Genomic DNA, 72,089 nt, shown 5'->3' on the forward strand with positions numbered 1-72,089 from the left:
GAATATTCCATATATTCTTCACCTTATGATGGATGGATTCTTTAACTCATGTCCAATGTATGGAAAAAGAAGCTTTATTTATTTATTTTTATTTTTCCTTTTCCTCTTCTTTCATTCCTCAACCATCTATGCCCAAAGTGTTACTCTCTGTCAACATTAATTTAGAACTAGTTGTAATCTTGCAGTTCATTGATTTTATTGACCTATTAACTCTCCACTACTTAGAATCTCAGTAATAGACCATGTCTGAAATATGAACATCTGTCTCTGGTTCTCTTTGTCCATCCTCATCTCACATATTCCTAGAAGGTAACATAATACTATTATAGGCTTTGTCATTTCCCTTTCCATTCCTCAGAAAGCTGGAAGAGCACATACCAGGACTGGTCCTGAGCTGTTCTGTCTGGCTAAAGCATTATGGGACCTCCAGGGAACTAGTACCTGAGCCAGATTAACCCACAGGTGGAAGGAACACACACAGGGGCGCCAGAAACCATTACCATGGACAGGGGCTTGGATGCATTTAACCAAAATTGGTTTGGAAATCTCATGAGACAGTAATATAACTTCTTAGAGCTTTCAAAGACATATTAATTCTTGCTTAACATTTAAATTTATATGTTGCTTTTGGTAAATTAATTTTCTTTAGGCAAAGAGTGCTAGGACTTAAGAATGTACATCAATTTTTGAATGAATTTAAAATACTTTTTGATCATTTATTTAGTCTGTGCTCTTATTAAAATGCTGTTGGATAGAAATTCAGATTTCCTAGCCTGCTTCCCTGATGGATGAATGTGTACTCTTCCTTCGTTACTGAAAATTTTAGCAAATATTTGAGGTCCCTTCCTCTTGGAAACCTTTAAACATTTTAAGATCTGTAACTTTTGGGGGGAGTGACAAACTTGGTAAGTTGAATTACTATATAATTTTCTTAAATGTATTATGTATTTTGATGCTGAGATGCATTGCTCAAGTGAGTATCTTGGGGCTGAACATTTCCTGATCTTCACATAAATCCAAACTGTCAATGAGACCTGATGGTCAGTGTATCACTATGTTGCTCTGGTTGTGGAGAGTACCATCACCCGCTGTGCTGGAGTGAGAATGTGCTTTTGTCATTGATTCTATAAATTTCATTCTGAATATTTGAACACCTTAGTAGCATATGATAATTTTTTACTATAAAAAGTTTTATCATACTTAAAACTTACTGAGTATTATATGTAAGCAGAATTTCAATTAAGAATAAAAGTAAACATTAAGAAAATATAAAGTGGGTTGTGAATTTCATTGTTTCTAAGTCTTGTACTTTCTCCATATTCCCACTAAGAAATTACCCAGTTTAGACTGGCTCAGTGGTGTATAACATCCCAGCTACTCATGGGGCTGAGGCAGGGTGATGGCAAGTTTGAGGTCAGCCTGGGGAACCTAGCAAAACCCTGCTTCAAAATTAAAAGTGAAAGTAAATAAATGAATAAATTTTTAATGTGCAACGAGTGTGGTTTTCCTCTCATCCTATCAGTATGTCGGCATTAATGATATACTTTTTCCACCCTGGTATATGCATGGGGCACATCATGGAATACTTTTATCTTTTCAGTTGTATCATCCACACTATAGCCATGAGTCACATAAATTTTCTTGGCAAGAAAAGCTAGGTCTTGGTCCTGATCTTGATTGTCACCAATTTTACTGAACTATCTATATTAAACCTAGATATTATTGTTGATAATAACCCATTTTTTTTTTGAAAAATGCCTGTCTCTGCTTCTCTTTTCTCCTCCTCATTCCCATGTCATATATTCCTGGAAAATAACCTACTACTATACCAAAGGCTTCGTTTTCCTCCCTCTTTCAGAATGCAGATGAACATAAAGCAGGCAGAATTTCCTGAAGTGCCCTGTGTAACCAGTGTCTTGTCTTCTCTAGAGAAACAAAGCTGATCCAGGCAAAAGTAGGTAAAAAGTAAAGTTACAGCCAGTAAATGCTCAGAGTCACCAGGGCATTGCCTCTGATAACCAGAGGCACTTGATGAATATCTGTTTATGCCTCTGGGAATGCATGTTCTTAGAGTTTGCAAAGGTCTATTAATTGTTACATTGTCACAAAGTTTAAATTCTGTTCTTCTGAACCAGAATTTCATCAGGAATAGGTATAAAATTAATCACTCCTAAGACTTAAAATGGCATTTGCTTTTGTGAGAAATTAAAAATACATTTCTTTGTTCTGTGAGGCTTGCATTTCTAAAGACTAATGGATATTTATGGATGAAAACCTACAAAAGATTCTAAGACTGTTAATATTCAGAAGTGCTTTGAGAGAATTAACCTAAACGTGCTTTCAAATCTCTGTATGCTATTAGATTTAGAGACATTGAGAAGAAGTGGCAGGAAAGGAACCTTCCTCATCCAGTCTAACGTTATCCTGACAGAGAATCAGCCCTGATGGTCTGCGAATTACCCATGACACTGCTATGGAGGCTGTACATGTTGTTTAAATGTACTCTATTTAATTTTATTCTTAAGAATATAATTTCTTGAATAATTTCATTGGTGCATTATAATTATACATAAAGACAACATAATTTGTTGACTCTCTTTCCCCAGTAGCTTCCCTTTCCTTCACCTCCTTTCACCTCCTGCACGATCCATTTGCACTACTGATCTCCCATCAGTTACCGTTTTCATTATTTTAATTAGTACATTATCATTGTATATAGAAGCGGGATTCATTGTGTGAATGGACATAGCATAATGTGATAGACTGTGTTTCCAGTACTTTCTCATGCCCTCCACCCACCCTCTCTATCTCCTTTCTCTACTTTATTGAACACCATGATTTCCTTCACAATATAAGGCAATTTGATTACTATAAAAACATATCTAGTTTAAGTTTTTAGTGCATATTATTCACAAGCAGAAAAACAGATGAGAAGGAGAATAGGTGAGACAAAAATCTCATTAAAGTCTTCAAGTTGCAGTGAACTTCATTGAGTCCCAACTTAGTGCTTTACCTGCCTACCCATATTCTGAACAGCCTTGTTTAACTTTGACATCTTCAAACAGGAACAAATAATTCCCAACTTTCAAAAATGTGCTACCTTAAAGTGCACTATAATCATCAGATTCATCTAAGGTAAGTTTACTGCATTTTGTGTTTTGATACCAGTTGTAGCAAATTTGAAGTTATAAGAGCAATTATTTTTATTATCTTGATAGTAAAATCAAGAAGAATGTAGACTTTGTATTCAATTTTACCAAAGAAATCAAGTATAATTTTAAAATGCATGAAAAAAGTTTATGTTAGTGACTAGCAATACACAAACCAAAAAAAAAAAAAAAACCTCACTGTAATTTTAGTTTCAGCAATGGGTTGTTGAAATGGAAATGTCTCCTGATTACCCTCAGTATATCTGTTTTGTTATATGTTATGTGTGCATGGCAATGTCAGAAACTGTTCATACACAACCCAAGATAAAATCAACATGTGATTATTAATCATGTATGAGACTAAGGTGTTTTCATCATGTTTCTGTATTCCTTATTAAAGTTCTGCATTATGTGATACCATCTCAATTTATAGATGCAGAAAATGAAACAAGAAGCTAACAATTATGTCAAGATTCACAAGTGGTATAGAAGGGAAAAAAGTTAATTCTGTTTACTGGGTTCCTTGTCAAATTTTTCTGATGTATAAAAATATCTGATATATTAGGCTGATGCTTAATAAAACTAATGAAAATAATGTTTACACAGTATCTATGCTTATATTGGGTGATTAACTTCTCATAAAATAAGATTACTCTGATTCTAATTTTTACACTAATCCTAGATAACTATTGTAATAATGAAAATAATCTAATTATAAGGATAAAGTCCACTTACTGTATAATCTCTGAATATTAGAAACATATAGGTACCTGGTTATTTTTATATATTCAGATGTTAATAGCTGTAGAATAACTATTTAAATCAAAACACTTCACTATCCTGTTTGTTTTTTATTTCTCCATGCTTGGTTGACAGAATTCTAGCCACATATGAAACAAATGCATAATATTATATTGTCACAATTTATGATGCCAATTAGTTTAAAAATTAAAAAGCTATGATCAAGATATTATTATGGCTTAGGACAGCAGTTCTGGATGATTGTATTCAACATGCCTTTTCCCTCTGCTAACAGCAGTGATAATCAGAGCATGTTCCCTAAATATATAGGATGACATTTTAAGAGGCTTTGTAAGTAAAATATCCATTATAACCACAAAACAAGTCAGAATCTGAATTTAAGAAATGCATATTTTGCTAAGTTGAAGAACAAAAACGTTACACAGAATTGATTAGAATACTAAATAAATAACAAACATAGGAGACTGGGAAGGCATTGGTATGGTGTTAGGGAGGAGGGAAGGAAAGAAAAGGCATTGAGGAATAAAATTGCTCATGCTGTGCTATGTACATGTATGGATGTGCCACAATTAACCCCCATCTTATTTATACATATGGTGTACCAATAAAAGGCAAAAGAATGTTGGGTCACATGCTTATATTAACTTCTAGATACATTCGCATAAATACTCAGAAACACAACTTGGTTGGTGTGGCAACCTGTCATCTTGCATCTTCTTGCAGGCTAAGATGAAGATTCTGAAACATTTCCTCTCACTGCCTCCCTAAATTTCACCCTATTCTGCTTTGGTATCAAGCATGCAAATAGCTTAAGTCAGAATAGCTTGAGAACTAGGATATTGGTCCCATAATATCTACAGGGCAGTATTTTATGATCCAAAGTAATAGTTGAATTCTCTTGATCTGTGCTTCCTTTACTGAAAATCAGGAGTTTGGATACTCTAATTGATGGGAGAATTTGTTTACCAGCCTATTTCTGTAACTATAATCTTTATTCTGTTTCAGGTAAACTACCTATCTATTACTAATATGCCATCTCATTATAATCCCCTTAGTTGTAAGAAAATAAGGAAAATTCTAGTAAATAAATAAAAAAATTAAAGTCCTATTATTATTAACTTTTTAAAATATGTTTTAGTTGTAGTTGGATATTTATTTATTCATTTTTATGTGGTGCTAAGGATCAAACCCAGTGCCTCACATGTGCCAGACAAGTGCTCTACCACTGAGCCACAACCTTACCCAACCCCTGTCATTATTAATTCTTGAGCACAATAAACCTGATAATTATTTTCATTTTGTTATATAATATTGTTATATTATATAAATTATTATTTATATTACATATGAATACATGTACATGCATTGACACATGTGTTATTAAGGCTTATGTAAATATGTTTTATCTGTATAAATATATGTCATAGATTATATAATATAATTTATACAAATATCATATATACATACATATATATGTTTATACATAATGTCATATATATTTATGTATATATATATATATGCACATTTGTATTTAGAAGACTTACAATAATACTAAAGTCATAATGGGAGGAAAATTTAAAAATGGGAAAAGTAAAAGAAAATGGGTGAAATATTTTTTCTTTAGAATAGACTTGTATAGTTGCAAATATTTCTTTTTGCACTGTATGATTCATTTTTAATGCCATACCTATTATCTTTTCATCACTGAAAGTGATTTTAAAGGAACGGATTTTGAATTTGTGAATGACTGCATTTGCTTACATGTATGTAAGTTTGCCATAGCAAATTCACATGTTCTTTCTTTTCAGATACTAACTCACATTTTAGAAGACAAACTGAGATACATGGAAAACCAGAGGAATGTCTCAGAATTTATTCTTTTAGGACTTTCTGATGAACGGAGCATACAAACCTTATGTTTTGTGCTCTTCTTATTCTGTTACATTGCCCTTTTGGCAGGAAACCTTCTGATCCTTATCTCTATTTGGTGCAGCCCTCTATTTCACCAGCCAATGTACTATTTCCTCTGCCATTTGTCTTCTATGGACATCTGCTATACTTCCTGTGTGACACCCAAATTGATTGGTGACCTGCTTGTGAGAAGGAAAACCATTTCCTATGGTAACTGCATGTTGCAAGTCTTTGCCATACATTTTTTTGGAAGCATCGAAGTCTTCATCCTCACAATCATGGCCTTTGATCGCTATGTTGCCATCTGCAGACCTCTTCACTACCTGATTATCATGAGCAAAGCAAGATGTAATCTCCTGGTTCTAGCTGCTTGGGCTGGTGGGGCTGTCCATTCCTTTCCTCAGTTGTTTATAGCAATCCAGCTGCCCTTATGTGGCCCTAATGAAATAGATCACTATTTCTGTGATATTTTTCCTTTGCTAAAAGTTGCCTGCAGTGATACCAGTACTGCTGGTGTCCTTGTGGTTGCTAATTCAGGAATGGTTACCTTAGTGACATTCGTGGTTTTGTTTGTTTCTTATGTCATCATACTGTGCACTTTGAGACATCATTCAGCTGAAGGAAGGCGCAAAGCCCTCTCTACTTGTGGGTCTCATGTCACCGTGATAGTTTTATTTTTTGGACCTTCAATCTTTATCTATCTTAGACCTCCTACCACTTTTCCAGAAGATAAAGTATTTGCACTATTTTACACCATCATTGCTCCTATGTTCAATCCCTTAGTCTATACCTTGAGAAACACAGAGATGAAGAATGCCATGAAAAAAGTCTGGTGTCAAACATCCTAGATAAATTTTCAAGAAATGTATGTAGAATCATGGAGCTAGAACTTGATCTTGGTGATTAATTTATACTGTTGATGTCATTTTATGAATAACACAAGTAGGTTTAGAAGTAAAATATAATGCCTAATCTAATACTAATTCTGTTGTGCAAAAATGAGTCAGAAATGTAGTTATTTTGTGGTTTAATTAGATGGTGTGAGCAGGGTTACATGTGTAAAAGTAATTTAGGATGCAGTAACTGAGCAATGAATTATGACATAAAGAAGAAACCATTAATAATAATTTAACTATAAATTTTAGGATTGTCATATGAGAAATTATACACTATAAGTTAAATAATGAGCTTTAACTTGTGATAGGATTTTTACCTAAAAAGACCTTCAGTGGCATTAGAAATCCATTATACAAGAAATCAATATAATAATAGTATAATAATAAAATTTGGTTTAAAGTGGTTGCTGAGCATCAACTCTGCTGATTAGCATCAGTTAACATTACTAGCAAAGGTAGAAGAAAATTAATGACTCAGAATGTTGGTAACTTACTCATTGCTGTCCTATATTTGAGAGTTTAAAAAAAATCATAAATGAAATGAAGCATAAAACTTCAGAAATTAATAGGACAATAATTAGTCAATAATTAGAAAATAATAAGTGGGTCACTACTTTGAGGTCAGCCTGGGTAATTTAGTGAGAGCTTATCTCAAACTAAAATGTAAAAAGGGATGTTATATATTTCAGTAGTTAAGCACTGAATCAATCTGCAGTGCTGGAAAAAAAGAGAGAGAAAGGGGAGAGAGAAGAAGAAAAAAAGAAGGCAACCATGCAGGAAAGAAGGAAGGGCAAATAAAGAGAGAAAAGATTGAATAACAAGATTATGAGTAGGATTATAACTAAAATGAAGAGTTTTAGAACATGCAAATACAGGAATCACACTCACTTCAGTGATTATATATAGAAAAATAAAGATGTCAGAATGGTTTTAATTTAAGAACTTGGTAATTTACTATTTTGTCAAGTTAGTTGTTTTTTTTTTTAAAGTAAATTTGGCTAAGTCTAAATGTTTGAGGGGAACATTTTAAAAATGACATTTTTGTATGTGTGAAATTGGCATTTTATGGTAAAGGAAAACAACAACACTTCCTTTAAATTGGATTTATAGGTTAAACAATTTATGTGTCTTTCTTGAAGAATAAATATTGATGGGGCTGGGGTTGTGGCTCAGTGGTAGAGCGCTTGCATAGCACATGCAAGTTCCTGGGTTCAATCCTCAGCACCACATAAAAATAAACAAACAAAATAGTAAAACTTAGGAGACATTAAACAGATCAGTGGTTCTCAGAGGTTCAGTGGAGAGAGGGCTGCAAGGGTGGGGCACAGAGGACTTTTAAGGTAGTGAAGCTACTTTGTGTGAGACTTTCATGATGAGGACATGTCCTTTAGTAGGTAAATGAGAAAACAAATATAGTACACTCAAACAATGAAATGTTTTGGGCATTAAAAAAGCAATAAGCAATCATACAGTTGTCAAAACCCAGAGAATAGGGCTGGGCTTGCAGCTCAGTGGTAGAACGCTTGCCTAGCATGTGTGAGGCACTGGGTTCGATTCTCAGCACTGCATATAAATAAGCAAAATAAAGGTCCATTGACAACTAAAAAAAAATATTTTTTAAAAACCCCAGAGAATATACACAATGTGTGAACCCTAAATAAAGTACACTATAGATTTTGTTAGTAACAATGTTAATTTTGGCTTATTTACTTTAATAATTTAATGATGGAAAATGTGAATAATAAAGGACATACATGGGAACTTCCTGGACTTTCTGCTCAATTTTTCCTTAAAGCTGAAACTACTGTTAAAAAATTTTAAAATGTCACGGGAAAAAACATTTTCCACATTTTATGCCACTATATTCTCAAGACATCTGGAGACCCATATTTTCCCTTGCTTCCTAACACCTTGTTTTGTTTTGTTTCTTGAATTGCTTTTTTACTGTATAATTATCTATTGGCAGAATATGCCTTATTTTCCTTTCCCTAAGTCAAGGAGATAATACTTAATGTGGATTTCCTGAAAACTTATGAGGAAGTTGATTGTATGAAATTAAAATATTTCTGAATTTATTACAAATGCAGAGGGGACTGGGTTGAACAATTTACACTTCATAATATCATTCATACAGCCAGGATACGATGGCATGTAACCTTTTCAGATCTCCTTTCAAGTAGCAGCACTGATTTAAGATTCCATATGTCTTTTTATGGCTTAATCGCTTATTGCTGTTTTAAAAATGCCAAAAATGTTTCATTGTTTGAATGCACTATATATATATAATCACATCTTGATTTCTTCTGATTATTAGCAATTATAAATAAAGCTTCCACAAAGATTTCTGTGCAGGTTTTTAATGTGGACATAAATTTTCAACTCATTTTGTTAATACCTGGGAGTGTGATTGTTGGATTATATGGTAAGTCCATGTTTATCTCTGGAACAAACTGTAAACTGTTTGCCAAAGTGATTGGATGAGGAACACATTTTAAAATACTTTGGGAAGCAGCAAAGAGGCATGTTATGAATTCATCCCATCATTCACATGTTGCATGATAGTAAAGATAAATTAGGTAATAGAAAAGATAAACAAATAAATAAATAAACAAACAAAATAAAGATATTATGTACAACTAAAGAATAAATATTAAAAAATAAATATTGAAAATTTCCCCAGTAAAATAGTAGATGAATCAAGGTAAAATACTCAAGATGAATCTAGTTGAAATTAAAAGCAATTGATACTTTCTGTTCCCATTATCAAAGGGCACTCAGATTAATTCCAGACAAACTCTGGGGAGAGTAAAGTGTTTTATAGTACAAAACTGTGTTTCAACATTTACCCCTTCTTTACTATTTCAATTTGACTAAATTAACTTTGTAATTTTTTAAATATTAAATCTTTAAGTAAAAAATTCAAAATAATAAGATTGATAACATGTGAAACTGGAGAAATAGAAATGCTTAGGAAATAAAGCAGCTCCATGCTTTAGACACAGGAAAAATTACTCATACACAGAATTAAATTTTATTCCAAAACAACACAATTTGTCCTATGGTCATTTCTGGGATTGCTCTGTACACACAGTAGCTTTGAATCCTTCTTGATCCCTGAATGAGGAATTTAGTGTTGGACACTACTTTCACTTGCTTCAAGTCCTGAACTTCTAAATTCTTTATTCAGTTAGAATATACAAGCATCTCAACTGAGCAAAGGAACTTACAGGTAGATTTTAAACAGTTCCTAGTCCTTAGCCCTGTCCAGCCACTCAAAAGCAGATCCTACATGAACTAGCAGTTTAATTTCTTCTGAACTCAAACTATGGGCACCTCACTTTTGCATCTTTGATCCTAATGCCCCCTCCTCTCCCATCTAGCCTCCTCCTGTTTTCTTAATCAGATTCTGCCTAACTTACTATGTACAATTCAAATTTCCTGACACTTAGGAATCCTTTCCTAATGTAACCATTTTTCATCTTTCTTTCCCTTTGTTAGTGCATTACAGTTTTAGACAATATTGGGGTCCATTTCAGTGTACAAACATGAAAAATAATTTGTTCCACTTTAGTGCATTAAACTTTCTCTTTCCTTCAACTCCTTCCTACTGCTGTTCTCTTTCCTCTACTCTAGTGGTATTCTACTTACTTTTAGATTTTTTTAATTAGTGCTTTATAGATGGACATCAAGGTGAAATACACTGAGGTCTATTCATATTTGAACATAGCATAATTTGGTCCATTTCATTCTGCAGGTTTCCTCTTTTCCCATCCTCCTTCCTCCCCATCTATCTCCCTTCTCTACTCCCCTAGTCTTTCTTTCATGGGATTCTCCCCCATCTCTCTTTGCTCCCTTAGTTTGGTTAATTCCCACATACAAGAGAAAAATATTGACTCTTCTCTTTTTGAGTCTGGCTTATTTTACTGAACATGATATTCTAAAAGCCCATCTATTTACCAGCAAATGGCATAATTTCATTCTTCCTTATGGCTGAGTAAAACTCCAATGTGTAATTATACAATATTTTTTTCCATTCATTTATTATTGGGCATCTAGGCTGGTTCCATAACTTGGCTACTGTGAGTTGTGTTGTTACAAACCTCAATGTGCCTTTATCACTATAGTATGTTGATTTTAACTTTGGGGGGGTGAACATCTATTGTTTGAACATAGAAGCATGGTGTTATTTATTGTACAATCTTCTTTCATGTAAGTTAGAATATATTATTTGTAAAAATACCTTTACTCTGTGTTTCTCTCATCTCACAATAATTTGGGATTTCCTTGGACAAAATAATAAACAAGAAGAATTTTAATAAGAAAGGGTACACACACAACACTGAATATATATGCAAAATTTAAAGTTACAAAAATCAAAAATATGAAAATAAAAAGACTAAAAATAAGAAATTATCAAAAGTTTGAATCAAAATATCATTGCCTCTGATTTTAAAGATATTGTTGTGAATTTATTTGTGTTATTTTATTTTGGAAATATTGAGGTTTATTGAAAAAATACATAGACAACATTTATTTTCTTTGTGAGACTGATTGTATATTATATATTTAAGATATTTTATCATAGATTAAATGAGGTCAATTTTAATTGAAGAGTTTATGAAGAATTTTAAAAGTCTTGGAATCATTTTGGATTTATAGAAAATTTGCAAGAATATATAGTTTCTTTGTAAAATACAGTTTTACTCATTATTTTTCTTTCTTCTTTACTTTTTAAAAATTTCTTTTATTTTTAGTTATAAATGACTATACAATGTATTTCGGCAGAATATAGATATATACAGTATAACTGATTTTATTTACATTCCTTCTCTTGGAGTCATATGTAACATGGAAGTTACCCTGATCGTGTATACAAACACCAAATTTAGGAAAGTTATGTTCAATTAATTTTGTGTTTACTATTCCTCTCCCCTCTTCTTTCCCTTTATTTCCCTTTGTCTAGTACAGTGGATTCTATTATTCTCTTTCCCAACCTTTCTTGTCTTGGTTTAGCATTCACAAATCATATGTAATATTTGGCCTTTGTTTTGGGGAATTGGCTTATTTCACTTAGCATGATATTTTCCAGTTCCATCCATTAACCAGAAAATGCTATAATTTCATTCTTCCTTGTGGCTGAGTAATAGTCTATTGTGTATATACACTACATTTTTTTTTTATCCCTTCATCTATTGAAGGACACCTAGGTTGTTTACATAGCTTGGCTATTGTGAATTGACCTTCTATAAACATGGATGTGGCCACGTCACTGTAGTGTGCTGTTTTTAAATCCTTTATGTGTACACCAAGGAGTGGGATAACTGGGTCAAATTGTTGTTTTATTCCAAGTTTTCTGAGGAATCTCCATAATGTTTTCCATAGAGGTTGCACCAATCTGCAGTCCCACCATCAATGTATGAAAGTACCTTTCTCCCCACATCCTCGTCAATATTTACTGTTACTTGTATTCTTTAATAATGCCATTCTGTCTGGAGTGATGGAACAGAATAGATATCACAGAGACACATCCACAAAAATACAATTATCTCATCCTAAACAAAGGCACCATAAATGTACACTGGAGAAAAAATAACCTCTTTAACAAATTGTTCTTGGAAAACTGGAAATCCATATTTAATAGAAAGAAATTGAACACTTATATCTCACCCTGAATGAAACTCAATGGTAAGTGAACTATAGATATAGGCCTTAGACCAGAGACACTGCACTTGCTAGAAGAAAAATAGGCTTAACTCTCCAACATGTTAGCTTGGGAACTGCATTCCTCAATATGACTCCTAAAGTGCAAGAAGTAAAACCAAGAGTCAATGAATGGGATGATATCAAACTGAAAAGCTTCTTTATAGCAAAGGGCACCATCAAGAACATGTACTGATATCTTAAAGATTGGGATAAATTCTTCAACATCAGTACGTCAGTATTTTTAAAATAAGTCAAAACCAGTGAAACAGATTATATAAAACAAAGAGCAAAAGGAGCTGAATAACTTATAAAACAATTAGTATGATGACAGGCTTTAAACCAAATATATTTTAATTACCTTCAGTGTGTGTGATCTAAATATATTACCTAAAAGACAATAAGACATGATTAAAAGTAAAGGCATAGAGAAAGATATTGCAAAAAAAAAAAAACACCAAAGAATGCTAAATAAATGTTAATTTTGAACAGAGTACATAATGGAAACATGATCTATTAGAGGTAAAGAGAAAATTATTCAATCATCAAAAGATTTATTTTCTGAGAAATCCTAACTAACCTAAATTACATGTCCTAGTAATGTTATAAAGATATATACCATCCCTTTGCTCAACCTGCTGGTGAGTATATGTTTGTTTGTTTTTGTATTGAATATTGGACTCAGAAGTACCCAACAACTGAGCCATATCCCCAGCTCTATTGTGTATTTTATTTAGAGATAAAATCTCACTGAGTTGTTCAGTGCTTCCCTCTGGCTGAAGCTGGCTTTGAATTCATGATCCTCTTGCCTCAGTCTCCTGAGCCACTGGGATTACAGGCATGCACCAACCACTGTGCCTGGCAAGGTGTTTTCTCGTTTGTTAAATATTTACTATTCTTAGTGAAGCTCATAGAGGAACTTAGAAGTAAATCTAGCTTTCAGCATAAATGTACCCCAAAAAAGGTGTTTTTAAAAATTATATAAAAGTAGGGGGAAATTACTGGAGTTTTAACTGTACTCTTGAGAAACATTTAACTTGAAATGAAAGAAAGTACTACAGGTCTGTAATTTTCTAGAAAACTCACATTAGGCAAGAATACTTGAAGCTCACACAGACACACACTTCTTCCCTAGAGAACATGATAAAATACTGTGTGGGAATTGGTGAGAATCATTTCGTAACTTGGGGACTAGAACTACAGCTTTCTTCTCAGGTTATAAAGATGGGAAAAAGAAACTAAGACTGCATGAACAATACTCCTCAGTCATTGAAAACTATGGTGAATAGGATTTGAACTACATGCTGTAGAAGAGTCTTTTTTTTTTTTTTTTGCAAAGTATTTATAATCCAGTTGTGGAGATGATCAATAACTTCCATATAAATGGATGCTAACTGGTGAGTTGATTACTTTGGTATGCATCAAGTGTTCACTTTCTATGAAGAAGCAAAGCACTGGGAGAAAATAAATGAACCTTTAAAATATAATGTACATCTAGTTTTACTTATATTTGAGCCTGAAAATACTCAAGACTAATTTGGCTCTCTAGAGACTATGATTAACTACTTTTCAAAAATCAAATACTCCTGCTTCAAACTTTTATTTTTCCTTATAGAGTGACCTTCTGTAAATTATTTTGATTCAGTGATGTGACAGTAGTTACAAAACGATATGCATTTTGTATTTGCATATGTATACAAACTATATGTATAAATTGGGAAAAACAGAAAATGAAGGGTCAAAACACTGTGCAAAGATGCCAAGTCAAAAGTCACAGGAAATAATTTACAGGAAATAATTTAAATAGTAAGGGATGATTGTAATTTCAATGAAGAGAGAACAGAAAAGACTAAAAAAAAAAAGAACATTTCTTTCTTTCTTACCATTACTTGAATAAATATGAGATATTTGTTGAAAATATCCTTTCACTTCTGTGTTAAGAAAACATACTTATTTGCATCTCATTTTCAAACAGTATCAGAAATTCTAGAAACTAAGATTAATAAAACATGAAGTTCCAGGAGATGCTGAGTGTCCAGTGGTGGTGGGATATCATATTCTAGAAAAATAAGATCAATATCAGAATGATGCTGTCCAGTTATCGGGGGACCTCAGGTAAAGAGGAACATGCTGTCACAATTCTAAACAGGTAATAGACCTGGACCAAGAAGAATACATCTGGAATTGTGCAAAGCACAACATTTTGGGAAGGATTATTAGAGATTGTTGAAGCTGGTTCCCTCCTATTACAAAGAGGAAACTTATGGGCAAGAATATCAGGTCAAATCCCCACCTGTCTGTGAGAACTGGCCCTCCAATCACGCTTGAGAGAATAAGGGCCTATTATCTCCCAGGGAAGTGTGTGAGCTAGGCATCTGTTATTTCTATAGTTGGCTTCTCTATCTAAGAACCCTGAACTTATTTGGCTTTTTTTTTTTTTTTCAGGGAAATTTGGAGGGCTAGAGTGGAACACTGACTGAAATTCAGGAGGTAGCCTGGCTTTGCCTGGGACTTGGACCTGTATGCATATTTTAAAAGTGGGAGAGGCAGAGGTAATGTCCAATTTATCCTGTTGCTGTACAGTTTGTTTCTTTATGAACTTGTGACAGGACCGATAGTGACATGTGTATGAGCTCAGGCTACAAGGTCAGAAAATTCAAGTTTTAAGACCAGAACACTGGTTGTGTTACTATGTTCACCTGTATAAACCTAAAGTAATTTTTATCTCTTTTATTTTATGATGCATTAATGTTAGCACAATGACATCATCCATGCACTATTTTATTTTTTTAAACATTCTTTTCCATGTATTATTGAGTCTCAGAACAAACCTCTAATTATTCAGTTACATATATTTTCATATATTTAAAATGAATAAAAGTTTTTAAAAGAGAAATTATAAAATTTGCAAACATCAAATCTACAGTTAGTGATTGAGTTAAGTCATGTAACTGGGGATTGTCTCTAAATTATAATGAATTATTATATTTCATAAAACTTGAGCTTATTATATTTTGCCCATAAATTACTCATTGTGGTAGTAAAACATAAAAAAATAGAAAAATTGTCTGGTAGAGAAATTATCACCAGCCTCCACTTTCTGAATGGACATGACTTGATTACTGGAATCAGTGAAGATCAATGAAGACATCTCATGATCAGTGAAGACAGATGAATACAGTAACACTGTCTGGGGACACTTTGAGGTTTACTTTGAGACCAAATTTCATTTAAGAGTCTGTATATGCTTAAGATGGGCCAAGCAGTATATTTCAGATGAGTTTTAGATTACACTGATATGATTTGGTTTATTAAAATGAAAAGGCATACAAATCACTTCTAAGAATAATTCAAATCAGATAATATAACCAATATTTGATTTTTCTTTAAATGAAACAAAATAGCTTTTCTTATTTAATGGAAAATATTGCTGTAGTTCAATTTTGGGCTAGATTAAAACCAATTTCTCTAAAATGTGCCTCTTATCTAAGTATGTTCCTGAAAATTTTATATGTAAATGGATGTATTTTTTTTTGAAATTCAACTTCCATTACAAACCAATTATTCATTGTGTTGGTAACAATATTTACTTTGTACCATGGAGAATTATGGAGAAATTTTACATAGAGTTTAATTAAGAAATTAAATTTAAGATTAGGGTAGGAAAAAGTATACTATAAAAAAGTTATTTTGAGATCATCTGGTAAGAATTAATAGTAAACATTTTAATTTAAAATAGTAGAGACCAAAATTAATGGAACATGGTAATAATTCTGTGTCAATTTTCAGCAACAAGGTCTTTGCTACTACAACAGTGTTAGCTCATAGGATCAAATCCTTTTACTTTGAAATGATTTTTATGGATTGGTGATGATAAGCACACTGCTCAGATATTTTCATTGATTTAGAATTGAAATTTGCCACTTGTGAAAAAAGGAAAATTAAGAGTTTGAGTAACATTCAACTCAAAATGTTTCAACCCTCTTAAATGTTATTGCATATACTCAGAGTAAAATTTATCAAATCATTACTCCCAATATTTCAATAATAATGTGTGTACAAATATTACTATAAATTACAAAGCAGCTTCACATTCCATTATTATTTAAATGTCACAAATATACATATTGCACAAGGCATATAATTATTATTATATCCCCTGTTATTTGTAGTCAAACAGATGAAACTGTTGACATGCAAAGTAAAGGCATATTATGTTATTGTGCTGAAAACAGAGCCTGCCCAATCAATTAGTCTCCCTGTAAACCACAGTTCTGTATGGATTTGTCACTGTCTGGAGAGTTTGTGGGACTAGATAAAATGATTGTATTGGATGAATTCAGAAAAATACATACCCTCCAATCACAAGGTTAAAAGGAATTTGATTTCCAAAATATACTATCCTGCACTGAGGGCAAATTTTAGTATAACATTTCCCAAAGCATAGTCTTTTCAGGGACTTCTTCTTAGGTTTATTTGGTGGTTCATGATATTTTGTTATTCTCCTTGAATTAATTAGCAAATTAAGCTATTCTGTGTTTTAAAATGTCAGCACATAATTTTCAGTAAATCATTGAGAAAACCAATAACAAGGAAACAAATAACAAAAAAATATTTCAAAAGGCTTGCTTCAGCTTCTTAAAGAGAGAGCATTGCGTCTTAAAATATTTTCCTGTAAATTTGCTTAGTTTTTAAGCTAACTAACTGTAAAACAGACTTGAGAAAATGTGTATTCAACTAACAAAACTAGTTAAATTAGTTGGTACATAATGAAAAATTTATTAGTTATGTGATTTATACTTGTTTCCTTAATGCATTTTGAGTCCCAGAAAGTCAGAGCAGCACTTTTTACGGGGATCAATTGACTATTTTATTAAAATTTAGGAGTAGATATGATCAAAAATAAAATAATAATATTGTTTGAACAAAAGCTTTGGTGCTCACTAAGGCAAGAGTTGATCACCATTTGCAGAAGAAGTATCTGAAATCAAGCAGTATGTATTCACAGGGAGTCTTGAGAGCCATTTTAATTGAACACCAGGTTTTTATTCTTTGAGATACAAAAATGAAATAAATTACATCTAGTTAGTGCATCAATTAGAAAATGGCCATCACACTTTTCAGCAAACACTGGTAGATTTAAGCTCACCAATTATGTCATTTCAGGTGATTTGTGTGCCCCATCTAAACTGGACCATGGAAAAAAGCAATAATCTCACAGTATTTATTCTCCTGGGACTTTCCCACAATAAGAACATAGAAGTCCTCTGCTTTGTATTATTTTTACTTTGCTACCTTGCCATTTGGATGGGAAATGTGCTTGTAATGGTTTCTATCACATGCTCACAGCTCATCAGCCAGCCCATGTATTTCTTCCTCAATTATCTCTCGCTCTCTGACCTTTGCTACACATCCACAGTGACCCCTAAATTAATGACTGACTTACTGGCTGAACAGAAGATCATTTCCTATAATAACTGCATGGCACAGCTGTTTACCACCCATTTATTTGGAGGCATCGAGATCTTTATCCTCATGGGAATGGCCTATGACCGCTATGTGGCCATCTGCAAGCCCTTGCATTATGCTGCCATCATGAGCAGACAGAGGTGCAACACGATCATCCTGGTGTGCTGTGCTGGGGGATTTGCACACTCTTCCAGTCAGTTTCTTCTTACCATCTTCTTACCCTTCTGTGGCCCCAATGAGATAGATCATTACTTCTGTGATGTGTATCCTTTGCTGAAATTGGCCTGTTCTAATACACACACAATAGGTCTCTTAGTCATTGCTAACTCAGGGTTAATTGCACTGGTGACTTTTGGTGTCTTGATGTTGTCTTATTTTTGTATATTGTACACCCTAAGGGGATGCTCCAGGGAGGGCCGCAGCAAAGCCCTTTCCACTTGCAGTGCCCACATCACTGTCGTGGTCCTGTTTTTTGCACCCGCATTATTCATCTACCTCAGGCCAGCCACGACATTCCCAGAAGACAAAGTGTTTGCTCTTTTCTACACCATCATCGCTCCTATGTTCAACCCTCTGATCTACACGCTGAGAAACACAGAGATGAAGGATGCTCTGAGGAAAGTTTGGTGTCATCGAACACTTCTGAAAAGAAAGTAAACTTGTGGATCATTTCTGCTTTTCATGACGAAGTACCGAGAGCACAACCATGCGTGAGACCCACTCTTGAAATCCTCCTGTCCTTAGGGCTTGGAGAAAAAAGTGATCAAACAAGGAATATTTCCAATCTGTCATTTAATGATTCTACCCTGATTCATCATCAACAAACTGAGCATTATTTTTATTTATACCCTGTGCAATCTTACTTAATCATTGAATTGTGTTCATAATATGAGAAAGAAACAATTTCTTTAAAATGAAGGATTATATGGTAATATGATAAAAAATTATGCTATTCATGCCTTCAAGTACTGAAAAGCTGAAAAAAATATTACTTTCCTTTTTAAAACTTTTCACTGAAACATAAAAATACAGATAATTTCATATATTACCATTATCGCAAATATACAACTCACAAGTTTTCACACACTGAGCACTATTGAGTAATCAGCATCCAGATTGAGGCAGAAATTATCACTATACTAGAAATCCTTCTCATCCTCTTAATAATAAATAACTTCATGAAATCATGGTCTTCATCTCTAAAATCATTTACTTTTCCTTGTATTTGTAGAATAATAATGATACAAATTATGCATTTACTATTTGTCTTGTCATTATTAGATTTGTGAGAATCATTCCTCAAATTTGTGAAATATCAAATTATTTTCCATAACATGTAGTATCTCATTATATGAATTTAAAATGAGTAATTTTTCTATAATGTTACTGGTAGAATTTGTGTAGTTTCCCCTTTAGTGAAATTATGTATAGTACTGCTTTGAACATTTTGGAACATATCTTGTTAATAATGTGTTTCCTGTCCATTTTTCATTATGCTTTGTATTGTAATTAATACTTAACATTTTAAGAAAGGTATTGTGTATTCATTTGAATACTCTACCATAATATGTTACTGATACAAAATGAAAAATATTAAACTCAAAAAGAGAATATTTATTATTCATGGTAAACTACTAAGATAAGTTAAAAGCTTAGAAATACTGGAAGTCCCTGGCCCTTGTAGGATCTATGTAATGGGATATGGGGAATGCTAATTAGCACAACATGCCTATCAATCATGGGCAAAAAGAAGTAAGCTCTGAAAATAGTAGTTCACACAAGGAGTTAAAAAATAAAGTGTAACTCTCAGGGATGCCTCATTAAGTTATGTTAGCAATATTAATACATTGCTAATCATTGTTGGTAGTTTTATGAAATAAGATCTCCGAAGCAAATGGAGCAGTTTAATATATTAAATTAAGCTGAGTAAATTCTGTATTCATTTTCTCAGAAAATCTACTTCATGGACTCATAGTAGAGCAAAGATCATGTGTTTCTGCCAACAGATTTCCATCACACTCAAACATACCCACATGCATGTGCAAGAACATCATATATAAAATAAGCACTTTCCAGGGGCTTCTATTTCTGGCATAATTTGAATAAGTCTATTCATATAGAAAGCCAAAAATGAAGAAAATATTTAACTTTTTTTCACAACCATACAACTACTCAATTAAAAAATTACTTAAGACAGGAAGAAATATGGTTGGAAACAGCTATATCAGAGTAAAGAATAGAAAGAGTGCATGATTTTCAGTTGGACACAAAGTTTAATATGATCGTATTTATTTTATAAAAATATAATATCATTTTAATAGCATAATATAGTAATATGAACTATCAAATATTACAGGCTATTACAAAGCAAATAAAATAACTTTAGCAAATAAAAAAGAACATTTTTTATTAGAAATGTGAGGGAAAAAACATAGCAGCTGTATCCTAAGAAATAATCAATGGGCTGAAGCTATTTGCCAATAAATTACTCAGAAGACAGAATAGAGAAAAATCTAAATGAAAACAATTAAGATGATATTAAGATACAATGAACTACTTATGCAGAAACCTCCAGCCCAGGACATGATCAGTAGTAGCTCAGTGCACACCCAGGCCCTCCTGATAACCAGATGATGAAAGGGCTTAAGGATGGCCACACAGCAGACCTCCCACAAACTGCTAGCGAATTGCTTGCTGCCTGCTGCTGCCTGAAAGTACACTGTCACAGTACCCACAGGTTTGGTTACATGTGGCCAACACCATGTTAGGACACCGTCCAGGGCCTGGAGATATGTTTATTATTTCTGCTGGGTGTGCTATTGGCCACTATCTGCCTGCCTCTTTACATGGTCACTTCTTGGTGTGAGCACAGCTCTGGTGGTCTCTCTGAAAGTTAAAATGGCATTGAGATCTTAGGACTGCAGCAAGGCAGAGCCTGGAGAAGCTGAAGCCCAGATCTCTCAGATTGCAGCTGGGATTGCATGAGTCTTTCTGGGTTGGACAGACCTATGGGAAACTAGAGAATAGGGGCAATTCCACAGAGGAAACGTAGGTTGGAGAAACTGGGAAAAACTGGTTCGCTCCAGCTCAGTGAGTCTTAAAGTCCATGGAAATATAAGGGGCCAGCTACAATGGGTGGAAAGACTGGAAGAGGGTGTGAGAACATCTTGCTATCAGTTTATCCACCCAAATAGTCTGGCACCCATTGGACTGGAGCTAAGATCAAACTTCAGATAAACCCACCTATCTATGGAGAAGAGAAGCTGAGAAAATTTTTGAAAGTCAATAGAAGCAATTGCTCAAATTTCCACTGATACTTTATTTTATTTTTTTGTTATTTTTTTAAATTTTAATTGTTAATTTTTAATTTTTTTCCCTGACTCTAACACTTCTAAAAATTTTGAAGCAAATATTTTCTGCACATCACTTTATTGAGGAAAGGGATATCTGAATCGTATACTATGGTGTTGTTATGTATTCTTATATTTTTACTTTAAAAAATCTGTCTATATTTTTTCTCTCACCTATCTGTCTCCCTGGATTCTCTTTCTCACTGCTCTCATACTAACATCCAACCTCTATTAATTCCTTCCTTGCTCTTACTATAGACTTTTTCCTCTATCTTCTCCCCTCCTTCACGAACATCACATCTTAAACTATGTCTGTTCCCTCGTTATCCATCATTATAAATGGTAAACTCTTGTAGTAAACTTACTATTATATTGTTAATAATCAAAGATATCATTTTTGTCTCTTGTGAGAAAACTGTAGATGCCTTAATAGGAGCTATTTGGTTTCAGGTTGAATATTGTATCATTGGTTGCTCTTAATACTGGTCTGCTTTTTTAAGGTGAAGTACTGGAAGCCTTTGGGGACACTATAAGACTTCAAAGTAGAAGCTTTACTGCCTAAGATCCATACCGCTAGACTGAAAGACACACACATACAGGAAAATACAATGGAACAAAGCACTTAAAACAAACCAAGAAGTTCCAACAATAGAATTCATAGACAACACAGTAGAAGAAATATCAGAGAAGGAGTTAAGGAAATACATAGTTAGCCTGATCTTTGAAATACAGGATATCAGAAAGAAAACCCAGGAAGTAAAAGATCACTTTAATAAAGAGGCAAAGATTATAAGAAAACAATCAAGCAGAAATCCTCGAAATAAAGAAAACAATAAACCAAATTAAAAATTGAATGGAAAGTATCACCAATAGATAATTTAGAAGACAGAAACTTAGGCAATGAAGACAAAATGTATACTCTTGAAAATAAAATTGAGAACACAGAGAAGATGGTAAGAAACCACGAACAGAACTTCCAAGAAATATGATATAACATGAAAATACCAAATTTAAGGTTTATTGGACTAGAAAAAGGCATGGAGATACAAACCAAAGTATAATCTTTTCAATGACATAATATCAGAAACTTTTTAAAATCTAAAGAATGAAACGAAAATTAACCATAAGAGGCTTACAGGACCCCAAATGTACAAAATTACAGCAGACCCACACCAAGGCATACTATAACAACATTAAGGATAGAATTTTAAAAGTTACAAGACAAAAAATAAATAAATTACATATAGGGGAAAACCAATTCAAGTTTCAGCTGATTTCTCAACCCAAATCCTCAATGCCAGGAGGTACTGGTATAACATATACCAAGCTCTGAAAGAAAATGAATGCAAACAGAGAATTTTACATCCAACAAAATTAAACTTGAGATTTTAAGATGAAATAAAAAACTACCATGATAAACAAAGACCCAACAATATGCTGTCTTCAACAGAATCACCTCGTAGGAAAAGACATTAACAGACTGAAAGTGAAAGTTTGGGAAAAAAAACATTTCACTCACATGAACAGTGTAAACAAGCAGGGGCTTCCATCCTCATATCAGACAAAGTGGACTTCAAATCAGTGTTAGTCAGAAGGGATTAATAAGGATTTTTAATACAGCTTAAGGGAAACATACTTCAACAAGACATAAGGATCATAAATATATATGCCCCAAACAAAGGAGCATCTATATACATCAAAAAAACCTTTCTCAATTTTAAGAATCAAATAGACCACAGCACAATAATATTGGGCTTTAACACACCTCTCTCACCATTAGATACATCTTCCAAACCAAACCAAAACTAAACAAATTATAGAACTAAATAATACAATCAACAACTTAGACTTAATAGACATACATAGAGTATTTCATCTTTCAGTGAGTGAATGCATATTCTTCTATTAGATAATAATGGAATAAAACTAGAAATCAATCATAATTTTAAAAAAAATAGACGAACTCTTACACCTGGAGATGAAATAGCATGATATTGAATAAAAAGTCAACAAATAAATGATCTAACATTACATCTCAAAGCCCTAGAAAAGAAAAAACAAATCAACACCAAAGGCAGTATAAGACAGGAAATAATTAAAATCAGACCTGAAATCAATGAAACTGAACAAAAGAAACAATTCAAAAAATTGACAAAACAAGAAGTTGCTTCTTTGAAAAAATAAAAAGAATTATAAACCCTCAACCATGCCACAAAAAGAAAGAGAGAGAGAACTCAAATTACTAAAATTTGCAATGAAAAAAGGAAATAGCCCAGTGGACACTACTGAAATCCAGAAGATAATTATAAACTATTTTGAAAATTTATACTCCAATAAGATAGGAAATTTTAAACTCATCAACAGATTTGTAGAGACAAATGAACTATACAAAGTGGATCAGGAGGACATACACAATTTCAACAGATGAATTTCAAGCAATGAATTAGAAGGTACCATCAAAAGTCTACCAACCAAGAAAAGCCCAGAACCAGACAGATTCTCAGCCCAGTTCTACAAGACCTTCAGGGAAGAATTAGCACCAATACTCAAATTATTCCACGAGAGAAAAAAGGAGGGAACCCTTGAAAACTTATTATATAGGGCTAGTATCACCCTGATACCAAAACCAGACAAAGACACATCCAGGAAAGAAAACTGCAGACCAATGCAATAAAAACTTCAGATCTCTACAATTAAAGCTTCAAAACACTAAAGAAAGAAATTGAAGAAGACCTTAGAAGATGGAAAGATCTCCCATGCTCTTGGATAGGCAGAATTAATATTCTCAAAATGGCTATACTGGGGCTGGGGTTGTGGCTTAGTGGTAGAATGCTCACCTAGCATACGTGAAGCACTGGGTTCCATCCTCAGCACCACATAAAAAATAAAATAAAGGTATTGTGTTTTCACCTACAACTAAAATTTAAAAAAAATATATTTGGCCGTACTACCAAAATTGTTATACAGAATTAATGGAATTCCTATTAAAATCCAAATGATATTCTTCACACAACTAGAAAAAACAATCATGGAATTAATTTGAAAAATAAGAGACTGAGAATAGCAAAATAAATCATTAGCAAGAAGAGTGGAGCAGGATACATCACAATTACAGACCTAAAATTCTACTATAGAGCAGTAGTAACAAAAATTCCATGGTGTTGGCAACAAAATATAAAGGTAGACCAATGGCACAAAATATAAGATACAGAGAAAATCCTGGATAAATTAGGTTATTTCATACTAGACAAAGACAGAAAAAACATACATTGGAGAAAAGAGAGCTCATTCAATAAACAGAAAACTGGAAATCCACATGTAACAAAATGAAATTAACCTCTTTCTCTCACCCTGCACAAAAATCAACTCTAAGTGAATCAAAGTCTTAGGCACTACAACAGAGACTCTATGCCTAATAGAAGAAAAAGTAAGCTCAAATTGTCATCATGTTGGCTTAGGACCTGATTTCCTTAAAAAGACTCCTAACACACGAGAAGTAAAATTAAGAATCAAGAATTGGGACAAATTCAAACTAAAAAGCTTGTTCTCAGGAAAGGAAACAATCAATAATGTAAGGAAAGCCTACAGAATAGTAGAATTTCTTCATCAAACACACCTCAGATAAAACAAAACCTACAGGCTATTTAAATAACTCAAAAACAGAACAGACACTTCACAGAAGAAGAAAAAAAAATTAGTGAATAAACATATAAAAAAATGTTCATCATCTCTAACAATTAGAGAAATGCAAATCAAAACTACTCTAGGATTTCATCTTGTCCCAGTCAGATTGGCAATTATTAAGAATACAAGCAATAATAATCCACAGCTGTTCTTAGCAGTTCAAATCAGAATAGCCAAACTATGGAACCAACCTTGATGCCCTTCAACAAGATGAATGCATAAAGAAAATGTGGTATATGTACACAATGGAATATTATTCAACATTAAAGAAGAATGAAATTATGGCATTTGCAGGTAAATGGATGGAACTAGAGAATATCATTCTAAGTGAAGTAAGCTAATCGTATAAAACCAAAGTCCAAATGTTTTCTTGGATAAGCACATGTTGATCTATAGTGAGGATGGTTTGAGAAAAATGAAGGAACTTTGGATTGTGCAGAGTTGAGGGAGGGAGGGGAAGATTGGGGCTGTGGAGATAGGAAGGACTGCAGGATGCCACCATGTACAGCCAGAGCCATGAGAAGTTATGCTCCCTTTGTATTCAATGTGTCAAAATACATTCTACTGTCAGGTATAACTAACTAGAACAAAATTTTCTTAGAACAAATTTATAAAAAAGAAAAAAAATGTAGATCATTTAGAGTTTTATCAATAACATATATTTTGATATATTAAGTGTGTACTATTTAATCCACACATTGAACCACATGGACCCAAAGAAAAAACTGTAAAATTATAAAAAAAAAATTGTTTGCCAACTTGCTTTCAGTTAGCATTATGCTTTGAGTTGGCATTATGATCTCATAATTGACTGACTTCTTGTGTTTTTTATTTATTTATTTATTTATTTTTTAATTACAGAAACCTGGAAATTAAAGTTCATTGTTAGTTCTGTAATTTGTTTTTGACTATGGAGGAAGACTTTGGGGAAAAGCTTTCCCCAAGGTCATTATCATTTGCTGCATTCTTTTTAAGGAGACCCTATAAGAAGTAGATAAAAAAGAGAATTTATTGTCAAAGTTACTATGAAACTGCAGGTTTAAGTAGGTAAGAGAACCAGGAAAAACAAAGACTGACTTCTACCAGCTTTTGAATTTAAGGTATCTGCGATTCTCTAGTGATAACCATTTACAAAGCAATTTTTCAGGAATCACTCTTCTTTTAATTTGATCTGGTGTACCCATGTTATCTAAGGAGGAGACAGAAAAATAAAGCAAATTCAAGCACTGGAAAATACAGGTGAGACTTTTTCTTTTAAAATGAATACAGAATGTTTGTTGGAAAGGGTAGTTCATTTAAATTGCTAGATTTTGTATATTTATAATAAAATTGCAATACACGGCTTCCTGAAGTAAATGAAGAATGAAATTATTAAGATGATAAGATAAAATGTTTTCTATACATGACTGTGAGATAGGGTGTCATGAGTGTCACTAATAGAAAAATATCAATCATTGCAAAGGATACTGTGGTGTCAGGTTTCAAATACTCAGCAAGTTGAGGACTGCATCATTGAGATGTGGTTTGGTTTAAGGAGAGAGAAGATTTCCTCTAGGACCTTGTGTTTTGGATAGTAGAAGGTTAGTTCTTCAGCTTGTTCCTGGTTTGGAGAACCAACCAATGTAGGTGATATTTGCCAAGACTGTTATGATGTAAATTCTCACTGTAGAAAAGGCTGTTTTTAAAATCAGTAGACAAACTAAAGGAGTATGAACATAGTAGGGAATGTGCTTTATCACAAATCTGAATTATGCTGTTGCTATTACCATTGCTGTTATTACCATCAGCATTTTGTAATGCCCCAGAGAAGGCAGAACTCACCAAATCCAGCACACAAACTTGATGGTACACTGACCTGCAATTTCCCCAAAGCTGGAAGTACCAAGCACAATAGAGGCAATGAGTGGGCTCTCAGCATAGAGCTCAGAAATCATGAACACTGAACTCAGTGGATCTGAAGGGCTGTGTTCTCAGTAGCACAGTCTGGAAAGACAGAAAGCATTTATGTGCTCAGCCTGATTTGAGGAAGAATCTAGAAAACCCCTTTACAATTATTCCACATACATGTCTCCACTAAAACATATCAGTAATCTCTACTAGAGTGTCTGGAATTCCACTACTGAATGTACATCTATTTCAATCATACTTTCCCCTGTTCTTAATTTTAATTATCTTTCAATGGTAATCACTTGTGAAATATCGAATTCTCCAAAACTGGGAGAGCTAATGAAACTACCATAAAACTGGAAATATCAGAAGGATACGCACAAAATAATGTGAACTGAATGCAGCCTTTTTCTTTTCTTTTTTAAAATTTTTACTTTTACTTTGAATCCGTTAAGAGAGAAATGGTGTTTTGGCTAATCCATGATTATAGAAGTGATTTAATTTCGTAGTAGAAATAAGTGCTATCATGAAAACGGATAGTGAGACTGGAACACTGTCGTTTCACAAATGAGATAATGGATTCTCTGGGAAGTTAGATGATGTATCTATGTTACAACAGCCTCACTTCAGAGTCTAATTTGCATGGTTTTGATTCTCTTTCTATTTATTCACACCACATCTGGAGCTTGCAGCCAAATAAGGGACTATGAAGTCATTTAGACAAGATCCATGTTCATAAGGAGGAGAACCTGTGGAAGTTACTAGGCTCAAGTATTTGAGGATTCATGAGTGGATATTGTGAATAGGCATGGAAATACTCAGCAAGGAAAGTGAGGACATGTTTTTACTTATACATCAAAAATAAAGAAAAACTATTTTTTGTATACAAACATTACTATTTCCTCAAACAGAAATTGTTTCAAAATTATAGTGCTTTATGAAAAATAAAAACTATTTTGATCAAATTACATTTTCATGTAAATACACATATGCCACAATGAATCTCACAATTCTGTATAAATAATATGCATCAATAACAAGTAAAAGAAATAAAAACAATTTGTAAAGAAACCTTAATAAATAGTGAAGGAGGAAATATACCTGGTAACAAGTGAGACTCAGGGGATTTAAATTATCTCTCTGGACATTGTTTCTTCATCTGAAATGAAGAAAATGGATATAATATAGAGGTAAGATAATGGAAAAGATGCAATTCATTTTCACATGTGTTTACTAATCAGTAGTAACTACCCATTTTTTCTATTATCAAGTACTAGAAATATCTATTTGTTCAGAGTTAGAAATAAATGCTGATGGTACTTTCCATGTGTCCTTCAGGTAATTTGTCTCTGGGGAACATGGCCTCATGGACTCATCCCATGGAAAAAATAAACAATGTAACTGAATTCATCTTCTGGGGCCTTTCCCAGAACCCAGAAGTTGAGGAAGTCTGCTTTGTGCTGTTCTCATTCTTCTATGCAGTCATTCTTCTGGGAAACCTCCTCATCATGCTGACAGTTTGCACAGGCAACCTGCTCAAGTCTCCTATGTATTTCTTTCTCAACTTTTTGTCTTTTGTAGACATTTGTTATTCTTCTGTCACTGCACCCAAGATGATTGTTGATCTGTTAGCAAAGAAAAAAACTATCTCTTATGTGGGGTGCATGCTGCAACTCTTTGGAGTGCATTTCTTTGGTTGTACTGAGATCTTCATCCTTACTGTAATGGCCTATGATCGTTATGTGGCCATCTGCAAACCCCTGCACTATATGACCATCATGGACAGGGAGAGGTGCAATAAAATGTTGCTGGGGACATGGATAGGTGGGTTCATACACTCCATTATCCAAGTGGCTCTGGTAGTCCAATTACCCTTTTGTGGGCCCAATGAGATTGATCACTACTTCTGTGATGTCCACCCTGTGCTGAAACTTGCCTGCACAGACACCTATATTGTTGGTGTTGTTGTGACAGCCAACAGCGGTACCATTGCTCTGGGGAGCTTTGTAATCTTGCTCATCTCCTACAGTGTTATTCTGGTGTCTCTGAGGAAGCAGTCCGCAGAAGGAAGACGCAAAGCTCTGTCCACCTGTGGCTCCCACATTGCAGTGGTCATCATCTTTTTTGGTCCCTGTACTTTTATGTACATGAGGCCTGACACTACCTTCTCAGAAGATAAGATGGTGGCTGTATTTTACACCATTATTACTCCAATGTTGAATCCTCTAATTTATACACTGAGAAATGCAGAAGTAAAAAATGCTATGAAGAAACTTTGGGGCAAGAAGTTGGTTTGGACCAATAGCAAATAGTTGGAAGTATTAATTAAAGCCCAGTGGTCTTATCAGTTATCTTAACTTTTCTCCACTCTGATTAACTCCTCTGTACAGTGAAGATCATCAGAACAAACTCACAGGATTTGAGGTATGAACAAATGAAAGAATTACATATTTTACAGAGGAAAAGTATGATCCATATTTTCGTACTTACATTGTAATCAGGTAATTTCCCTAAATCTGTATGATAAAGTATTCCTAAGAATCTTAAGCAGGATTATGTTTAGAATCATTATTTTCTTTTCCATTTCATATTTTTGTGTTTTAATAATGGAATATGCTAAGAAGTATTATTAAAGATGTTTCTATTGTTTTAAACTCTGATTGGTGCATATTAAGCTCTCATATGTACATATTGCAAGGATTGTAGAATACATAAGCTCAGTTTACTAATTTAAATTCTCCAAAAGATGGAGAAAACTAAACCTAGTAAGCCTGGACTGAGAGTGGAAGTGTTTGGAGAATGTCAAAGAGATAACACCCAAGCTGGAAAAAGAAAAAAAGATTAATTTTCATCATTTGGTCTTTGCAAAAATCTTCTCTGTACTACGGTGCTCATTGTACCCAAACAATAAGAAGATTGGATTGATTCAACTATAAGAGTCCCCCTTTCAACTGCAACGTCTCAGTAGTATTTTCATTGGAAAATTGTTTCTTTCTTGTTTGAATTAATTTTGCTCTGATGACTCATCTCCCTTTCCTTCACCATAAGCCACAGCCTAAAATTTATTTTTATTTAGTGAATGTACTTGGCGCTGATTGCCTCTGCCACTGTTTCACTGTCTTTTCCTGACATCGAATATCCATGCTACTGCCTATTCTTGGGTTTGTGTCTGTGGCTGAGTGTGGAATATGAACATTACTAATGGAAAGGACAATAGTACTTAAAAATGACATACAGAGTTGATGCATACACAGATATAAAGGTAGAGAAAAAAACGTTTAGAAATCCACAAGATTCCAAATTTGAAATTAAAAACATGTTTAGGCATTGTGCTTGAACAATACAAATTCGTGTTGCTTTTACCACTTTAGATATTCATTTGCTGGGTCTCTGTGTGCCTCTGTGTTCTTAAATTTCAAAAGGACTCAGTCAATGTTTTACAAATTCATGATAATTATCTTGAGAGAATTTTTTTTCATGCACAAATGGAAACTGTAAAAGAGACTCTTGTCATTTAGGCACAGGTTAAGGGTCTACAAGAATCTACAATATAAACAACTTTCCCTGTTATTTTCCTTGCAGTCAATGCCATGTCAGGAAACAATTCAAGGAGCTGGGATTTTATAATTGTTCATATTCCTAGAATTTAAGTGTTCTCTCCAGTTGATACAATGCAAACAGGTCTTGTGAATATGTGTCCCCATGTGTTATGCTGTCCAGAGAGCAAAAATGGAGCTGAGCTTGCAAAACCATATAATAAATAAATATCATGCATTTGGTAACCTCTCTCCACAATACTCTTTGTTTTATGTCTTTACTAAATAATTGATTGTCTGATGTTGCTTGGAAGGTAGTAGGTGCCATGTTTTTGATTCACAGAGATTAATAAGTACAACAATGATAGAGTATTCAAGTTTTCACCAGCTACTTCATAAAGTGAAACTGTTTATGAATATTCCTGAGTTAGTCCCTGTTGGAGGAATCCGAGGTTTTGTAGTGTTTCCTGGGAATGAGTTCAGCAAGAATCATGAAAACTAAGACTCTTTCCAATTCTTAATCCAGAACCAGAACATCCACTTGTGGAGGGAACATGAATTTGAATAGTTTAAAAGGTATAATAAAAATTTCAGTGCTATTTGCATGTTTTATGTAAAGATTAACAAATGTAATGTAATGTAAAGTACCTCAGTAATATCTGTTTTTTTAATCTACATTTTTTTTTTCTGATTTCAGAGCATTACACAGGTTGGGAAATTTTCCATGCTGTACATTTACCAGAAGGATACTTTTGAACACTTCTAAAGTTTTTTTTTTTTAAAAAAAAAATGAGTATATAACTACTTGGTATTTATCCCAAAGAAGTAAAGTCATCTTACTACAGTGATACATGCATACACATGTTTATAGCAGCCTAATTCACAGTAGACAGACTAGGGGACCAGCCTAGATATCCATCAATGGATGAATGGATAAAGAAAATGTGGTACATAAACACCATAGAATTTTGTTCAGCCACAGGATAAATGAAATTATGGAATCTACAAGAAGATGGATAGAACTAGAGACAATTATCCTAAGTGAAACAGGTTAAATTCAAACAGTGAAGGGTTGTAGGTTTTCTCTCATATATAGAAGCAAGAGAAGAAAAGGGGAAAGAAAGGGAGGGGTGGATCCCCTAAAAATTCAAGAGAAATCAATGAAGGAAAGGAACCAAGGGATGACAGTTGTGTGTGTGGGTGTGTGGGGTAAATACTATGGAGTAATGTTGGCCAAATTGCATTGTTATATTTTGTGCATGTATGAATATTTAACAATGAATTCCATTTTTCTATACAACTACAGTGCACCAAAGAAAATGTGGGGAAAAAAGAGGATATAATATAGTCAGTGATAAATTTGAAAGTTTGAAGCAAATATATGATCATCTTCAAATTTCAAAGTTCTAATTACTGAAATACACCACCAATAGGGTACTGATAATTAATTACAGCAACTCCTAATACTAAAATGCAAGTGATATACTTATATCACATTGTACATATTTAGAAACACATTTTTTATTGAAAATCTACAATATACAACACATACATTTTTTTAATTAGTTTCATTTTTCTTTACTTCAATGAAAAGAAATGAATGAAAGTAGTTAGCACCTCCATGAGCCCTGTGTAAACTGAGTGACCTTGGAGCCATTAAGAAAGGAAGCCTGGGTTTAGGAACTCCCAGTCAGAATCCAATGGTTGGATAAGGCCTGTTTCAATTTGGTGACCTTGAAATAGTTCATGCCTCCAGTTCAGGCTCAGCTCTGAAAATGGGAGTGACAGGAAGAACCTGTGCTGTAGAGGTGTAGGTTTTTCAGTCAAGGTATTTATTTCTAAGGCAGGACATAACTACAGTTTGTATATTTTGCCCTGATGATGCCCATATGTGTGGACTCAGGAAGAACAGAATAAGTTGAAGAATGTCAGAGCTATGAGGGACCAGGAGGTCATGTGATCAACTTCTCTTGTGTGAAATCTCAGGGAGGCAAAGCAAATGAAAGAGAGTGGCCAGGGGTCTTCTCTCTTCCAGGCTTGCAACTGTGGGTGACAGCACATCCCACCTTAGCACCTGCTGGATTTACTGATATTGATTCTGAGTAGGGAACAAGATCAGGCAAAGGGCACCAACACGAGAGGCTTCAATAACTTTCTTTGTCTGGGCCCCACACTCTCCTCAGGGCCTTTTTAATGCCTGTGCTTCTCAGTGCGTAAATGAGGAGGCTGAGCAAGTGGGAAATCATAGTGTCAACAGAGCAAACACTGTGCCATCACTGACAGAATCAATCCTGACAAAAGTGTAGAAGAGGGACAACCACAGTGGAAACTACAGGGATGTCTGAGCCACAAGTGGAGAGGCTATGAGGTGGCACTTGGAGGAGCAGGTCCACAAGGTGAACAGGGTGATGATGTAAGAAATTACAAAGGCAACAAAGTTCAAAAGGGACATATTCCCTGGGGTGGTAATGATTGTCATGTGCAGGAGCCTCATGTTATCTTAGGATAGCTTCAGCAAGGGGACCATGTCACAGAAGTAGAAGTCTTTCTGATGGGGGCCAGTCTCCCTGAGCATCTATCTGTTTGGAACTTAGAACTGGGTGTTAGCACAGTTCATATGTAGACACAAGTGTTCACTTGAGGGAAGAAAAAAGGGTCGAGAATATTTCATTGAGAAAAATGGTGGTACTTGGGGTTGGAGGAGGAGATTCCCAGACACTTGAAGACTGTTGGATATCATAAGCCACTTATTACATATAAAAAGAGACCTAACATTGTATCATAATCCTTCAGATGAGGTCAGCACTGGGGAAGACTTCGGCTTGTCTTGCCTCCACGCTCCCCCCAAGGCATTCTTCATGCCTTTATATAGACTTTGATATTTGGTATAAAACTTCCCCAGAGCATGTTCTGTGTGTCTTACTATGATTATCTCTCCAATTTCCAATCATATAAATAGAAGAAGACTTACAATTTATTTTTAATTACAGGAGCTCCTGCATCACCAACAAGAAAAAGTCAGAAGATAAACCGTATTTTGCAAGGAATTTTAGAAATAAAATTAATCACAAAGATTTGAAGAATTCAAACTTCCCATGCTAATACCATTCAATTAATTGGCACATATATTTAGAAAAGTAAATCTACATTTTTTAATTTCTCTGAACTTACATACAAAAGCCTTGTTCAAATGACCTCTAGATCTCTCTCAGATCTTAAATTCTAGAACATATTCTATCTTGAAAGAACCTAGACATAATTGACATCACAGTATTTAAAAATGGCCATTATAAAGGATCATAGTTTGGTGGTCCTGTCCTTGTCTAGGAAATTGTTATCTTGATGAGACCCCTCTTGTGGAAATCAAGAGGTCCTAAACACTCACATTTTGAGATCTGAACTACAGTAAATAAAACAATAGAAAAATATGCACTTAGTATGTGTTTTAATTCTTTATTAATAATGCCTTTAAAGTTAATGTAATATGATTATACCATTTATATTGTACTTATGAAAGCTCTTATTTCAAAGTGAGAACATCAAATAGATGTCCTTAGTCTTAGTCTTTCCCAGAATACAATGTTGTTATCACATGTAGTCACCATGTTATACAAAGGGTCTCCTGAACTTTCTCCTCATGTTCATTGAAATTTTGTATCCCTTGACCTCATTTCCATGGAGGGTGTAGGAAAAATCACAAATTTTCAAGTACAAGAGACAAAGAACTGACATTTTCTGTTGTTCTATCACCTGTATCATGATTTTCACTAATTGAATTGAATCTACTCAAGGTATTATTGTCTGTGTGCACCAGAAACCAAAGTGTTAGGGTAGCAAGGAGTGCACAGCCACAGGGTGATGAAGATTTCAGTAATAATATTTCTTCACACAAAAAGACCCAGACATGGCCAGGTGTTGTGGCACATGCCTATAATCCCAACAACTCAAGAGGCTGAAACATGAGAATTGCAAATCAAAGTAAGTCTCAGCAACTTAGAAAGATGCTGTTTCAAAATAAAAATTAAAAAGGGCTGAGGATACAAATCAGTGGTTAAGTGCCCCTAGTTCAATCTCCAGTACCACACACACATACACACACACACACACACACACATACACACACACACACAGACCCAGACATGTGTCCTGCCCAAAAAATTAGAAAATTTGAATAATGGGAGGAGGTAAAAAATAAAAGAACTATATTAAAATGAAGTCAGCTTCTGTTTTAATGTCAGTCTGATGACGATTTGTTTTTGTGAGATTATCCAAATGAAAAAACTGAGGGTGAAGACAAGTACCTGATTCTGTTGATTACTTTTGATAGCCTAGTGTTGGTGTGTATGTAGGCTACATCTTTCACTACAAAATTAAATTTACTTATTGTGAAAAATTTGCCATTTTTTCTCTCTCAGAAATCTACTTTAATATGGCTTAAATTTATCTTTTGTTAATACTCATTCTCAATTTTAACAAAAAAGAGGGTGAAAGGGAGTTGATCCAAGCATGGAAGGCATTACAATTGCCTTTCTTACCAATGCTCCATCAGAGAAATAGTGGGAAGAGATTGGTTATTTTATACGTAGGTATTTTGTGCTTTTCCGTCATAGAAATCACACATATAATATGCTCTCCTTTATGTCCAGTCTCTGCAACCTGACCTTTTACACTGCTTCTTTCAAAGTACCATATAGTAAATCTATTACAATTGTTATTAATTCAAGCACATGCCTCTACCTCCCCTTCTATATTTGCCACTACTTTCCTTAGATCTGCAGACTAAATGACAATGCGTACATGTCCACCCTAACATTCATGGTTTGCACAAACAGTATTTAATTTTGTTTCATGTGAACACTAGGAACTCCAGCTTACTGGAGTTCAGAAGACCTAGGCTGACACTGACTGGGTTTAATTTAAGACTTTATGTTGGACCAGTAATACTTCGGGTACCTTTTTTCCCCATGGATAAATATCATAGTCATCTTCCTCTGCTGGTTAAATCATATTTGCTGCATACAAAAACATACAAGAACTAGATGTAAAAACACTGAAAAACACTGAAATATTAAGGAATTCTCATTCAGAAACCACAATGTATTTTAATTATGGAGACACTTAAATGTGATAAATGTATTAGTTTCATAGGCATGCTTATATGAAAAAAGGCATGAAATATGAAGAAACATGGAATGTGTTTATATAACCCATCCAGCACTGTTCAAACATGTATTTACACTTGCTTATGCTGTTTCAGAGAGAGAAATATAACTATTAGCTATTAGATAGAGGGAGAAATATTTCTGTTTTTATTTTCAATACTAAATGCTATTTTTCTGGAAAATGAGAATGTTTGGCATATATTTTCATCAGAAGTTTACCACAAAAGTCATAATTGGCCATATTTTTTTAGCAATGGTATAATAACACCAGGCTGGCAGTGAATGCTACGCTTGTGTGTTAATTGAATAAAATGCTGTTGCTCATACTTCTCAACACTGGGGATGGTCTAAATTCCCTGATTCTAAGAACATCCCAGATTTTCAAGTACAAGTATTCAGATGTTCTATCAACAATATGAAAACTACTAGAGAAGATTATTTAAAACACAGATATTTGTAAAACTCACAATCCTAGCTTATGGGTTCAGAAAATGGCAAAGTGATTTTAATTACCAGCCTACCTTGATTACTTGATCTAGGGGACATAGAGACCTATTGCATGCAATGTCTAAACTGGGACTATAATGATGGATTTGTTATGGTTCTAGGGCATGGTTTATAAATGTATTATAACTTTTATCTCCAGACTTCTATATGTCTGTTTTTAATTCCATAAGTAAGCCAACATCAGGTATCACTCTTAAGCACTATGATGCTTCCCATGATCCATAGTTCCACCCCCTCCTTCAACCATTAACAGAAATGTATGGAGAAGCAGGGTCAGACTGGTGGATGTCACAGTGAAACAGAGAGACAATCAGAGATACACGTATTCACTACAATAAATAAATAAATAAATAAACAAACGAACCTATTTCTAGGTAATGATGGCTAATGGGGAAAGAGAAATCTATCATCAGAGCACAAGAATTGAGCACAAAAAGAAAGTATTAGTCCAGTATAAGTCTTTCTAGAACACACAGGTGGAAATAGAGTAAGAGAGTCCAGTCAAACACACATAAATAAATAAATAAATTGATTCAGTAAAGCTGAAAAAATTTTGATTGAATTTAAACTTTGAAGAAACTATGATTTTCAAACTTTGTAGAAACTATGATTTCCAAAACATGCATTTCAACAAATTTTATTCAACCTGTTAATTTTGTCAGAGTTGTCTATGTTGTCAGGCTTGGATCTGTTGTTATTGTCTCTCTAGCTTTCCCAGGAGTCACTATATGTTAAGAAGTACTGCTGGCTATAGACTATGCCTAAAGTATAGTTAAAAGAAGAACATTAATGAAATATTATAATTAATGAACTAAGAGATGTATTTATTCAGTGTCTTTAGGGTTGAGAAAAGAAAATAAATACTAAAGCCAGAGAATAAAAACTTATCTTTTGTCTTTAAGCTTACTTTTTGTTATTTTGATAGGATGTTCACACCTCTGCAATCACTCCAAGATTACTGCAATGAAATGTGATTTTGTAGGACTGTTATAAAAATGCATTAGCTATGATGTCATATTTTCCAGATATCTATTAAAAATTTAAGTATCTATTAATACCTTAATATATATCAGAACAGGTCTTAACCCTGTAAACAAACTCAAGTATTTCAGAGTAGGTTTCTAAATCATTTAAAGAAAATACCAAAGGGTAAAAATAAGGAAAAGATAATGATGCTGAGATTCTGTGCTTAAGAATTCTTCAGCTTTGCAGCTGGAGTTGTAGCTCAGTGGTAGAGCATTGCCAAACACATGTGAGGCCCTGGGTTCTATCCTCAGAACCACATAAAGATAAATAAATAAAGGATTTTTATGCATCTACAACGATTAAAAAACCTTAAAAAATATTCCTCAGGCTTGATATTTTAGAAAAGTATCTGATGAAGAAATAACAAAATTAATATTGAGTAATGATTAGTGATAATCCAGTTTTTAATAATGTTTTTTCTGTCATTTGTTTCTCTGGAATACCTAGTTATGTCATTATTTTGTTCATTGTGAACTCTATATAAGCAAGACTGACAAAATTTAAGATCATTTGTTTAAATTATTACTCCCAAATATTTCCCACTGGCCCAAAACACCTTCTTCCCCATAGTTTCTTTATAGCATTTTTTACTTCTGCATTTCTCAGGGTATAAATCATAGGATTTAGCATGGGAGTGATAATGGTGTAAAATACAGCCACCATCTTATCCTCTGAGAAGGTAACATTGGGGTGCATGTATGTGAACACACAAGGACCAAAAAAGATGATGACCACTGCTATGTGGGCACCACAGGGGGACAGAGCTTTGCGCCTTCCTTCTGCTGACTGCTTCCTCAGAGACACCAGAATGACACTGTAGGAAATGAGTAAAAATACAAAACTCCCCAGAGTGATGGTACCACTGTTGGCTGTCACAATGGCACTGACAATATAGGTGTCTGTGCAGGCAAGTTTGAGTATAGGACGGACATGACAAAAGTAGTGATCAATCTCACTGGGTCCACAAAAGGTTAGATGGACTACCAGAGCCACTTGGGTAATAGAATGGAAGAATCCACTTACCCAGGTCCCCAACAATATTTTACTGCATCTCTCCCTGTCCATGATGGTCATATAGTGCAGGGGTTTGCAGATGGCCACATAACGATCATAAGCCATTACTATGAGGATAAAGATCTCAGTACCACCAAAGAAATGCACCCCAAAAACTTGCAGCATGCACCCCTCAAAAGAGATAGTTTTGTTCTCTGCTAACAGGTAGCAATCATTTTGGGTGCAGTGACCGAAGAAAAACAAATGTCCACAAATGACAAGGAGTTAAGGAAGAAATACATAGGTGTTTTCAAAAGATTCCCCATGAAAATGGTCAGCATGATGACGAGGTTTCCCAGAAGAATGACTGTGTAGAAGAATGAGAACGCCACAAAAGAGACTTCTTCACACGATGATGCCCTATTAGTAACTGTTGTATTCTGCTACCTTTCCTATATATATATAAAAAGAGAGAGAGAGAGAGAGAGAGAGAGAGAGAGAGAGAGAGAGAGAGAGAGGGACTTCTTCAACTTCTCGGTTCTGAAAAAGTCCCTGGAAAATGAATCCAGTTACATTGTCTATTTTTTCCATGGAATCAGTCCAACAGGTGAAATTTCAAAAGAACTATACTAGCTGTAAATAAACATCAGAAAGAGTATCAATATTTATTTCTAACTCAGGATAAACTGAATGATCACAGTATTTGAAAATGGAAAAATTAGTACTGACTACAGATTGGCATGTTTCTGTAAAATAGTTAAATTATATCTATTCTGATAATTTTTCCTCTATAATATGTTCAATTTATTCATGTCAAATCAGGAAACAAATTACAGAGAGATAAACTGCATCTAAATGTTTACAAAGTCACATATCTAATTAAGGGCTATACTCCATGTATGTATAATATGTCAAAATGAACTCTTCTGTCATGTATATCTAAAAGAAACACATTTTTTTTAAAAAAGTGTTTATCTTAATATATTTATGTTAATATTTATAGATAAAGATTCAGTTATCTATAGATATATATATCATATATCTAAGATATTATGAATATTGGGTAGAACTCTGTTTGCGGTTATGGTGCCAATTTTATATCTGATGAAGTTTCCCTTACTTGGATCATAGAAGTGAAAACATGTCCAAATGGTCCCGTAGCTGGTCAATATCTCCACTCAGGGGTTCCTGATATGTCAATACTGCAGATCTCAGTACCACCAAAGAAATGCACCCTGAAAACTTGCAGCATGAACCCCTCAAAAGAGATAGTTTTATTCTCTGCTAAGAGGTCAACAATTATTTTGGGTGCAGTGACTGAAGAAATATCCCCTCAGATATTTCTGTTGAAGAACTTATGGCCCCTGTTTGAGCTAAGCTCCTACAGTGAAGAGGTGCTGGATTTGGTGGTAGGAAAAAGAGGACAGTTACACAAACCTGATTCTGAAATGACGGTTCTGTGAATGGGGTGAATCACTTGCCATTATAGAGATTTTGTTATCTCATTTTTGCAAGGATGGATTTTTAATTTCATTATCACCATAGGGATAGTAATCTCTACCTTGATATTCTATTCCTCTTTTAGGTTAGAATAAATATAGAAAACAAAGAGAAAAAGAAGTAAGAGAAGTCTGTGGAGACAATGAGCCCTGTTTGATTTGAAAGAGGGGAAGTGAAGTCTCAGGATATTTCTCTATCTTCAAACTCAGAACAATAGAGGATTCCCCAGAATTTACTATGGCTTGGTATTTTAACATTTGTCTAGTAAGTGAAAAATGTAGCAATAACACGAACAACAACAAAATATTCAGAGGAAAGACTCTGCCCTTTATTGTCTACATCCCTCATATAACCTTCCAATTTTTTAGTCTCCTTCTAGAATATTTGAGTTCTCCTGGCCTCAGGTGAACTCAATAGTTCAGGAAGAAATTCTCCTTTAGAGACAATTATTATGGGTTTAGAAAATCATGGGTGTTTAATTTAAATAGATTTAATTTAATTTAAGTGGATTTTCTCTGTTGGAATTTCAGACACACTCGTGGGACCAATTTCAGTTTAGGTAGAAAAGGGAATATGGAGTTTTTTTGACTAAAGGAGTTTATTAGATTCTTAATAAAGTCAAGCCATGGGTATAAATGATTCCTGTCATTATCCCATGCCTCTGTAATCCCATCCATTCAACATCTATCTAGTTCACTGCTTCCCACTGCTGTTGAACCTGGTGCTCTAGGTACCCTTTCTGCAGCACTATTGTCCCAGGGATTTTCTGCTTTTGAACAGTTACAGGTTTTGTCAGGACTGTATATTAGAGTTGCTAATCATCAAAGTCCACCTTCTCTTGTGCGTCACACACTAATGATCCTTATAGTGGTAATAATATAATAGCATTATGACATCATGTGAAGTCTTTATGACACCACAGCACATCATTGTAACAAGACAGAAGGTAACTCATGTTGTAGCCTGCATATACTACTATGATACAGTATAAATTTGTATAGATGTAATAAATAATGTTATCTTCAAAGGCCAATGTTAATACAAATGATCCAAAGACGGCATCTGTAAATTGACTGTTTTTTTTCCTCACAGCTGGCTGAGAATGATTAGTCAAAAAGTTCATCAGCACTATACTTACCTTTTTACATATTCCATTCCATTATTTTAATAATGGATCATAAGCCATTACTATGAGGATAAAGATCTCAGTACCACCAAAGAAATGTACCCCGAAAACTTGCAGCATGCACTCCTCAAAAGAGATAGTTTTGTTCTCTGTTAACAGGTCAACAATTAAAGACCATAATTAAAGACTAAAATTAGATTATGCTTTGCATAACCCATGAAATTATACCCAACATGTGCCAGCCATGGGAAAGATAAGCTCTGTGGTGTAAAGACCCCAGTGCTACTGACCCCTGAAACTCCCTGACCCAGTGACTCTCACCTCCCTGCTGAGTGACATCATTTAGACATGTAAGCCTCTCTGATCCTTCACTCCCTCATAGTTCCCTTGTTCTTCTCCCATTCTGAATGCTGGTCCCCTCACAGTAGCCCGAGGATGCTCTCATGCTGGGAGGAAATTGGCCTTCCAAAGCAAATCTGTCAGAAATGACTTGAATAAAACTCAACATGTATCATTGCCACCTCAAGGTCATATGTTCTCCTTTCATCAACTCTAAAATTCCTCCTACTCTTCACAGCCAGTTCCTCCTCATTTCATTCTGCACTATAGCCATGCATTTGATATTTCTCATCTATTTTAGGATATGGTCAATGGGTTCCACCAGAAATACTGATTAGTCTTAATGGTAATTTCAGAGACTAGTTTGGGAGGAAATGCTTTTTAAATAACAAGCATCTCTCCATTTTTGCAAAGTCTTCTGTAATGTTTTTCAAACAAATGTATAGTTTTTTGTGTGAATTATGAGAAATATTCCCAAGTACCTAATATGTTTATTTTCCATGAAAAAAAATTACTTTTATTTAAAGATTTACATTCTGCTGGTTATTAGTGTACAAAAATTAATTTGACTTTTATTATTAATTATAGTTCTAAAAACATAAAATAATAAAATAAAATGATCTCTTAATGCTTCTTTTATCTGCAGGGTATTTTTTGTTGTTGTTGTTGTTGTTATTGGGTATTTAATTTAGTGTGCTTAGTCAGTGAACTACATTCTGAGTACCCCCTCTTCTTTAAAAAATTTGAGATACATTCTCCCTAAGTTGCTTAAGGCCTCACTTAATTTCTAAGGCTGGCCTAAAACTTGTGATCCTCTTGCCTCAACCTTGAAAGTTTATGAGATTATAGGTGCAACAATTTTTTAGTGTAGACATTCATGTAAATTTTGAAAGATGGCTTTATTTATGGTATATTTAATATTTATAATGTATTTAAAATATATATACATTATATGTGTATATATACATTAATTATTGAAGTTCTAATCATTATATACTGACTAAAACCAGGAGCACAATATTAAATTAAATAGAAATGATAACAGAGGTCCTTGACTTGCTTTTGTTAAGTGGAATATTTTCATGGCTAAACATTAAATTTTATCTTATTTCTTCATTTTTATATGACGTATACCAAATATAACAAGTTCATCTGCCATGTATATATACATATAATTCTGAAAGATGATTACATAAATTCTCGCTTTTTATATATGAGAACATAATAACATAAACATACTAACAAAAACAATAGTTTGCATTCTTGATAAACAAATATCAGTTATGATTAGATGAATTCATATATTGCTAGATTAATTTTTCTAATAATGTGTTTAGGATTCACTTCAATATTCATGTATGAGATTGGATTTCAAACTCTTATTTGCTTTTGATTATAAGATTATTTTTTGATGATAAGATTGTTTTTACTAAATGAATTTAATCTTCACTTTTATTTTCTGAATAAGGTTTTATGGGATTAGAATTCTCACTTCCAAGAATGTTTAGTAAAGTGTGCTTTCAAAGTTTCTGGACCCAGTCTTTTATAATAAATAACTGATTAAATTTATTCTAAATGGACAGAACCATTCTTGTTTTCTGTTAATTATTGGATCATGTTTTTCATATAGATTTTAATTTATATTTTACTTACAATTTCATTGATTTATTTTCAGTGTGATTTCTTATTTCATTTTCTTATGCATCTTTAAGGTCCCACCTTAAATCCTTAACACCACATTTTCTGTCTTTGTAATTCTCCCTTATTTTGTATTAATCTGAACATTTTCATTAATTCTACTTGTTTTCTCAAATGTAAATTCATTAATTTCTTTCATGATACACATTGTTTCTGAAGAGGTCATGAATATAGAATTTTTCATATTTATATTGTTTTGGGTTATGTAGAGTATACTTTGCATAATTTCTCACTAAAAATGAATTTTCCGTTCATAATCACACATGCAAATTTTCTACAGCAAAATACATGAATATTCACATACAGAGAGATGCATACATTTTGTAGGTAGCATTGATTTATTTCTGTAATTTGTTCCCACCAACACGAATATAATTATTTTCAGGTAGGTTTGTTTTTAATTTTAGAATGGCCAACAAGAAATTGTACACAAATAAGAAACTACTAATTTGTCCACATTTTAAATTAAAAAGTAACATTAGATGTTTCTCTTCCATTTTATTCATTCATTCATTTATTCTGTACAATCTATAAGTCATCTTCTAGCTTTGTATGCTGATTTAATTAGATAATTTTAGTTTTGATTTTTCAATGTAGCAAATTTTGAGAGTAGAAGACCTTGCACTTTATAAAGGATGTGGTACAAATCTAGCTGGGTATGCATAAAACGTATTTTGAATTAGTCAAAAATAAAATGATTTGGGCAACTACAAAGGTTAATTAACAGTATTTCAGTTTAGCTTCCTGTTTTATATTTCTCGATTCAAATAGTTTAGGAGAATTTTCTATGAACTACATTTCACTAAATGATTTGGTTTTCTCTGTGGGTTCATGTTTAAAGGAGACAATAAAGAAAACTATAACTTCTGTTGTAAAATGTCTAGATCCTACAAATATAAAAATTTATCTTAACAATTACTCAATTTACTTTCATATGAAATCTCAATTTATCATTTCATATGAAGGTAATACAACAAATTTTCTTCTCAGCTTTCTGGCATAAATGAAACATAAGATTCACAGAAGTCTACTGATTTGTCTAGATTTGGGCAGTGAGGAAGTGACAAAAAGACATTCTTATCAGGGTTTAATGACTGAATCATTGCTCTCTTTTATTTTCATCAGTGCATTAGGAAGTGGCCTTTGATTATGGATAAAAATTCATTATTCATTGGTGTTCTGACTGGGCCCCCAAAATTTAATGGTGATTTGTCATTTTTGATGTCTTGAAGCTGCCTTTAGGAGAAATATAGTGAGAATTTTTAATCAAAAAGAACATGTAGGTAGAATATATTATAAAGTCAAATGAATATGAAAGTGTCATTTTTTTTAATTTATAAAAGTGAATGGGACTAAGAATAATACTTACCGCTGTCCTGTAGGCATTGTCTTATTGTCTTCCACTGTTTGATCCATTCAGGACTATATTCATTTTTTATTAGTAACTTGTGAAAAATGTAATTTATACAATCATTTTTCAACATAAATTGGTACAGATTGCATTTCATATCATAATTCTTCCATTTCATCTTCCTTTATATTGTATTAAAACTGAAATCATAGTTGAAAATTTACTGCATTTAAAGGCTACAATCACCATTTTTTAAAATTAAATTGTTTGTTAATATTTTGGTGTTATTTTCCTTCACCTATTTCACAAAGAGATATTTTCTCTTTCATAAAATAAAAAAAGATAGTTTTATTTTTTCTCTGCTTCTTTTGGAAAACCTTTCTTTAAAATCCCAGTATTCACAATCCATATGTTTCCACCAATGTGCATATTGCTATATTTTTGTTATCCTATATATCTGTGTTGTTGCTATTGGTTTTCTAATAGCAGGAGTTGGGGTTCAGTGGTAGAGCACTTGTCTGGCACATGTGATCCTGGGTTGGATCCTTAGCACTATATAAAAATAAATAAATAATATAAAGTTATTGCATCCATCTATAACCAAAAAATAAAAATAAAAATCAAATAGAAAAGGAAGTAAGAAAAGATACAAACAAAATGATTTATGCTTCATTAAAATCTATTTTCTCTCATTTGTCTTTCTCTCTCTACAATGGTGATTGAATTCATATCTCTTGTCTATATATTGGGACACACTGACATGCAGTCTTCTCCAAATGAATACTCTTGGAGCCACTTGAATATATAGCTCTGCTGTGAAGGAATGATATCTATTGACTCTTCATACTTCCCTTCTACATTCAAGTACATTTCATTTAATAAACACTATAAAGGAAAAATCAATTTCCATCAGTCCACTTTTTTAAATTGGTGCATTTCCATTATACAGAATGATGGGTTTCAATGAGGCATGTTAACAGATACATAAAACACAATTAGTTGAATTTCATGCCTCAGTATTGTCTCTGTCATGCCCTCCTTCCCTGAATCCTCTCTCTCTATCTTACTAGTTAACAATCTACTTTCATGTTGTCCTACCTGCCCGCCCACCGGCGCCCTGATTTTTCACTCTAGCCTCCACATATAAAGGAATATATAATAATTTCAACTTGAGTCTGCATTATTTTGGTCAAAATTATGGTCTCCAGTTCAACCCAATTTCCTGACAGTTACACAATTTTGCTCTTCTTTATGGCTCAGTAAAAGTTCATTGTATTTTTATACCATATTTTTGTTAACTATTCATCCATTGATGGACATCCTGGCTGTACATTCCATAGTTTGGTTATTGAAAATTATTAATTGATAAAATTATTAATTGATAAATGGATATGCATGTATATCTAACGTATGTTAAATTTAATTCTTAAAACATTATCCCTGCCTATGACATTTGGTTATAGTGGGGGTTCTGTAACTTAAGAGAAAGGTATGTCTGCCATTTTGAAATTTCATTTCATGAAAAATTCTCTGAGTAAACCTCTTCATTACATAACTGAATTTAAAATGTAGTCATACAAGTTTTGTTTGATATAATATCAGAAAAAAAGAGCAGTGATAAAAAAATTATTTCTGAAAAAAACCTTTTAATCTACTCAGTTTCTAAGGAAAGATCACATAGATTTCTGGTTCGTTGCATAAATTACAGATTAAATAATTATTAAAATTGTAAATTAGCATCAGAGTTGACTATTACAAAGTCACAGATTTGTCCTTCTATTAAACAGGAATACACATGTATGTACACACATAAACTACTTCATCTCAGACCCTTTAGTGCAATTGTCATTTTACTGCTAATTCTTCAGTTCCTGATCTCTGACACTTATCAGCAAAAGATTTGTCTTCAATACTTTGAAAACAATAGTGCTCCTTGGAGGCAAGTAACTGTTTTCAGCTGCTTACAGTTGTAGGGACATTAAATATTACAAGTCAATAATGTTTTTCTTCTAAAAATACTTTTTGACACCAAACTTTTCTCATAGCCTTTTTCATCTCTGTGTTCCGCAAGGTGTAGATGAGGGGATTGAACATGGGAGCAATAATGGTGTAAAACAAAGCAAAGATTTTGTCCTCGGGGAAAGTGTTAGGAGGTCTGAGGTAGGCAAATATGGAAGGTCCAAAGAATAAGATGACCACAGTGATATGAGACCCACAAGTAGATAGGGCTTTGCGTCTCCCCTCTGCTGAGTGATTTCTCAATGTGAATAGAATGACCACATAAGACCCAAACAAGAGAATGAATGTTACCAAGGCAACCAGTCCTGAATTGGCAACCATGAAGACACCAGTGAGGTAGGTATCAGTACAGGCAATTTTCAACAAAGGAAAAATGTCACAATAGTAGTGGTCAATTGTGTTGGGGCCACAGAAGGGCAACTGGATAATCATACAGAACTGGGAAAAGGAGTGGACAGCTCCACCAGCCCAGGCAGCCAAGATCAGGACATTGCACCTGGTTCTGCTCATGATTATCATGTAGTGCAGAGGTTTGCAGATGGCGACATAGCGATCAAAGGCCATGGCTGTCAGGATTAGTACTTCAATCAATCCAAAGAAGTGCATCACAATGACCTGCCACATGCAGTAGCCATAGGAGATGGTGTTTCTTCCCACTAGCTGGTCACCAATCAGTTTGGGTGTCACAAAGGAGGTATAGCAGATGTCCATAGAAGACAAGTGACTGAGGAAATAGTACATGGGTTGGTGAAAAAGAGAACTGCATCCAATAGAGATGAGGATCAGAAGGTTTCCCATCAAGATGGAAAGATAACAAAATAAGAAGAACACTAGGCAAAATATTTGAATGTTTTGGTCAGAAGAAAGGCCCATGAGAATAAATTCTGATACGTTCCTCTGACTTTCCATATTTTGTATGCTCTGTGCAAAAATCTGAGTATCTGTGGAAAAGTAATTTAGAGAAAATCATTTGCAATTGGAACACAATCATGTAAACCCTATCAAGTACTGGAAGCCAGTTTAACAATCACAAAGTGAATTGATAAATCAATTCATCAATTATATTTGTACTTGTGATTTATAACTTATTTCTCTCATAGTTCTTATTAAAAATTTTCTAATGTTCCGTCATTTTGGTAATACTAAGAATATATTTTATTATTTTTTGAAATGTAGGATTTAAAATTTTCATTTACCTAAAAGATGTTCTACTGACATTATTTATGACATTTAGAAGCAGGAAAATAATTTAGTATGATGCAAAGCACTGTTTTATAATTCTAAGTATGTTCTTCATTAATGACTGTGTTTTCACTGCAGGCAATGCTCTCTTTCCCCGGCATGAAATACAATAGCTCTCCATATTGTCTGCAGAATTGTGTTCAAGGAATACATTTGTATTTACTTTAAAACCTAAATTGGGTCAGTGTGATTGGTGGGATATTCCTTGAAACCCTAGAGATTGTGGGCACTGCATATTAAACATAAGATAGCAGATTTGCTGAGTATAAAACAACAACAAATAGATAAATATGTAAAAAATAGAAAAAAGGAAACGTATGATTTTTCTGTTAAAAGCTGACATTTATAAAAATCATAAGAAAATCTATTTTATTTAAATTTAATTGTAAAACAGGATATCTTAAGGCAAATTCAAGAATCCCTAATATCAATGTTACAAATAAACAAACAAAAGCTAATTTAAATTCACAAATTATTTGATTTCTATATAATGTATTGTTGTGCTAGAATGAATTATGAACACATAGAATCAATAACAAATGTTACACAATGTAAAGGCAAGTTGTGTTCAGGGAGTTCTCAGCTATTATGAGTTGCCTAGATTACTCATGGATTCACATATTTTATTCTTTGTAGGATCAGGGTTTGAATCACCAAGGTAACAGAAGATTGAAGTAGAGATGACATACTTATGCCATCTCTTATCACTGGAGAGGAATTAGATGGCTTCCAGGTGTACTTTCTACATTACTCCTAAATTAAATGTGGCATCTCTATCTGATCCTACAGATAACATTTTTTAATATCACAGAAAGCATTAATGCAACATATGGAATAATAAGATTAGCATTTCTAAAATCATGTAGCCGTATTACTTGTGGTTATTAAAACTATTGCAACTGGTAAGAATTATAGTTCTAAACCACATTGCATAATATACTAAGTTAAGCTTTCAGTTCTAGCTGAATACATTTGATTACATTAACAGGGGGGGGAGAGAGAGAGAGAGAGAGAGAGAAAGAGAGAGAGAGAGAGACACTATGGCCATATTCTTTCAATTCTGTAATAATTCATATATTCCCTCTTTAATACAAAGACAAGTCTTATCCTTGAAATTGTGTACACATGTTAGTACCTCAGTAACATTTTTTACTTAAATATTTCGTCACAAAAATTGAAAATTTTGTTACCACTGAAAATAACATATTACATTCCTTTGTATAAGTATTCATAAAAAAGAAGTGATCTTGAAAATAAATTTTAGATCATAAGTTTAACTCTTAGAATAAATTTAGCAGTTAAATACCCATCATATTTAACTATTAGTTTCTGTATAGAGGAACTAATTAATAAAAACAGTGAATTCCCCAGTTCAAAGATTTAATACATTTTGAAATAAGAAAAAATACATCTCCCAATTATTGTTTAGTTTCCTTCCATAAGGAGTTGCATCTGATATACTGTAGTGGGGGAAACTACCAAACACTGATACCAAAGGATCACTGACAGATACACCACTGGAGTTATAATGATAAACTTGTGGTAGAAATTGCTTTGCTTTGCAATTGTTATGCAGCAGCAGACTTTCAATTTGACAAGTATAAACAGCAATGTTCCAACCTGCATACTTATGGAAATGAGCTACCATCACTCCTGGAAGAGCAGGGAGAAGAGCAACAGGAACAACTTCTCATGAAAGGAAAAATAGTCAGGGAAAGATATGACATTGTAACATAAAAAAAAAAACAACTAACTTTTCAGATGTTAAACATGCAAATGAAGAGGAATACCTCATTATTTAAAGTGTGCATATTATACAATCAATAATGTAAATATTAGAAATTAGAGAGTACAATAAAATAAAAGACAAACCATTTTTTTATTAAAGTTACTATGCATTGGTAAACTTGTGAGGTAATACGCAGAACATTGGTCACCTAGACACCTCTAATATCTATGTGTTTGCCATCATTTAGAATAACATGAATTTAAATATGGCGCCTATGTTGTTGTCTTCAGTCTTAGATATTTATGTTTTATAAAGAATGTGGCATCAAGGAAAAGCAGGCTTTCCAGTTAAGGAGATGATAGTCAATCACCCACTGTGGATTTATACAATATGTAAATATTTGTCCCAGCAATTGTTTATATATTTCACTCTCTGTTACCATTTACAATGATGTTTAGAAAGCATAAATAGGATTATTTTGAATTTTTCCATACTTCACAATATTGTTCTCAATTTTACAAGGTACTTTGACATTTATTAAGATATCAAAATAAATATATCATTTGGGGAAATAACAAGAGAAACATGAGATTCTAATGCCTAATCTCCTGACAGAATAAAAGTTATTCAACCAAGAATTACTTACAGAATTGCAATCTTATGTTTAATATGCACTGCCCATCATCCCTCGGTCCTCATTTGGGTTTCAATGTAGATTCCACCAATATTCTTTCTTAAATAAAGTGATTAATAAATGTCTAAATTGTCCTGCAATCAGACACACATGTCTCTAGTCAATAATTTTGGAAGAAACAAGACAAAGCCGTAAAAGATAGATTTTAGAAAGGCAATCCAAACAAGACTGGAGGTAGACACTGTTTGGATGACAAAAAGATTCCTTTAATGTTTAATTAAATAATCTGGATTTCATAAAGTCTGATTTTAAATAGGTAACTTTCTATCCTATCAAAATTAAGTTAAAATGACAATTTCAATCATTTTAAGTGCTGTTGAACAGTCTTGCTTACCCCTTACAAGTTACTGTCAGCATTGTAAGAATGCTTCTCTTCTAGGTTCCCAAGTGTTTACAAATATTAAATATATACTTTCTTATTGGTGACATCTGAATTTGCCTTTATAAAATTAGTTTACCCAATTCCAATATATCTAGACATTTTTTGAAGAGTGGTCTTTTGAAATGTGAGAATTATTCCAAAGAGCAAAGGCTGGAAGACCACTCACAACATGAGAATTTCATTCTTTTAAAGGTAGTATACAAAATGCAGTCCCTGCCCCACAATACACACTATAACCAAACAATGCAAAAACTGCATCTTACTCTGGAATAAATTTGGATAGGCCACATATGAATGAATACCCTTAGAATTATAAGAGCAAATGGTAAATAAATCTAGTGACCCTAAAACAAGGATTCTAACAGGGGTTACCTGAACATCAGTTGTGGATGATCTTCAAGTTAGTTTTATGTTACTCCTGAAAATATCCTGGACATACATTGACCTTCTTCAGTAATACAGTTTGCTTTCCTTTCCCTAACATTTACAGCTGAAATGAAAGGTAGAACTATAAATCAGTGAAATAAATAAATTTGCCATTTCTTGGAAAATATCTTCAGAATTGCTTTCCTCTCATGTGTAAGAGGGAAAGCCCATTATTTTGCAAGGGAAAGTAAGTTTAAATCCCTTTAAAAATTGCCCTGGCTTCACAGTGAAGTATCCATTTCACAAGAAAATGATCTAGGATTTAAATTGCCACACAGCTCTCTAGCACCAGCTAATGCTCCAAGATAAATAAAATCATTATGCCTATATATAAGCTCTAAGAGTCATCTCCTTTACAGCCACATATGAAAAAAATTACACTGAATGAGCCAACTACAAAAGGAGAATAGATCATAGTTGTGTTTTTTTTTTTAATTAGAAAAGCAATGAGAAACTGTTTTCCCAGAAGGACTTAGCAGAACATTTTCAATTTAAAAAAAAATACAGCTTCTCACATGTCTGAAGTCATATTCTCAAATTCTCCTGAGAAATTTAAGGTTGCAAATTTATTTTCCATCACAGTAATACCCACTTTCTGTGCACTGTGTCTCTGGAAGGTAATACTGCTACTCAGAACCAGAGCAGCTCTGGAATTCAATTAGTTCTCATTAAACTTTCTTAAGAATATGAGGAAACTTGGGTTGCCATATAGGACCATTGGGTTTCCATTGGAGAGAAAAGAGAGAATAAAACTATATAGATAGACATATAGGTAGACAGACAGAAGATAGATAGATGAATACAGAGATGTCAGAGACAGAGACATAGAAAAGAGACAGAGAGAAACAGAGATATCCAAAATCTCAAAACAGACACTAAGGAAAAAAGCTCAAATGCATTAGAGTACATTAATAAGTCAATGATTGGCTGCCCCACCGTTCTCCTGGACCAGTGGCCACGCACAGCAATCAACTGTTATTACTTAAAGGGTGGTTGGGGTGTGAGACACAAAGGGAAAAAAATAATAAACAAAATAAATGTTCTCTTCTATTAGTGGATAGACACAGACTCCAAATAAATATTTTGTTGAAATTGTATTGGAATGTTTTAAAAAGTCAAAAACCCAAAATACATTATATATGTACATGTGAGGTATAAACACATATGTATTTGTATGCATATTCATATATATATATATATATATATTTATAAACACACATATATACATACATGTGAACACTTTCATTCTGATTTACTATCAATTTTCCTAAGGTACCTGCAGAGTTACAAGACATATAGACTTTAAAACATCTTCACTGAAATTCAGTCATCCTCCCTTCTGTGAAACAAAGTATCTACACACTAAATATGGTTACTATGTTTTAGGTAGGTTTTAATTTTGTATCCCAAAGTTTCACATGTTGGAGGTTTGTTCCTAAGGCTGGTGCTATTAGGTGGTGGTAGAACATTTTCTTAAAACCTGTTTTTTAGTGTTTTATATTTATACTTAGTAGTATATTTCATTTTGAGTCAATCATATATGCATGGGATATAATACACTCCATTTTGGTTCCCAGAGTCTTCTCTTTCCTCTTCTCCTCCCTCATCACAGCAATAGTCCTCAAAGGGCCCAGTGACCAGGGTCTTCTGCTTCTTCTTTTCTTTCTTTTTTTCTTTGTATTTTGATTTTTTACCTGGGATTGATGCCAGAGGATTGTACCACTGAGCTGCATTCCCCGTCCTTTCTATCTTTCATTTTGAGTTAGGTTTCTCAGTATCTTGTTTAAGTTGTTAGTTATTCTCCTGCATCAGCATCCTGAGCTTCTGAGATTACAGGTGAACGTCAATAGACCCAGCCAGGGTCCAGATTCTTGAGGACCAGAAAGAAGAACAAAGCAAGAATCAAGGGATTGGAGAGCGAAAAAAAAAATAGGTTTATTAAAATAAAAAAAAAAAAACACTTTGGAAGTATAGAGTGGGCTCAGCTGCAAAGTAGTTCCAAGTCTGATCAACACAGTTATTTTATTGGGCCCTGCTAGTTCTTCCCCTTCTTCTGGGGAAGTTCATAATCTACAGTTGGTTGAGAGTTTGGTAGACTACTGAACTTGAATAATTTCTTCTCCTCTGCCCAGGAATGTTTCTTTTGCCCCTGAAAAATACAGAAAAGAGGAGCAATCTACCATGCTACTAGTATGTTGCCTAGCCACAACTTAACTTCTGGTCAGTCCCTAAGGCTATGAAGCCTAATATCAGGAGCTTTCCCTTCAGGGTCTTGAATTCCCCTTGTGATCATGCAGCTTCCTCCCTTCAACCACAAGATGGCCCAGTTTCCCCCATAGGAAAATATTATGAGAGCTGAGGACCCATACCCCTCCCCATGGTCCATCTCCTAACACCTCCTCTGCTCCCCTTCCTTTCCTCTGTAGTCTCCCTGTCATTATTTATTTATTTTTTCATTGGAGATACATAAAGTTGAAATTCACAGTGGAATATTCATATATGTTCATGGCATGATTTGATAGATTTCATTTTGCATTTTATCCACTTTCCATCCCTCTTTCCTCCCCCTCTATCTCCTTGCCCTCCTGCACTGATCTCCCTTCTATGGTCATGGGATTCATTCTACTTTTTTTTTTCTTATTTTGGTGCAGTTTCTGCGTATCAAAGAAACATTCAATGCTTGTCCTTCTGGGTCTGGCTTATTTCCCTTAGCATGACATTCTCCAGTTTCATCCCTTTACCAACAAATGCCATGGTTTTATTCTTCTTCAAGAGGTGCATTTTAGTTAAGATAATTGTAGACTCTTACGAGAAGGCGAGCTCCTCTGAGAAGGGGAGTTTCAGAAGGAGCAGGCCTGACCCCTCTTGTTCTCTCTGCTTCTGTCTTAATATGCAATAACTCCCTCCCCCACTCCTGCCATGGCTATCTGTGCTCTGAGGAGTAATAACCAAGGGGAGGCCCTTGCTGAACCCCCATTCTACCATTTGGATAGTACTCCTCCCCAATGGTAAGCTGTTAAAACTCTCTTTCTTCATAATGAGCCTGTGCACATATTTTGTTACAGTGAAAAAAAGGCTGAGTACTTCAGTAGTCACCCAAGATGGCACAGAATCAATATTTCAGAACATCTCATCTAAACCAGACCATTTCACTCAGTAACCTAATCACCATAATACAATAGCTTTTCTTGGAAATTTGCAGTATGTCAGTCAATATTTTATGCATTGTACTTACACAATCTGTCATAGATGTTAAAAAAGATGTTTGCATGCAGACCACAAGTAAACAAGAATGGCTGGGAATACAAATCATGTGTCAATAATAACCCTAAATTTCCTCATTACTCAGATGAGGAAATAAAGTTTCTGAAGATTAAATAAGGTGCTCAATGTTACAGAATTTGTTTCAAAATAATACTCATCTATCTTTGTTCATAAATTATGTAATAGAAGTAAAAATGTGTGACCTAGCACATGAAGCTATTAAGAGGAAAGCTAATGTAAAGCTAATGTCCAATACATAAAATGTTGTAATACCACATGGAGGTAGATGTGGGAAGTTAAAATGACATAAGGTAAAACTGAGGCAACCCCTAAAATAGAAAGACAAATTACTAGCAAAAAAAAATCATAAAATAAGACAAATAGAATTAAAGTATAAATATAATAAACAGGAGGTAAATTGCAAGATGAGAGATTTAAACACAACCTTATCAATAATCACATTAAATAGAAATAGTCTAAAATTTATTAAAAGTTAATTTGTTAATTGGGAAACAAAAATGCTACCTAAATATATTCTGTACGTAGAGAATACACTTAAATAATAGAAAGATACAAATACAAAGTCATTAGAAGCAAAAGAATCAATAAATGGTATGATATCAAATTAAGAAACTACGTTACAGCAGCAGCAACTATCAAAAGCATGAAGAGAGAGTCTATAGAATGGGAGATTATATTTGCTACCCCCAACTCATTTAAGGTGTCAACTTCCAGAATATACAGAAACTTAAAAGGCTTAATGTCAAAGAAATAAATAACTCAATCAATAAATAGGAAAAGAACTAAACAGATAGTTCTCAAAAGCAAAAATATGAATCACATGAAAACATATTCAACATCTCTACCAATTAGACACAGGCACATTAAAATCTCACTGAGATTTCACCTCACTCCAGTCAGAATGGCACCCAACAAGAATACAAAGTAACAATGAGTGTTTGTGAGAGTTTTCCAGAAAAGGTACATGCATACATTGCTGGTGGACTGTAAATTGGTGCAACCACTCTGGAAAGCAGTAGGAGATTTTTCAAAAAACTAGGAATGGATCCACCATTTGACCCAGTTATACCACTTCTACATGTATACCCAAAGGAATTAAAGTCAGAATTCTAGAGTGATGCAGCCACATCAATATTTATAGCAGCTCAACTCAAAATAGCCAAACTATGGAATCTACCTAGATGCCTTTCAACAGATGATTAAATAAAGAAAATGTCACACTCACACACACAAACACACACACACACACACACGCACAAACACACACAGTGGAATTATACTCACGCATAAAGAATAATGGTTTTATGATATTTGTCAGTAAATAAACAGATATGGAGACTACCATTCTTATTGAAGTAAGCCAATCCCCCAAAACCAAAGGTTAAATGTTCTCTCTGAGATGTGAATACTAACCCATAAGGGATGAGCAAGAATAGATGTTCAGTAAAATATTCTATGAAAAGGAAATGAAAAACAATGCTGAAAATCAGCAGAGGGCAGTATTACACTTAAGGAAAATTTAATCAGAGAAGAAACAAAGTCACATTCAATACCAAAAGTAAACAAAAATGCCTGGGAATACAAATCATGTCTCAATAATAACCGTAAATGTTAATGGTCTAAACTCACCAATCAAAAGACATAGACTAGCAGATTGGATAGAAAAAAGAAAGTGAAGGGTTAGGAAAAATTATACCACTCACATGGATTGTGGAAGCAAGCAGGGGTTTCCATCCTCATTTCAAATAAAGTAGAATTCAAGCTAAAGTCAATTATAAAGGATAAAAGACACTACAAACTACTCAAAGGAACCATATATCAAGAAGATTTAACAATATAAATATATATGCCCCAACAATGGAGCATCTAAGTTTATCAAACAAACCTAGATAGATCTTCCAGGCAAAAGCTGAACAAAGAAACTATAGAACTCAATATTTCGATGAATAACTTAGGCTTAACAGACATATATAGAATATTTCACCCTTTAATGAGGAATAAACTTTCTTCTCAGCAACACATGGATCCTTCTCTAAAATAGACCAAATACTATGCCACAAAGCAACTCTTGGCAAATATAAAAAAGCAGAGATACTATTCTGCATTCTATCAGATTGTAATGGAATGAAACTAGAAATCAATGATAATAATAAATAAAAGTGACTCAAACACCTGGAGACTAAATAATATGCTACTGAATGAACAATGGGTTGAAGAAGACATCAAGGAAGAGATTAAAAGAATTTTAGAGGTGAATGAGAACACAGATACAACATATTAACATATCTGTGACACTATGAAAGCAGTTTTAAGAGGAAAGATCATTTCATGGAAATTTATTCCTTAAATAAAAAAAAGTCAACAAATAAATGACTTAACATTACATCTGAAAGCTCTAGATAAAGAACTAAACTACAGAAGCAGCAGAAGACAGAACATAATTAAAATCAGACCTAAATTTAATGAAATTGATACAAAAGAAACAGTTGAAAAAATTGACAGAACAAAAAAGTTTGTTTTTTTGAAAAATAAATAAAATTGACAAATCGTGCTAATGAGGAGAAAATTCAAATTACTAATATACGGGATGAAAAAGGAAATGTCATGACAGACACTACAGAAACACAGAAGATAATTAGAAATTATTTTGAAAATTTGTACTCCAATAAAATGGAAAATATAAAAGGAATCAAAAAATTTCTAGAGTCATATGTTTTGCCCAAACTGAATCAGATGATATATAGAATTTAAACAGATCAATTTCAAGTGAAGAAATAGCAGATGCCATCAAAAGTCTACCAACCAAAAAAAGCCCAGAACCAGATGAATACACAGCCTAGTTCTACCAGACCTTTAAAGAAGAACTAATACCAATACTCTCCAATTTATTTCAGGAAATTGAAAATAGCACTTCCAAACTTATTCTATGAGATCAATATCACTCTGATTCCAAAATCAGGCAAAGACACAGTTAAAAAAGAAAACTTCAGACCAATATCTCTAATGAACATAGATACAAAAATTCTCAATAAAATTCTGGCAAATCGAATACAAAAACATAACCAAAAGATCATGAATCACGATCAAGTGGGATCATCCCAGGTACACAAGGTTGGTTCCACATATGGAAATCAATAAATGTATTCATCACATCAATAGATTTAAAGAAAAGAATCATATGGTCATCTAAATACATGCAGAAAAAGCATTTGACAAAATACAGCACCTAGTCATGTTCAAAACATTAGAAAAATTAGGGATAACCGGAACATATCTCAACATCATAAAGACTATCTATGCTAAGCCCAAGGCCAACATCATTCTAAATGTAGAAAAATTGAAGGCATTCCCAATAAAAATGGGAATAAGAGAAGGATGCCCTCTTTCACCACTTCTATTTATCTCTTGAAACACTGGCCAAAGCAATTAGACAGACAAAAGAAATTAAAGAGATACCCATAGAAAAAGAAGAATCAAATTGCCACTATTTGATGATGATATGATTCTATACCTAGAAGACCCACAAAGTTCCACCAGAAAATTTCTAGAACTAGTAAATGAATTCAGCAAATTAGCATGATATAAGTTCAAGACCCATAAATCAAATGCATTTCTGTATATCAATGACAAATCCTCAGAAAGAGAAATAAGAAAATCTACACAATTTACAATAGCCTCAAAAAAATAGAATACTTGGGAATCAACTGAATGAAAGAGGTGAAAGATCTATACAATGAGAATTACAGAACCCTAAAGAAAGATATCAAAGAGGACCTTAGAAGATGGAAAGATCCAGCTTGCTCTTGGATAAGCAGAATTAATATTATCAAAATGACCATTAACAAAAGCACTATACAGATTTAATCCAATTCCAATCAAAATTCCAATGACATTCCTCATAGAAATAGAAAAGGCAATCATGAAATTCCTCTGGAAAAATAAGATACCCAGAGTATCTTAAGCATTCTTAACAAGAAGAATGAAGCAGGTGGTATCACTATACTAGACTTTAAACTATACTACAGAGCAATAGTAAGAAAAACAGCATAGTTATGGCACCAAAACAGACTGGTAGACAAATGGTACATAAAAGAGGACACACAGACTAACCCATAAAATTTAATTATTTTATATTAGACAATATGTCAAAAACATGCAATGGATAAAAGATAGCTCCTTCAACAAATGGTGCTGGGAAAACTGGAAGTCTGTATGCAACAAAATGAAATTAAAACCCTATCTCTCATTATGCACAAAACTCAACTCAAAATGGATCAAGGACCTTGGAATAAAACCAGAGATCATGTGTCAAATAAAAGAAAAATAGGCCCTAATCTCCATCATTTGGGATTAGGCCCCAAATGCCTTAATAAGACTCCTTAAGCACAAGAATTAAAATCGAGAATCAATAAATGAGTGGACTTGAACTAAAAAGTTTCTTCTCAGCAAAAGAAACAATCTGTGAGGTGAATAGAGAGCCTACATCTTGGGAGCAAATCTTTACCCTTCACACATCAGATAGAGCACTAATCTCTAGGGTATATAAATAACTAAATAAGCCAAGCACAAAAACAAAACAAAACAAAACCTAATCAATAAATGGGCCAAGGACCTGAAGAGACACTTCTCAGAAGATGATATACATACATTCAACAAGTATATGAAAAAAATGTCCATCATCACTAGCAGTTAGAGAAATGCAAATCAAAACTAAGATTTCATCTCACTGCAGTCAGAATGGCAGCTATAATGCTTGCAAACAACAATAAGTGTTGGCGAGGATGTGGAGAAAAAGGTACACTCATATACCGCAGGTTGGACTGCAAATTGGTGCAAGTAATATAGAAAGCATATGGAGATTTTTTTTGAAAACTTGGAATAGAACCACCATTTGACCCAGATATCCCTCTCCTTCGTCTATACCCAATGGACTTAAAAACAGTATATTACAAGGACACAGCCACATCATTGTTTATAGCAGCACAATTCACAATAGCTAAACAGTGGCACCAACCTAGATGCCCTTTAGTAGATGAATGGATAAAAAATGTGGCATATATACACATGAAATATTACTCAGCAATAAAAGAAAACAAGATCATGTAATTTGCAGGTAAATTGATGGAGTTGGAGATGATAATGCTAAGTGAAGTTAGCCAATCCAAAAAAAAAAAATAGTAAATGTTTTCTCTGATATAAGGAGGCTGATTCCTAGTGGGGTAGGGAGAGTGATTGTCACGACCCCCTTGCCCGCAAGGAAGACGCGACTCAGGAATCTTCTTTCAGCAGTTTATTCAGGCCCTTGATATTATTCTAATGATTCTTCTACTACCCGGAATAATAATTGGATGCCCCTCCCAGCCTTAATAAAGCACCTCGAACCCCAATGCAAAGCTGCCACGTGTACCCTTCTCACAGGGAGCTAGAAAATGACACGCCAACTTTCTCTGATAAGGAGCTGGGAACACGCCAACTCTCTTTGATATGGAGTTGTCCTTCACAGGCCACAACGGAGCCAGCGCCATCATGTAATGGCGACCACAGTCCGCAGGAACGGCTCACCACAGCTCCCCCTTTTTGTTTCACTAAGACAATACAGGCGAGAGTAGAGGTCCTATCCCACTGTGCAAAAGTGGCTGCATAGTATGGGCCAGCCCCAGGGGGCGCCTTCCCCAGACCTGACACCATATCAGCCGACGCCTTTTTTCGTGGGGCGGGGCGGAGACACGTCAAACCCGCATGCAATAGGACATGCTCCCCTTGAGGTCCCTCTTCTCAATGGATCACTCAAGTGCAGTGCCTTGCCTCGCATCCTGTATCGTGACGATGGTGAGTAAGAGGGAATAGCTGAGGTTGAACTGTGGCCATGCAGAGGTACAACTACAAACAAGTTGGCAGCACCCTGAAAGAAAGGCACGGACTTTAAAGTGATAGATAAAGACCAGTGTGGAAACCCTTCTGCGTGCAATGGCAACAAGACCCGCAGAGTGCAAGGGCTTTCCAGCACTAAGAGAAAGACAAAAGAAGGACATGTCGTACCCAGTGCAATGTTATAATAACTTGGGGTGCAACGACCATGTCAAAGGCACTAGTGTAGAAACCCATCTGCGTGCAATGGTAGCAAGACCGGCAGAGTGCAAGGGCTTTCTGACACTAAGAGAATAACGAGGAAAGACATGTCAATCCCAGTGCAATGTTATAATAACTTGGGGTGCAATGACCATGTCAAAAGTTTAGTGCTTAAGATGCGCAAGCCAGACCTGTGGCGAGTTGCCAGTTTCTAAAGCAGCAAGAGCTTGTATGATCATAGCCTTATCTTGAGCACTACGAGCCTTAAGGCGACAGAGAAACCACAAACAGAGGAACATACCAAAACAACACAGGGCACCAAAAATGCCTACTCCCACCCACTCTTTAAAAAAGGAAAAAGCAGAAGATATCCAATTGGTGAATTGACCCAGAGTCACGGGATCGACACGGGTACTATTCAAGACAGCTATCTGGGTTAGTTGAGACTGGATCATGTCTTCCGCTTCCATGGACCAATTTCCGGCCAGATATCCACCAATGATGCGGGAAGCATTCCTGGAATCATTAAATCTGACAGAGGTTATACATAAATGTGCACGTTGGTCAATGCAGCCTAAAAGTACTAGGTCAGCCAATTCTTCTACCTGAGCTTGAAGAAAATCTATTCTTTGGTTGGTAGCTAAAATCCCCGACAAAATATGTTGATTAATCGCATTTTGTGATTCAAGTATAGTGGACGTTTGTTGAACAACTTGATTAATAGTGGCAGCAGTTTGTACTTGACTGGCCATGGCTACTCCGGCCGTAACTGCTGCAGCAGCAGATGCCGCCACTGCTGTCACTATAGCTGCCGTGATTCCAAAATCTCTGCGGACTCTAAGTAGCTCTACAATAGGAAATTTATCTGGATCCGCAGTGACTGGTATTGGGACAAAAGTTGGAATTTTCATAATTACTGCTACAGTCCAAGAACCATTCCAACACTCAGATAAGAAACAGGTAGTATTAGAACAATCCAGCATCCCCGACGAGGTGTGATTAGCTAAAAGGAACAAGAACGGGGATTGGATACAGACCATTGCAGGAGGCAATGTGGCATAATGTAACAGAGAGTTGAACGAAACAGATGTAAGCCTATTACCTTGTTCACTCTCCTTAGTAGTGCCAGAAACATTAGCCAGCCAACTTTTGGCTCCTAGTAATTGAGCCAATGCAGAAATATCGGCTGAAGCCCCCTTCTCATTGGAAATTAGCCATTGAAACCAGGACCAACCTGTTCCTGTAGAGGAGTTGGCATTGTTGTTAAAGTTATAAACATATCTCTTCAGAGGGGGGGAAAAGGAGAAACCTTTAGCAACTTGATGTTTCTCCCAAGAATGATCCTGACAAGGCGTAAATGTCGGGGGAAAACCAAAATTAGGGGTACAGTAGGGAGAGGCCTTGAAATGAGTGGCATAGCAAGTACTATTAGAAGAAGGAGGCATTGGGATTAATACCTCGGAGATAATAGCTAAAGTAGTTATGTTTAAAACAGAGCTAGTTGCGGGGGTCCCTGAGCCTGATTGCTTCCCTGAAACTACTTGGCTCAATACAGCACTGAGAATACTCCCTGAGACTCGACTGGACCGCAATGGGTCCTCCCAGTTAGTCAAATTTTTGGTCTTAAGGCTAATACAATTAGTGTTCCCAAGACTGAAACAAAAAACTCCTGTGAGATTAACTTGAGACTGATTAAAAATATTTTCCATGTCCCCTCTAGGAGAGGTACAAGGAGCAGACATCTCACATGAGGTAGAAAAAAGAGTGGGGAGGACACTAGAATTACTATGAACTGGCATTGGCATTGGCCATGCCCATGCCACTGCCCACCACTGCATTGGTGCCATCTGTACCGTTGGCACCAGCATCAGAGCCAGAGCACTCATAAGAATGAAGCTCCTCATCATGGGGCTGTTGTGGCACCTCCTGCTGCTGGTTAGTAGATCTCGAGACTCTTCTTGTCAGGCGTTCAGGGATCCACAGCGGCTCCGTGCGATCCTGGGGAAAAACACATACAGATCCTCGTGCCCATGTCAGCACGGGGTCAGGGCCGTTCCATTGGCCCGTAAGAACATCCTTCCACTTAACATAGCCAGTCACAGAGGGCTGAGGGGACACATGTCTATCGGCCGCAGAGCGGCCATGAATATCCAAATTCAAAAAATTAATGGTAAAAAGAGCTAAGGACAGGCGTTCTTTAGGAGTGTGGTCAACTCCTATTCCCCCTTTTTGTTTTTCTAAGGTTTCTTTTAAGGTGCGGTGGGCACGTTCAACAATGCCTTGCCCTTGAGGATTGTAAGGCAACCCATGAGCAAGTTGTACTCCCATAGTAGAACAAAAAGATGTAAACTGTCTGCCCGTATAAGCAGGTCCATTATCAGTCTTAAGGGATGCAGGTGCACCCCATGCTGCCCATGCCTCTAAGCAATGAGTAATAACATTACGTGCCTTTTCTCCCGATAAAGCAGAAGCATGAATAATTCCAGAGTATGTGTCAATAGAAACATGTACATATTTGAGGTTGCCAAAGTCAGGCACGTGAGTTACGTCCATTTGCCAGACGACCAATGGCTTCAATCCTCGTGGGTTTACACCATAAGTAGGAGGATGAAGAAATGTGACACAATGGGGACATTGTAATACTATCTGACGAGCATCTGCTCTGGAGATGGAAAAACGTCTACGCAGCGTCATAGCATTGACATGAAAGTTGTGATGAAACAATTTAGCTTCTTCTAAGGAGGAGGCCAAGCATACCAACTGGCTTCTAGTTGCCGAGTCAGCACAGGCATTACCCTGTGATAACCGGCCAGGAAGAGAGGTGTGAGCCCGAATGTGCATTGGATAGAAGGGGGCAGTACGGCTACGGATAAGCTGTTGAAGCTGATTAAAGTAAGCAGACACAGCATGGGTGTCACTAATAGCTCCTACAGCCTCCAGAATTTTGAGCGCCTGCACCACATAGATGGAGTCCGAAATGAGATTGAAAGGAAAAGAACACTGTTTAAAAACTTCAATGACGATTTGCAGTTCTACCCATTGTGGATTTCCAGGAGCAAATTGATACTGGACAGGGGGAGAGTCATTAATCACATAAGCTCCCATTCCAGACTTAGAGCCATCAGTAAAAATGTTAACAGCCCCTGGAATTGGAGTGGGTGAAGTTACTTTAGGGAAAATGATAGGATGCTCTTTAACAAAATGGAGTAATGGATGAGAAGGGTAATGATTATCAATATCCCCTTGAAACGAGCAACATAGAATGGCCCAGTTGTCTAGAGTAGCACACAAAACATTAAGTTGAACTTTAGAATAGGGTATGATAAGAGAAGAAGGTGCTTGTCCAAAAAATTGAATGCTCTGTTGAATCCCTCTAAGTGCTAACGCTGCAACAGCATCAGGATAGTATTCTAAAGATTTTCCTGGGGATACATGTGGGTGGATCCATAGTAAAGGCCCATCTTGCCACAGTACTCCAGTAGGCTGCCGCATAGTGGCAAGCACACATAACTGGAAAGGTTTATCACTCTGGAGCCTGCATAGAGTAGCATGTTGTATAGCTTCTTCTACTTTTATAAGGGCCGCTCTGGCCTCTTTAGTGAGGGTACGAGGGGAAGTAAGATCTGGATCACCCTTAAGAATAGCATACAAAGGCTGGAGCACGATATTAGGAATATGTAAATAACCTCTTATCCAATTAATATCTCCCAACAGTTTTTGAAAGTCATTTAAAGTTTGGAGATCTTGAGTTCTTATAGTAACTTTTTGTGGTTTTAATATGTCATATCCAATCGTCGCTCCCAAATACTGAATAGAATCCCCTGTTTGAACCTTCTCAGGTGCAATATGTAATCCATACTGAGCTAACAACTTCACCAAGTCTTTATAGGCCTCATAAACTGACTGTTGTAATTTGGCTGCCAATAATACATCATCCATATAATGAATAATCTTAATGGAAGGATATTGTTGTCTGAGAGGTGCGAGTGCCTTCCCTACATACATCTGGCAAATCGTAGGACTGTTAGACATTCCCTGTGGTAAAACAACCCACTCAAACCTTTGATCTGGTTCCTCGTGATTACACGAGGGAAGGGTGAAGGCAAAACGCTGTGAGTCTTTAGGATGCAAAGGAATAGAAAAGAAACAGTCTTTAATGTCAATAGCAATGATATGCCAGCCCTGAGGAACAGAGGAAAGCAGCGGCAGCCTGAAACACCCCCGCCATATGGAGGCAGATCGGGAGGCTGTCTGTTCTTGAGCCCTTGCTTATCTCTGTTCCCTGTACCTAAACTCCCTAACTGCCGGGACAGCGTTCTTATCTCCTCCTCCTCAGCGTCTTCTGCCTCTGACCCACTTTCGCATGGGGGCGTGCACAGCACACTGAGATCTGGATACAGTCTCCTCCCGTTCTCCACGCCCCGCACACTCCCCTCTTCCTGAGACACTTCACTCTCTGTTGTTTCTGATTTTTCCTCATGTAATTGTTCTAAAACCTCCTGCCCTTTAACAAGCGCTTCTTGGCATCGGCCATCCGTAAGACAACTACGGACCATCTTCCAGAGGGGTATCACCCCACCCTCTAGCATGCCCTGCTCACGAGCAAAGTCAAGGTCTTTGCCTAATTTATCCCAGCTGGGTGTAGTGAGGCTGCCTGAAAATGCAAACCACGGTGCAGCGACATCTACTCTCTGTAAAAATTTTTCCAAGGTGCGATGCTTCACCTCCAGTCCCTTGGAACGTAAAAGGCCATCGAGGGCTAGAAGGAGTGGACTTGAAGTCACAGCTCCCATAACGCAACACAAGAAAACACAGAAATTGAAAGTGAAAGTACACAAAACAAAACGAACATACACAGAAAACAAAACAAAAATACAGAGTGCAATTGCTATGAGATGTAACGCCCTCTCTTTTTACAGAGGAGCAGGTACCTTTTAATGCTCCCTCTTTATGTATAGAGGAGCCTCCGCTTTTTAACAGCGGGTCCCACCTTACCTGGGACTTACCGGCGCGCCTCCCTGACTGCTGAAAGTTCTGGTTCCTGGGTGTTTCTTTGTTTCTTTTCTCCCGGGTTTCGGCACCACTTGTCACGACCCCCTTGCCCGCAAGGAAGACGCGACTCAGGAATCTTCTTTCAGCAGTTTATTCAGGCCCTTGATATTATTCTAATGATTCTTCTACTACCCGGAATAATAATTGGATGCCCCTCCCAGCCTTAATAAAGCACCTCGAACCCCAATGCAAAGCTGCCACGTGTACCCTTCTCACAGGGTGCTAGAAAATGACATGCCAACTTTCTCTGATAAGGAGCTGGGAACACGCCAACTCTCTTTGATATGGAGTTGTCCTTCACAGACCACAACGGAGCCAGCGCCATCATGTAATGGCGACCACAGTCCGCAGGAACGGCTCACCACAAGTGATCATGGGAGGAATAGACGAACTCTACACAGGGCAGAGGATTTGGAGGGGAAGGGAAGGAGGCATGGGTTTAGAAATGATGGTGGAATGTGATGGACATTATTATTCAAAGTACATGTATGAAGAAGCTCTATATTTGAAAACAGGGGAAAGAGAGAGCATAAGAGAGTAAGAGAAAGCAAAAGTGAAGGACAAGATATAGTCCAAAACCATATCTCTGGTTACCTACTACCTCCAGCCACACCTACCTGTATGGTGTTACTACATGAATTGGTGTAAATACACTTTGTATAGAATCAGAGATATGAAAATTTTTGCTCTATATGTGTAATAAGAATTGTAATGCATTCTGCTGTCATATATAAATTTAAAAAAGTAATTAAAAAAGAAGTGATGGGTGAGGCCCTGCTCCTTGGTCTATCATGAATGGAAGTTGAATTTTGACAAATTATTTTTTATATATTGATTAAGGTAATCACACTATTTTCGTGTTCGATTTTGTGCCACACTTACTTGCACATCCTTTACATGCCAAAGATGAATCCACTTCATTTGGATATATAATCATTTAACGTGCTTTGATTCTTGATTTGGAGGATTTTTGTGTCAATTACATAAATCATTTTTCTTAATATTTATCTCACACTTCTGATTTTACTAATTCATGTGCTATTTTTCCTTAGTTGGCTGAGTTAAAAGTTTGCCAATTTTATTTACCTTTCTAAAAAATGTTTTTCCTTGAACTTTTTATTGTATTATTCCCTTCTTTTAGAGACATCATCTTATCTCAATTAGAACTGTCATTTTCAAATGGTCAAAAAATAACAAATATTGATGAAGCTGTGGAGAAAAGGGAACTCTTGTGTCATATTCAGGAGAGTATACATGAATATAGTTGTAATGAAGAGCAGTACATAAGTTTCCCAGGTAAATATAACTATTGTATGATCCAGCTACTCTTTTTCTGGGGATATATCCAAAGAAAATGACATGAGAAGATCAAATATACAGTTGAACACTCACTTAATATGACACTATTCAGAATACCTAAGAAACAGAATCAGCCTGATGCCCATCCACATGTGAACGATATAGAGATGTGGTATGTACTCATAATAGAATGTTATTCATACATTAAAACAATGATGTCCTATTACATGAAGCAAAAATGGTGGAACTAGAAATCCTTATTATCAGCCTGTATATTTTAAAGAGGGGGAAGAGAAAACACAAGAGAGTGATAGCAAAAGTCAAGGACAAGATATAGTTCAAAACCATGTCTTTGGTTACCTACTACCTCCAGCCACACTCTTCCTGCCTGGTGTAACTACCTAAGATTCCATTTAAATTATTAATCCACCAAATAGATTAATGTACTATTAATTTATAGCTCTCATACTCTAATAATTTCACCTCTGAACATTTCCTGCAAGGTCAAACACATGAGCTCTTTGGGGGTACATTTTTAGATCCAAATCATATTATAATTTAATACTTAATTAAATAAATATTTAATTATTAAATGCAAAGAATATGCATTCCTTGTTCAATATATAGCTTTATCTATGCCTTTATATACTTTTGAGTTGTCCTTGAGATCTTTTATATTATTTCTACTTAGTGCCAGCTTTACCCATCAGTATTAGAGATGGGGATATTGAAATCTTCCACTTTAAAGGTGAATTCATTTGTTTCCTCAAGTGGGTTTATTTAACATTGTTCCATATATCTTGGGACTATATTATAAACAAACATATCAGTTAGGATTGCACAGTGAGAGAGCAGTGTCAAATGCTATAATTTAACAGGAATGTAGAAAGAGACTATTTTCAAGATGTGCACAGCTATAGGAAACAGCCCATGAAGGTGTGATGTCCTGGGGTTCTGGGGATTTTCTATGCTAATGACAGTACAGTGATTATTCAGAAAGGTGAGGAGATGTGAAAGGAGTGATATAAAAATTGTAAAATAAAATATGTCTGTAGAAGGACTTTGCATAGATATATGAGGATGGTCTGCCACGAACTAAAGGCTGTGATTTATGTAATCTGTTCCCTTAGAGTCTACTGAGTCTTCTTTTCCTCTTTTATTCAAGGGGGATGAAAGAGGGAATGAAGCAAAAGAGTAACAAATAAAAATAAGGACAGTAGTTACTATATATTTTACAAAAATATGTATTATATATACTTAATCAGTATTCAAATACTACTACCTATTAACATAGAAGAGTGAACAGGGGCTTTAAACTTCCAAAGGGCATAATTATATGTTGAGTAACTATTTTGAAGTGTTTTTGTAATGGCAGTGACTCTGAGGATAATATTGATGAGTTGCACAGTCTGGCTGGGCACAAATCACCAGCCACTGAGGAAGGAACAAACTTTATTTTTGAACTGCAAGAAAAAACCTCACACACGCTCCTGGGGAATCCTCCCGAAAACCAAGCGGCTCCTGCAGGAACCCCCAGCTGGAAATCCCTCTCCGGGAAATCCCTCCTCCTGCACTTCCCCAACCAATGGGAACTCTCGGGGAATCCCCAGAAATCCCTATGAGAACTCCAAAATAGCGCAAGAACTCCAAAATAGCGCAAGAACTCCAAAATAGCCTGAGAATTCAAAAGTAGCGGCAGAGGCGGATATTAATGCCTCGCCTGTCAATCAATACTGTTGGCAAAATGCCCAGGGGCCATACAGACTGGCTGTGGCTCTAAGCAGATGAGAATATATTAATACTCTTATGATAGTTTCTTAGCTCATTGATAAAATTAGGTAATAAAGAATTTACAATTTATTAAGTGTATATTACATGACATCAGTGAGTTTGGACTTTAAGGAAATTATTCTAGTTGAGAGGGTGAAATTATACATTATCAATGCTACAACATTACAGAATCACTCCTGTCAAGACTCTAAAGAGAAATAAAATAAAGCCTTAAAGCTATCTGTATGAACACTTTAATGTTACTGGCTTTATTTTTACAAATATAACTATATAGGCTTTTTTATTTTCGGGAAAAAAACTAAATACCTATGGGAATTTTTCCCTCTGGTCCATCTTAAGCCTTATTTCAAAGTATTCCCAGTAATGCAGCCCTAAAAGCATCTTGTGCATTGAAGATCCAAAAGGGGAGATAGCTGGTGTCTATATCAATTTGTTGTTTCATGTTACAGAGAAAGGTAAGAAGAATTAGCCTGAAGAACAACCTTGACATAGCAGAGAAATATAAAATAAGAGACAATATTAGCATAGATTTTTTTTAAATGGAAAAAATCTTTGAGGTTTTGGACATCTATTTACATAAAATTTGATTTTAGTAAATATTAATTTTAATTTTTAATTCTTCTGAAATATTTTAAATGGTAGTACTTTTTTTAAGAAAAGACACTCAGGAAAAGCTAGATGGTAATTTGAAGATAAATTCATTTGAGGGAAAAGTATTAAACCTTTGATTTTGTGATATGACAAGTATTATAAAAATATGAGGTTTTGAAACATAAAAATACTGATTAGATGTAGACTTTTCTATTTGAATTTTGTTGTAATATCTCTATTTGCAAACAGAGAAAACAATATAATAGCGTATATCTCATTGGGCCATGGTGAATATATAATAGATAAATAAATAAAAGTATTTATTACTGTGCCCAGAAGATATTAATAATTATGGTACATAAGCATTTTGTGTGAAATGATGAAGTCTACATCTTTCTATTTCACATTTTTTTTCCATTGTTAAAAATAGGATGACTAGTTACACAGAAAAACATATAAAATCATTTCACATATTCTCTGGACCTTAGACATGCATCCATTTCTGAAAAATGACAATTCAATGGACTTTTCTCTTTTTTAACAAATAGAAATTGACATATTTTTGTGAACAGTTTTGCATAGGAACCTTTCTCCAAAAATTTACATAGTAAAGGAGAGACTTTTGGGAAATAGGCTTAAAGTGAAAGATATGTGATCAAATGAGCTCAAAATTCTTCACTCCTATACCCTTGTGTTTTGATGAGAGAGAGAGAGAGAGAGAGAGAGAGAGAGAGAGAGAGAGAGAGAGAGAGAGAGAGATCTTAGAGGCAGACACAAAGACATTGAAAGCTTTTTGTATTGTAAGAACAGAAAGGTTTTACAAACAGAAAGAGAATGGTGGATGTTGCAACATGAGGTGGATTTTCCAGAGGGCTCCTAAAACTGCTCTGGGAACTGCTTTGAACCTTTGTCCACATAGTTCTATAATATCCTAAGTGATATCCTCTCTTTGTAACTAGGACAATCTTGGATCAACGTTAAAAAGTGCTGGTGCTTTTGTCAATATCAGGGAAATATTTTGAAGCAAGATTTCCACTTTCTACAGTTTTAATTTTGTAATTTTTTTTACAGTTTTGTTCCATAGTTTGAATGAAAAATTATCCAGAAATTCTTTTGTCTTTCAACTGATATTTTTTTCCGCAAAATTTGAATCTGAAATGAACACAGCAACACTCACATTTTTCTGTGTATTTAACATGTGTTTAAAATCTATTCTCCAACACTTTTCTCTGTGGCAGAAAAAATCTACAATAGGTGGAAACATCAAGATAAAATATTGATATTCATTTCCTTTTACAAGTGTTTGCTCCTCTGAAAAAGACTCAGAGGGTAGGGCTGATCTGTGGACTTGTTAAGTTGTATTATATTTTATTACATGAACTCATCTCTCTACTTAATTAGCAGAGCATCCGAGAGGGGCACTTATTGTCATGCTTCATTATGAAGGGACCTGCCCATGACAGCAGAATGGTCCCTCACTGTTTCCACTGAGAGATTACAGAGTCTGAAACAAAGAATGGTTTGCTGATGAGGATATTGAGATCTTGGTTAAAGGTGATGGTTTGGATGTATTTGCTGTCTGTTCACAGATTCATGGTATCAGAATAGCTGCAGTGCTCTGAACTTATGATTAAATAAGCAAGGTACATGAGGTTCTTCAAACTGTTGTGAGAAGACTACAAGATCCCTAAAATGTTTCTAATGCATTAGCAGTAACCTCTAAAAGACGACTTCAGAATTCTTAGAAAAAAAGGTAAGTTTTCACACAATAATGCACTGTGTCCCTCTATTTAGATGTTCAACATTGCTGCCCAAAGTTCTTTAGTTCCAGCATCTCCATTTAGTGAGCTTTGACCAAACATGCCACAGAAAGGCACTGAAGCTCTTATCAGGCTATTTTTCTACTAAAATATTCTATAGTATGATTAATTGTCTTGCATCTTTAAAAAATAAATCTTAATTCTACTGGATTTATAAATTAACAGTGAGGTGAAAGCTACAAAGTAATAGGAAATGAGTATCAAATTTTATGGATAAATTCTATGTAAAATATAGAAGGAAATACCTTTCTTAGTATTATAGAGTTAAAAAAATAACAGAGAAAATGAAAGACCCCCTATTTTTTAACAGGAGTGTAAACAGCTGCAATTCCATTTGATCTATGGAAAATGTTGCACAGCTCTAAGACACATGGAGTCTGGCATCAGATACATGTTCATATCTTTAGTCTGCTTTCTTATAGTTTAATGATTTTGTGTAATTAACCGGTCCCTCCTATTTCTATATTATTTCATGTGTAAAATGAATATCAGAACCTTACCATGTTTTTAAAAGAGCTAAATGCATTTAAAAGGTTTACAAAAGTCCTAGGTATAAAGCATGCTTTCACTAAATATCATGAGAAGTAAAATGATTATTTTTATCTAAAAGAAGTTCTGAAAGATTAACCCCAAATAACATCTGTTACTACTATATATGTTTTTAAATTATAAATGTCTCCAAACATAAAAGCAGCTATTAAGATATTATGTTCTGTCTCATTTCAGATGAATTAAGTTTCTGCTGTGTATGTGAATTCCAGTTGACTTCATGGAACATCCGAATAATGTCACAGAATTTGTTTTCATGGGGCTTTGGGGAAATAAGGGAATCGAACTACTATTCTTTTTCCTCTTCCTGCTTTGCTACCTGGCAGTCTTAATGGGGAACTTCGTCATTTTACTCACCATCACCTGCAGTCACCTCATCGAGCAGCCCATGTACTACTTTCTGTGCCACCTTTCCCTCATGGACCTGTGCTACACCTCCACCGTCGTTCCCCGGCTTATCAGGGACTTGGCAGCAGCAAGAAAAACCATTTCCTATAACAGCTGCATGACCCAGCTCTTCACGGCCCACTTGCTGGCAGGGGTGGAAATATTCATCTTGGTGTCCATGGCTTTGGACCGCTATGTGGCCATTGTCAAGCCGCTGCACTACATGGTCATCATGAACCGGAAGAAGTGTAACCTGCTGGTTGCGGTGGCCTGGGGGGTGGGTTTTTGGCACTCTATTGCTCTATTGCTCATGGTACTCAGGCTGCCTTTCTGTGGCCCTAATCAGATAGATCACTACATATGTGATGTGAAGCCTCTTTTGAAATTGGTCTGCAAAGATATTCACATTGTGAGTATCTTAGTGATTGCCAATTCAGGGATGGTGGTAGTTGTGATTTTTCTTGTTCTAGTAGCTTCTTATATAATGATTTTATATAACCTTAGGACAAGGTCATCTGCAGGGCGTCGCAAAGCTCTCTCAACCTGTAGCTCTCATGTAATGGTAGTCGTTCTGTTTTTTGTGCCCTGTATTTACACCTATGTGCTACCTGCAGGTAGCGAGAACAAGGACAAGGAAATCTCTGTGTTTTACACTGTGGTTGCCCCCATGCTGAATCCTCTCATCTATACACTCAGAAATATGGAGAT

General features: G+C 34.8%; 5 protein-coding genes and 1 pseudogene across 6 annotated transcripts in view; 4 read left to right on the forward strand and 2 right to left on the reverse strand.

The window, feature by feature from the left end:
* Nucleotides 1–5,755: 5,755 nt before the first annotated feature.
* LOC101964262 (olfactory receptor 4P4) lies at nucleotides 5,756–8,062 on the forward strand. 2 transcript variants are annotated; one of them, XM_013365804.1, is made up of 2 exons: nucleotides 5,756–6,654; nucleotides 8,035–8,062. In XM_013365804.1, the coding sequence occupies exons 1-2, from the start codon at nucleotides 5,756–5,758 to the stop codon at nucleotides 8,060–8,062; spliced, it is 927 nt and encodes a 308-aa protein (XP_013221258.1). The 2 variants fall into 2 exon arrangements, with proteins under 2 accessions (XP_013221258.1, XP_005341604.1); XM_005341547.1 differs by lacking the exon at nucleotides 8,035–8,062 and having other exon boundaries at nucleotides 5,756–6,670.
* Nucleotides 8,063–17,614: 9,552 nt separating this feature from the next.
* On the forward strand, nucleotides 17,615–18,544 carry LOC101963981 (olfactory receptor 4P4). The gene has a single exon (XM_005341546.1). It carries the CDS (start codon nucleotides 17,615–17,617, stop codon nucleotides 18,542–18,544), a length of 930 nt encoding a protein of 309 aa, XP_005341603.1.
* Nucleotides 18,545–28,166: 9,622 nt separating this feature from the next.
* LOC101956534 (olfactory receptor 4S2) lies at nucleotides 28,167–29,120 on the forward strand. The gene has a single exon (XM_005341529.2). It carries the CDS (start codon nucleotides 28,167–28,169, stop codon nucleotides 29,118–29,120), a length of 954 nt encoding a protein of 317 aa, XP_005341586.2.
* An 8,441-nt stretch (nucleotides 29,121–37,561) lies between these two features.
* LOC101963682 (olfactory receptor 4S2-like) lies at nucleotides 37,562–38,623 on the reverse strand (annotated as a pseudogene).
* Nucleotides 38,624–46,038: 7,415 nt separating this feature from the next.
* On the reverse strand, nucleotides 46,039–46,974 carry LOC101963395 (olfactory receptor 4P4). The gene has a single exon (XM_005341545.2). The coding sequence runs from the start codon at nucleotides 46,972–46,974 to the stop codon at nucleotides 46,039–46,041; it is 936 nt and encodes a 311-aa protein (XP_005341602.2).
* Nucleotides 46,975–71,214: 24,240 nt separating this feature from the next.
* Nucleotides 71,215–72,089, forward strand: part of LOC101963113 (olfactory receptor 4P4) — a 921-nt gene continuing 46 nt past the window's right edge. Inside the window, exon 1 of the mRNA XM_005341544.1 lies at nucleotides 71,215–72,089. This exon is cut by the window's right edge and continues 46 nt beyond it. Within this exon, the coding sequence (XP_005341601.1) occupies nucleotides 71,215–72,089 (875 nt within the window).

Source organism: Ictidomys tridecemlineatus, chromosome 4, assembly GCF_052094955.1.
Source record: "Ictidomys tridecemlineatus isolate mIctTri1 chromosome 4, mIctTri1.hap1, whole genome shotgun sequence".
Taxonomy (NCBI): domain Eukaryota; kingdom Metazoa; phylum Chordata; class Mammalia; order Rodentia; family Sciuridae; genus Ictidomys; species Ictidomys tridecemlineatus.

What these genes read in the sequence shown, in the direction of transcription:
- LOC101956534 (XM_005341529.2), top strand. Translation starts at nt 28,167, where the DNA reads ATGGCCTCATGGACTCATCCCATGGAAAAAATAAACAATGTAACTGAA.
- LOC101963395 (XM_005341545.2), bottom strand. Translation starts at nt 46,974, where the DNA reads ATGGAAAGTCAGAGGAACGTATCAGAATTTATTCTCATGGGCCTTTCT.
- LOC101963981 (XM_005341546.1), top strand. Translation starts at nt 17,615, where the DNA reads ATGGAAAAAAGCAATAATCTCACAGTATTTATTCTCCTGGGACTTTCC.
- LOC101964262 (XM_013365804.1), top strand. Translation starts at nt 5,756, where the DNA reads ATGGAAAACCAGAGGAATGTCTCAGAATTTATTCTTTTAGGACTTTCT. An exon ending in AATGCCATGAAAAAAGTCTG is followed by an intron (nt 6,655 to 8,034) that starts GTGTCAAACATC and finishes GAGGGCTGCAAG; the next exon opens with GGTGGGGCACAGAGGACTTT.